Source organism: Chenopodium album, chromosome 7 (genome assembly GCF_948465745.1).
Source record: "Chenopodium album chromosome 7, dcCheAlbu1.1, whole genome shotgun sequence".
Classification (NCBI taxonomy): domain Eukaryota; kingdom Viridiplantae; phylum Streptophyta; class Magnoliopsida; order Caryophyllales; family Amaranthaceae; genus Chenopodium; species Chenopodium album.
In genome coordinates, this window is record NC_137840.1 from 60,909,623 (window position 1) to 60,981,711 (window position 72,089).

Genomic DNA, 72,089 nt, shown 5'->3' on the forward strand with positions numbered 1-72,089 from the left:
ATTGCAGTTATGTACTACATAATTCGATTTAATTTTTCATAAGCATCTTTTGTGTAACAAAAGCATATCTCTATGATTTCTCATCTCTATTTAATTATTGTAATGTAAGCACATGATTAAATTAAATCCTAGTCATTAAATATCCACTTATCATAGCAGGACAAGTCAAACTTTATTAAGTAAACTACTAAATAAAGCAATTTAGAGACACAATAATGTGGTCATATGATCTTTAGTTTCTGCTAACTAAATAATAGCATGTTAGCAATAAATATAATTCTTAATTAGTCCTAAATTAGTCACCAATTCACAAGGTTAATCAATCTTGACACTTTACCAGCAATGATAATCAAACGAAAAAAATCAACAAATTAAATTCTTTTATTCATGTCAAACACTTGATACAAGTGATGAAAATGGATTACAAAAACGAAAGAAATCAGAAATCCCCCTTCCCCTACACACACCATGATTAATAGTCGATACAACCTTAACATTCATTTAATAAATTTGAGTAATCATATAGTTTTGTTTATTGACCACTAAACTATATAACTAACATACTTCAAATAAAAGATATACTATTGTATGCTCATGCGGACTTAACGACAGCTTCCCTAAGGAACCCAACCAGCTTTAGACAACTGAACAATGTTCACTTAAAAAATTGGTTTCAACCAATGCCTTTCACTTGATACGGAGTATCTCAAATCTCAATCCATAAATTCCGCGGACCATCAAAGGATATCAGAATTGTAATCAGTTTTACCATGATTTGGTAAACCTGTTTAAAATCTGCATTTGACAAAGACTTTTTTGTTTCAACTGTTTTCATAATGGCCTAAATCAAATAACCAAAAAATGAATACTCAAATTCAAAAGCAACTGCATTATCAGTGTATAATTCCATGTGTAATTTTTAGTTGTCACTTGTGATACCTCTCAACCTAAAATCTCTTGGGATGAAATATGGATCATGCAAGAGTTCTCTAGCACTTGATCTTGTATTTGTGAGTGTTACACACCTTGTAATCAACACTCTAGCTTCAAGATCAGTAACCTTGTTTAGTGCTGCAAGAAGTTCATACAAACTTACTTTCATACGAACATCATCAAGATTCGTGCATTCTTTGTAAGGTTTTTCCTTTGTTATCATTTTCAACATACACAATTACAAATACCAAAAGCGTATATGTTAATCTGATCATAAGGGCATGTCTGAATCTCAGGTGCCATATAGTATGCAACACCCGAATAAACCCCCTAGCTACCTGCTTTTTAGCTAATAAAGAAAATGCTAAGTCCTCAATCTTTACCCTTGACGAAGCTTCATCCACATAAATTTTTTCGCAACAAATAAAGCGATGTATGACAGCAGATTAGGGTTGTGAAGATAACCAAGAGCACTTAGAAACTATCTACATATATTCTGGATTCTTCTATCATTTGATGGATCCATGTCTCCCAAAATACCCTTCAGTTTCACATAAGGTAAATCCTTTGTTATCATATAAATATTCTTTGCACATGCATCGTTCCAAGATTCAAAATACGTCATAATGTTGTGGTTTATTGATTCCACCACTTCCATTTCAGGACCTAATAATGGTTTTTTCTAAAATTTCTCCATTAACTTCAGTTTCACTCCAACCCAACTTTTCTAGTGTTCGGGATCAACACCTTGATGAAAAGTCTCATTAACACCTTTTACCAATGTTAAGTTAGCTTGTTTATATATAGTAGGAAATGGGAGAACTAAGTTATCAATAAATGTAAAATACCATTTCTTTTGATTTCCTTTAAAAAAAACAATTAAAAAATATTTCTTTTTCTTACAATAAATATATTGTTTATTGATGACATGTGAAAGAGTTTGGATTTGTTAAATTCCAATTCCCCTTTTTTAATTAAAAAAAACTAGTAAAATAGTTCAGGCGTTGCCCAGGGTTGCTACTTTTGAAAACGTTTAATCGATAAACTTTTTTAAAGGTTTTTCAAAATTGAAATTGTGATCGTCAAACAAAAATTGAGTTATTATTTGAGTACCTTTTTTTAAAAAAAAATTATACCTTGTAGTTTGCACTTATATATATATATATTTTTACATATTATGTATATGGTAGATAATTGACTTTGATGGTTAAATAACCATCTTTTTTATAAGAGGTTGTGGGTTCAAAGTATTAGTTGATTTAATTTGTGTCATAACTAATTAATATATAAATTAAAGAAAATTTGTTGATTACTACCCTAAAATAGGGCCCTTTGAATATTACTACCCGTTGAACAAAAGGTTGCTAATTATAATTACTACATCAAAGCCACTATAATTGGCACGATTACTAACTTATTGAATTTTGGTGACTTAAGGACTTAATATTGTTATTAGCCATCTAATAAGGACTTAATAACGATATTAACCATCTAATACCATTTATGGCTAAACTTGCAAAATTAACTAAGTCTAATCATCCAATCTTACTTGGAAAAAAAAAAATAGAGTTCAAGATTTTTTAGATTAAGGGGGAGTGTTGAAAATATAAGGGCTTTATTACATGGGTGTGCCTACATTTGCATGGCAAGTCCTAGTATTTATAGTAGTAGTGTATGTCGGTTCTTGCTTCCACTTACATACTACAAAGCTTACTACTACATCTTTCTACTTCTATCTAGAACATTCTAGGTTAATATTTATCTAGGACTTCCTAATTTGATAGATATTTATCATAGACTCATACAAGATATTTCTAGATTAACTGATTTTCAACATTCCCCTAAATCAGAAAAATCTTGAACTTTAAGTTATCTTCTCAAAATATTCTTTTAGTTTTTTGTTGATGCTCTTGTCACCAATGACCTCTAATTTTGTTTCTTCTTCTTGCCACCAACAACCTAGAGAAACTTTACGTCACAAGGCAAAGGAGGCCCAAAACCATATGGCAATAGGAGGAGTAACCCCTTAGCCTTATAAAATGATTAACTCTCTTCTTTTCAACCAATGCGAGACTCTTATATATGGTGATACTTGAGAGATCTATATGGGTTTTAAGCACTCCCGAGATCAAATACTCAACCCGGCCAATAATGGCAGTGAAAGTTTGTTCATCATCGAGTTTGGTTTTAGGGAGACATTTTTAGGTGTTTATTGGTTGTCTATGTTTTATTCTATTTCCTTCAACTTCTATACATAAGTTGCAAGAACGGTCCACACACCCCTTGTGTCTATCTTGGTGAAAGAAATGGTGTCCTTCAAACAAGTGTATTATTCCGATAGAGGGTTCGGAGCTATTAGAAAGTTAATTATTCAGTAAGGTCAAGTGATCGGTATACCTAGGTGGAAACTGCTTCCGATCAGTAATATTAATGTATAATTAATATTACAGCTTAATCTTGACTAAACCCTTTGGATTACACCCAAGCAACTAACGATTCGACACGACGAATTCATTCGGAATGAATTAATGAGTCGCTCGAGTAATATGAATTAGACGTCAAAAATAGAGCTAGAAGCATCGAAATCGAGCGTCACAAGTCGGGTCAAATTAATAAAAGATGAGATGGTAAAATCAAACTAATTAATCGACAATTACCAAAGTACTCTTAGCATCGGAATGCCCCAAAAAAACCAAGTGCTAGGGTCAATCGGTGCTATCATGTGCACCGCACCTAGGCAATGGTGCTAGGTGCACACGGCAATGGTGCTAGGTGCACACGGCAAGCAAGCACCAGCCCGCATGTGCGTACGTGGCTTGTTGCACATGTGCGGGCTTGGTGCAAGGCCAACCTTTTTGGCGTGCCAATGCTAGCATACCACGCACATAGCAGTAGCAGCTATGGCGCACCAGCATGCTAGCAGGGCTCGCGCACAGCCGCAGTAGCTATGATGTGCCAACGCTAGCAAGGCCCGCACATAGCATCAGCTGCTATGGCACGCCAAGCATGCTAGCAATGCATATAGTAGTGTTGTTGTGGCAGCGCCAGCTGGTGCAAGCTAGTTGGCGCATGTGGTTTGCTTAGATCGATTTTGGGGAAGCTTGGGGAGAAAGGCATGGTCCCCTCCCCTTATGGTCTTTACCTCACCTCTCCTTGTGTAATTGCCACTTGTTGATTAATTAGTTTTTGGCTATTTTATTTTATTTTTTATTTAAAAATAAAAAGGGAAAATTGATTTTACCAACTCTCCCACATTGATAGGAGAGTGGATTTCTCACTTTAGTTTCCCTATAAATATCCCACTTGGGAATTGGGAAAACTCACTTGAGTAAGAGCTCGAAAAGTTATCTCCATTTGAGAGAAAACCTATAAGCTCATTAATTACTCGAGTAGTGTTTTTGTCCGACTTGGCTAACCTCCAAGTAAGAGACCGGTCAAGGTCGTGTTGTGGGTGGATATCGTCGGAGTCCGTTACGCTTGTGATGCTTAGCTTTCTCAAGTAAGAGCTCCATTGGTCGAGCGAAGCACGTTTCAAGGGTAATTAAGTCTTTTCTCTAATAATCTTGTTATTTATGTCTTTTGGTTATATTAATTGTGAGTTTTTCCTTAGGCTAGGGTTTTATTTCAGCGGTTAGTTAGACTCATCAAAAACCAAAACCTGGTCCTGCTTCGAACCATCATGGTTGTAAGTGTTACGATATGTCAAATGGAAAAATTCTTGTTTGTTGTCATGGTAAATTTATCGAAACCGAATTCCCTTTATCTAAGCTTCACACACCTCAACAAGATGATAATAATTTTTTAAATTATTATCCTACTATACTCTCCTTCATTTCCAATCGCAACACACTCAAGCACCCTTACTCTCCCCGACGCAGTAGAGTTTGCTTCATCCATAGCTCGACCATTGGGTGCTGGGTTGGAGCGTGGCACCCCTGCTGCTACTTCTGTTTCGTCCCCTGGGTCATCCAACCTGTAAGCAGCTACCATAGGAAGCTTCGCTGACAGGTCACGGGAGATAGCTCCTAGTCGCAGCCAGATTGTAGACTCCTCTGTCCAGCAACTTGACAGCACATCTAGCATCCCCCCTCCCTTCCCCATTGTCACTCCCTCATATGCTCACACTTTACATCCCTCCCCTCACACTCACACTCCCATTTTGTGACCTGGGAAGCCAAGTGACCACACATCACAAGCACCTTAGCTTAAATTCCACACCTACTCCCACTCTAAACAAGTATGTTCCCATCTCCCATAGTATGAATACTAGAGCTAAAAAGGGCATTTCAAAACCTAATTATAAATACTTTCACGATTTAAACACCATAACAACACCTAACATTTCTCCATTACCCAAGGACCTCGTTAGTGCTATTCGTGACTCAAATTGGAAAAGTGCCGCTAGATGAATATAATGCTCTAATTGCTAATAACATGGGAATTGGCTCCAAGGCCGCTAGATGTGAATGTGTTTTGGTTCATGTGGATTTTTCGTCGTAAGAAAAATTCCGATGGCTCTTTTGAGAGGCATAAAACCCGATTTTCAAACTAGCGACTTTTCATACTATTCTTAGCATCGCTATATCAAAATCATGGCCTATTCGTATGTTGGATGTATAAAATGCTTTCTTACATGGACATCTCAATGAAACAGTCTATATGAATCAACCCATGGGTTTTCGTTACAAGAGTCGTCCGGTCATGTTTGTTTACTAAAGAAATCTCTTTATGGTCTCAAACAGGATCCACGAGCTTGGTATCTTCAATTTGCAAATTATGTTGCCACTATTGGTTTTTCTCACAGTAAATCTAATAACTCATTGTTTATCTGCATATAGGATTTAGATATGGCTTATATACTGTTATATGTTGATGATATTATTCTTACAGCATAATCTGATCATCTTTGAAAACATTTTATGTCTCTTTTGGGAAAAGAATTTGCTATGAAGGATCTTGGTCCCCTAAGTTTCTTCCTAGGGATTATTGTCACTCGCAGTGCTACTATTATGTTCTTATCCTTGAAACAGTATGCTACAAAGATTATTAATAGGGCTGGCATGTTTACTTGTAGCCCCTGTCACACATTGATAGACACCAAACCGAAATATAGTGCCTCAGCGGACATATCTCACATTTACCAGGCCCGACATATCTTATGTGGTCCAGGAGATCTTCCTTCACATGCACGACCCCAGAAATAAGCATATGGTGCCCTTAAAAGTATTCTACGTTATCTACAAGGTACTTTATCCTATGGTCTCCATCTTTATAAATCTTCATTCAATAAGCTCATTTCTTGTACTGATGCTGATTGGGAAGGTTGCCTTAACACCCGACATTTTTCCTCGAGTTATTGTGTTTTTCTTGGTGACAACTTAATTTCTTGGTCGTCTAAATGGCAACCAACTTTGTCGAAATCTAGTGCAGAGGCCGAATACCGCGGAGTTGCTAATGTTGTCTCTGATTAATGTTGGTTTAGAAATTTACTTCTAGAGCTACATTGTCCAAACACTAAAGCGACCCTACTGGTATATTGTGACAATGTGAGTGTCATTTATCTTTCAAATAATCTGGTGCAACATAAACACACCAAACATATAGAAATGGACATTTTATTTGTAAGTGAAAAGGTAGCTAAAGGCGAAGTACGGGTTCTACATGTTCCCTCCCAGTATCAGATTGTAGATGTTTTCACAAAAGTCCTTCCACGGGTTTTATTTGATGATTGGGACAGCCTTAGCATTCGTGAATCTCCCACTAAGACTTCGGAGGTGTGTTAGAATATATGATATGATTATCATATATTCAGTTTTATAGTATATATCTCTAAATTAGTTAGAAAAAATTGTAAGAAACCACCTTTTATAACACTCTTTTTGTGAAAAAACACCTTATAAAAAATTTCTTGTGAAAGCACACCTAAAACCTTTTTTTTTTTTTTTTTTTGCAAGATAACACCTTAAACCGGTTTCAAGGAATTGACCCTGTTTTTCGACGTTGACCCTCACGTGAGGGTCACATGGCAACCCCTCCCTCCACAAAACCACCAATATTGTAGCATAGCCAGACCCAACCGCCGACACCAAAACCTAGCCACCACTAAAACCACCTCTTAGCTGCCGACATCACCACCCATCAACCCAGCTGTTATCATTGCCCACCCAAATCACTTTAAACCCACCTGCAAAAATCCTCACCCACCTCCACAACCACCCATGTCCTACCCTAAACTACCCAAATTCACCTAGAAAAGTGTACCCTCCCCCTAAAACAAATAGAGATGAGAGAAAAAGGTAGGTAGTAATTCCCCAACCCTCCCCCCCATTTCCCGTAATTAGAATCCCTAGATCTAAGGTAAATAAAAAATCAACAAAATTAATAACAAAGAATCAATTTTATTAACATTAACAACTTACCTACCTCAAAATTAGATTATTTGAGGTTGTTCTTTGCAGCAATTCGAGCAAAACAATGGAGTTTTTTCGTTCAATGTAGAAAAATTCAAGGGTTGCTAGGAAGAATAGAGGAGTGAGAAAGTCTAATTGGTAGAGGAAAAGGGTACAAAAGAAAGAAAAGGGATTTATCCATTGGGCTTGATTTAGGTAGGTGGTGATGGCGGCTATGTATATGGGTGGTGGTATCGGCGGCTGAGAGGTGGTTCTAGTGGCGGCTAGGTGGTGATGCCGGTGGTTAGGGTTGGTAAGGCTGCGGTTTTGGTGGTTTTTAGGAGAGGGAGGTTGAGCACGTGACCTTCACATGAGGGTAAACACCACAAAACAAGATTAAAGCCTTGAAATCGGGTTAAGGTGTTATTTCGCAAAAAACAATCTGGTTTTAGGTGTGTTTTTACAAATAAAATTTATAAGGTGTTTTTCCACAAAATATCTGTTATAAAAGGTGGTTTTTGACAATTTTTCTAATTAGTTAATAAGTACATATTTTGATGTATATCTTGCCTTGTATGGTACCTTGATTGTCGGCTATAGTTTGACTTGTATCCTTTATATATTTCTCACTTTGCTAATGAGAATAGTCAGCCAATTATATTGTTTCAGCATAGCTCAAATTTCCTAAACATAGCTAATGATGAGAGAGAATCCTAGTGAGATAGAGTCTCCCTTTCCTTCAAAACAAAATCCGCCCACCTCCTCCACCTCGTTGCCCTCCTCCGCTTCTTCCACCGTTCCCTACTAAAAAATATCCATAGCACCTATTTCTCCATCCTCTCAATCACCTCTCCTCCCCCTTCCAAATAAAAAATGATCATAAAATTCACACAAAAGAACCCCCACCCCATATCTTCATCCTCTTCCATTATTTCCTCTTCCACCCCTGTTTTTTCTTCCTCCCCTGTATTTCTTCTTCTTCTCCTTTTCTCTCAGCTACCTTGTCCGCATCCTTTAAGTGTGTGCTTACTACATCCTTGCCTATCTGTTCCCAATCTATAGCGTCTTCTTCTCCTCCTGCAGCTTTTGGTGCGGAAAAGGCATTATTCTTTCCAATCGAGGAAATAAAGTGTGCTACGCTCTGTAGCGAATGGAATCTAGCCATCATCTCAAAATCTTGTGGAAAATCCTTATCCACAAACTTCATTGTTGATAACATCTCCAATATTTTGAAACCTAAACAACCCCTAGCCTCATATCAAATTGGAAGAGGTTTCTTTATCACCAAGTTTAAAATGCAAGAAGACTTTGATAAAGTCTTACAGGCAAGCCCTTTGTTTATTAATGGAACTTATTTATTGATTAATAAATGGGCGCCAAGTTTCAAACCCTCCGTGACATAGCTACACTTGAAGCCAATGTGGGTGGAATTACTAGAACTCTCGGTAGAACTCCACTCTACAAAGATTCTCGCAAGATTAGGGAATACAATTGGAACTTTTATCAAAGTTAATACAAACACGGGAAGAAACAGCCTACGTCTGGCAAGAATTCTCGTGCTTACGAACTCAGAAAAACCACAAAAGGAGAGTATATGGATTGGAAATATCAAACTAACCTTCGTGTACTTAGAACTACAATCCCAGAAGACAAATCAGAAATTGTCTTCTGCAAAAGAGAATTCTAGAAGCGAGGATAAAAAGGATGAACTTGCTTTAAAAGGAAAATCCTCTGACGAAAAAAAGTACGACGACAAAATTGGCGATAAAAATGAAGTTCAACTTGGAGAATTGTTTCTAGAGGGAAAAAAGGGAATGTGTTTGTCTGATGGTCCAAACTCGCGCCAAAGGTGGGACCAGGCCAAAGGCTTTGAGAATCCACATCAGCAACTTTTTCTAATCCACCCCCTTTTTTCTAATCCACTCTATAAAAAATCTACCCCTTTTCCAGAAAATCCTTCCAAAATCCCTCTTTCTCGATTCCCAACCTTCTTTCAAAACTGAGCCACCAAAACTCGTCTGGTCTACTCAAATGTCGCTTCACCTTACCCCTTCCCCCCTTCCTAATATTCGGGAAATTCAAATTGCTACATGGATTAGAACAAAAGATTTGAGGCACAACTAAACCCAATAAAACACAAGGTACACCAATGATTTGAGGCACCTTTCCAACCCTGTCATTCCCCGTTAACCATTCAAGCACACATTCCATTTCTTCATCAACCGCTTTGAGCCTCGTCTAACGTTTGACCTTCATTTCTTCAACCCACATTCACCTACCCCTGGGATGGGAAAGTGTGAATTTTGTGTAACATTCAAAAATCAAGTGAAAAAAAAAGCAGCAAAGCAACAATAAAACAATGTCTAAGGGCAAGTGTTCCAATGTCTTTGATATGAACACGTCTCAAATTACGTCGCTCATCGAATGCTTGATATCGTACCTGAGAAACATGAATGATAAGTGAGTGATGGACCGCATGATCTGAGATTGCCCACATTGATTTAAAAGAATGAAAAAAAAGTCAAAGCAAAAAAAAATGTTGAAAATAAACCTGCAAAATTCAAAAATTTTAAATTCACAATTACACATCTTGGGGATTCTCTCGGGTCTTGAGCCTTATACCCTTTTCTTCTTTAAACCATCAACTTAACCATATTCCAACCCTTGAAAGACCTCTTTGAGGTGTACATACACTTGTGCAAAGTTCGGCTAGAGCTACGTTCGGCCTGATTCCTAACAGATACGTAGGCAACCTCACATCGAGGTGCGGCCACATGCATATTCACATTCACATTCATATCCATGCATGATCGAGTCAAAGAAGATCCAATTCTTATCCCTATGACCCTATCCATTTAGAGCTAGACTTGGGGGCCTGAACCCACATAATTTAGCCTACCTAGCCTAAAAGGTCACCATCTCGACTCTTCTCACATCTATTTTCATCACCATAACCTTTGTAGCCAGCCTTAGTATCACATTCACACACTTCACTCACACATCCATATCCATGTTATCTTTACTTTTGGAACCCTTTATCATGAAATATTGTTTCTCTACCGCGCATGCTTCATCACCTTTCAAGACAACATTCATTAAAAGAAACATTGTATACTTGCTTAGCTTCCTAACCTGAGCAATGTTCATTGTTTCATGCATCGTATATCGTGCTTATCTCCTTAACCTAAGCAACATTCATTATACAATACTCATCAATCACTTCATTTATATACGTGCTTAGCTTCCAGCTGACCTAAGTGACATTCTAGATCGTTTTTTTACACCGTATATGATGCTTAGCTCCATGACCTAAGTTCACCTAAGTTCATTCATCTATCGTGTCACATAATGTAATTGTCCTTAGCCTCCTAGCCTAAGAACATGCATCATAAATACATTATCTTCAAGAAAAGCAATTCAATCCATACGATTCATTTCGTCTTGCTCAAGCAGGAAGTTCAAAAATTCTTCCCTTTTTCATCTTTTTCTTTTGTGGAAGTTCAAAACTTTTTCAAAATTTTTTATCGAGTGAAGTTCAAAACCAAAACTTCATTTTTCACGTCTTTCTTTTTTGGGAGAAAGTCGGTACCTTCCACTCGTTTCATGACAAAAATGACGAAAAATTTTTGCTTTTGCATTTTCTGTTGCTTGTGTTTGCACACACACACCATATACACACAACCACAAGTTGTACACTTGTCATGTCATGTCAAGTCAAGCCTGGTCAAGTCAATTGGTAAAGTCAATCATAGTCTATACGAGTCCCTTGGAAAATTTTATTTTGCAAGTCTCACTTACAGCCCACGTCCGGGGACAAGCGGACCATCTACAGCCCACATTCGGGGACAAGCGAACCAACTACATCCCACGTTCGAGGATAAGCGAACCAACTACAACCCACGTCCGAGGACAAGCGGACCATCTACAGCCCACGTTCGGGGACAAGCGAACAATCTACAGTCCACGTTTGGGGACAAGCGAACCATTTACAGCCCACGTTCGAGGACAATCGAACCACCATCATTTCATGGCGCAAGGTTCTCGATACATAGAGACTTGCAATCTTATTAGACAAGTTTTTTCTCAAGCATGGAAAATTGTCGGTCGTTATCATCTTTCAAAGCGAAGAAGTCAGTGAATACATCATATGTCGACTTTCCTCAAGCATGGAAAGTATCTCAACTGGTGGGTTTCTTCAAGTATAGAAAACGCCAAAGTCATCTGTCGGCTTTCCTCAAGCATGGAAAGTATTATCGCTGGGTTTCTTCAAGCATAAAAATCCATCAATTCATATGTCGACTTTCCTTAAGCATGGAAAGTACCGTACGGTAGATTTCTTCAAGCATAGAAAGCTACCAAACTCATCAGTCGAATTTCCTCAGGCATGGAAAGTATCTCAACAAAACGTCATCCGGTGTATTCCTTCAAGCATAGGAAGCTACCAAACTCATTTGTCACTGATACACTGGTGTTAGATAAGCATTTTATCCCTTTACTCTTTTATCTGTAGAACTAACATTTTTCTACACGTATCAGCGTATACAGAGTGATTTAGGGTCGCAGATTGTCTTAAATCATTTTCCGTCCCTATCGACTACTTTGACTATCGTTTTTAAAAATGATGTTTCAACAAACTCAGTCAAAAGTGGGGGCTTTTACAGACATTAAAAAATGTCTCCCCAAAACTAAACCCGATGATAAACAACCTTTCATCGCCATATTGGTCAAGTTGAGTATTAAATCTTTGGAGTGCTTAAATCCATATTCAAATCCCAATAAATTAATAAAACAACCCAATTCCTAGCCCATTTCCCCAAAAAATAACTTATTTTCTTCTTTTCAAGCCTTTAATCCCAAAATAATTCATTTCGTGTCCTTTAAAATCATTCATTTCGTGTCCTTTTTATAAAAACGGTTAGCCCAATTTATTTTGGTCCATAATCTGGGTCCAATTATTGAATAGTTGGATGGGGATTGAAAAGGGCTTTCCAACGATATATTATAAGCCCAAATCCGAGTTATATCCGGCTAAAATACTAAATTGAGCCCAAACTGAACCTAAGCACACCTTACCTACGACTCAATGATCATGTGGAGGGTCCAAAAGCGTTAATACCATACCTAAACCAATTAGGATTAATTGGAAGCTTACATAAGTTTCCAAAAGATTTTAATTATTCCTTTTTGAAAAGATAAGATTAAAGAATTTGAAATTGAATAAAACTTTTCTTTTTGAAAGTCCTAATTCTATTCAAATTGAAAGACGTTCAAAGATAGTAAGATATTATTTTTGTGACTCATAGTTTTTATCCAAATCTTAGATGGTTGGATAGCCCTTTAAATTATCTCAATGATATATTATAATATCAATTCCGAGTTATAACGGAAAAGATATGAATGAAATATCAAACTCTATCCAAAACTCACACCGTCCCACTATTTCGGCCATATCTTTTATTTTACAAACGATTTTAATCTGACTCTAATTAGGTTAGAAATTAGACTTCACAGCTTTCCAAGGACATATTATTTATCTTATTCCGATTTCTAGATCAAAAGATATGATAAAAACAAAAATCGCAAAAACTGAGGTTTAAGGCTATCGTTCGTTGTTGCCTATCATTGTCCCTTAATCGTGGTTGCCTTTTATGATCCGTAAACGGTTTACAAGTTCGTTAAAAACTTGTTGGCGGCTCCCTACTTTCCTTGTCCCTAATTGTATTATGTCAATACCCACTTCTTATTAGTGCCAAGCATATTCATCACATGCTTTAACGTAGGCGCACTTTGAACGATGCCTACACTACCCCCTCTTCTTTTTTAACATCACCATTTCTAACCAGCTCACTCATCCTCTCCCTTACGTAAAAAACCCAATTCTCACTCAAAAAAACAGTTGAACACAAAGCCAGACAATCTCCAAAACCATTCCCAACAGGAATTCTGGCCATATCTTACCCTAACCCGGTTATAGTGAAACCAACTACGGAGAGGAACATCATCACCAAAACAAAACCGAAATTCACTCACCCAGCCACAATGATCAACCTCCAATCTTTCTTCGTACAAGGCATACTAGGAACTTGGAATTCTCTAACTCTGGGCCTAGTTTGTCAAATCATCCTCTAACTGAAGAAACTAGCTCTAACGTTCGAAAACCTTCAGATTAAAGATCAGGTGGACCCAAGAGTCCTGATCCCCACGTACATCCCCTCCCTGGAGGATGTGAAACTGATGAACAAACCCCTAGGAGTCCTGCTGCGCTTGTGGATCAACGATCTGCAAAAGAATTACTCGGGGCTAGTGATGTCGTGGGAACTCAAGTTCATTTCCGACCTAGAACCAGTGCTTCCTCAAGAAAGAAAAACAATGTCGATTACAAGCGAAAGGTTGTTGGATCAGTCTGTGACAGGGATAAACAACGTAAAATGGTTACACTTAGTTCGACAGGCCACTCAGCTCTAGCTCTTATGTGCTTGGGGAACGGAGAAAGGCACCAGCAACCAAATATTTGGGGTGAAAGTGAAAGTCAACACTTTAGAGAAGTACAATCAGTACTAATTGAGTTTTGTTTCTCACCTGAACAGTTGCGTGGATAGCACGCAATTCTTTCGAAACCGCCACCACATTATTCACTCCCGAATTTCAAAGGACGAGAATGCCTCCCTGATAGTCCCACCGGGTTCACCACCTCAAAAGGAATTGAACGGAAGGTTATCAATGATATCTTCCATGCTGTATGCCAGTACAAAGTTTAGAGTGAGATTAGATATGAGGAGTGATTTGATTCGCTTAAAATCACATATTGACTTGCCTTGGGTAGTGTAGACACCCATTTGTGTCCCCCCAAAACCAAACCCGGTCATGAGTACTTTTCACGTTGAATCATAATCGAATGAAGTGAAAGTGTGGAAGGTTTAGTGTTGCGGATAGTTTTAATTTCTTTTCTCTTCTCTCTGTTTTGAAAAACCTATTTTAAGAAAACATCCAATCCAGTTTGGTTGGTCCATGATATGGTTCTAATAATAGTGTAGTTGGATGGGGTTTGAAAAGAGCTTTGCAACGATATATTATAAGCCCAATTCCGATGAATATTGAGGAAGTTATGGCCAAATTACTAAACTGGGCCCGGTTTCAGCCCTATATGCGGCCCAATGATCTAGAGGAGGGCCTAGTATGGATTTATCATTCCTAATTTCATTAGGAATGGTTTTAGTCTTCTAGATTCTTCTAGAGTGTACTTTTCATTCATAATTCAATTAGCATTGATAAATTGACTTTTGTTGACTTTTTGGAATTTTAATCAGAATAAAAGAGTGTTTTTAAGGAAAATACGATTTTATCCTCCTGTACGGTTAAATTTTATCTGAATTTAGAAAACGCGTAAAAATATTGGTTAGCGCCTAACGCCAGACATTAGCGCCTGGCGCTAAGCCTGGCACCTGGCGCTAGCGTTAGCGTCTGGCGCTAATGTCAGCGTCTGGCACTAACTTTGTTTTTTCACGTCAGAACTCTGGTTTGTTTTTCTATCTTTTTTGGCTGATTTTCTCTATAAATAGCCTCCTAAAAACTCCGTTTTCAATCATATACAATCTCCAATCACCTATTCTCTAATTCTCTTCTCTCTCGAAGCTAAAGCTTTCTTTTTCTCTCTTTTCTAAACCACCCTTTATACAAAATTCCGCATTCACAAGACCTAGAAACACCTAGCATAGTTCGAAGTTGCCTTCGCCCTAGACGTGAAAGGTTTGATATTTCTGAGGGTTTGGTCCCAAATATCTCTTTCAACTATTTAATTTAATTGTTTGATTTATTATTTTCCTTGAATTTACTAACGTGTGTATTTTGTTATTAAAAAGAGGTACGAGGCATCCAAGTAAGTGCTTTAATTGTTTACATTGTTATTATAGAAATCATGTCTAGGTTGTTGTTATGATTCCTAACGTTATGTTAGGGCGTTTTGATCTTCCTAGTATCATGTCTAGGGTAACTTTAATATCAAGTATGATTAAAAGTATGATGCTTCCTATGTTCTTTCCTAATATTCATGTTAGTATCATGTTCGGATTAAAGCTTTGATCTTTATTATTTAGTGACATGCTAAGGTTTGTTATTAATCTTGTTAGTATCATGCCTAGGATCTTGCTATTATTATTATGATTTAACAAGTGTTGTCTTGTAGCTAAGGCAACACATATGAGGCGTAGTATATGCCCCCGTTGTCTATTCATAAGGCAATACATTTTTATTCAAAGGCAACAATTTTGAAAACCAAGGTAAAATAATACATAAGGCAACACTTTTACAAAGACAACAAATGAAAAATGTTGCCATCTAAGGAGACAATTCAAAAATGTTTCTAAATGTTGCCACTCCCAAGCATTTAATAGGTTGTAGGGCTCGAACTTGTGACCTCAAAGTCACAAGGTGACTTCACCACCAACTCCACCAAACTATATATATATATATATATATCACACATTACACACACTCGCCATAAAAGCAATATCTTAAATTATGTTGTCTTTTTAATATAAATGTTGCCGTAGATGGCAACATAGATATTAATGTTACATTTTCAAGCAATAGTTTTGTTATTGTTATCTTTTCATGCAACAATTATTATGTTTGTTGTCTTAGACTAGAAAAAGGTAACACTTTAAGCGACTGTAGCCTTATATATTCTAGAGCAACACTTTTTTATCTGTTACTTTAGTTCAAGGTAACAAATAAATATTGTTGCTTTAGATTACTAAGAGTATCATTTCTGTAAGTGTTGCAATCTTAAGTGTTGCCTATTCTCATTTTTTTTGTAGTGATTATATCTATTGTTATTGCTTGATCACACCTTTTATGCATGTTTAAAGGGAATTGGTACTTGTAATCACGCTTAATAAGATTATTAATAATCTTGTTTAGGGTTAATATGATTATAATTCAAGTGATCGCCAATAATAGATTTATTTGTGCATTAATATTCAACCAACATATATTAAACAGGTTTAGGGTTAATCCTATTGATTACATGTTAGTCGGAAAGCGCACATGAATACGATCAGAATAAAGTAGAGGCCTATTATTAGGGCTGGTTCAATCTCTTTTAGGTTGGATTTTTACCTTCATCCCTGAACTACCAGTCATGGTTCCAGACCTATTGGAGTTAACGATCTCTTGGATCGTTAAGGGGTGTAACCTTCACCTCGTGAACGGTTTACAAGTTCCTAAAACTTGTTGGCGACTCTTTTGATCTATCTTCTTTCCCTTTGGACGCCACCGTACTTTAGTGTATGATCACAGTGGGTTTCAAGCTAGGGGTAATGCTTGAAATATTCCCTACAGGTAGTATGTGGGGATTTTAATGAGATTTGTTTTCAACATGAAAAATGGGGGGGGGGGGGGGGAACCCGCACCCGATTACCCAGATGAAAAATGATCTAGGATTTACAGGTCATAAATTTACCTGGTTTAATAAAAGAAAAAAAAATCCAATTTTTGAGCGTGTGGATAGATTCTAGACTACCCATACCTGGATCCGGAAGTTTCCAGATGCGGTAGTCAAGAATCTACCCAGATTATCATCGGATCATAACCCGGTCTTGCTTGATCTTGAGAAACGGGTCAAATTCCTCGGGGATAAAATCTTTAAATTCGAACCTATGTGGATGTCGGATCCGGATTTTGACCCTTTTGTCAAGAACGAGTGGGATATGACCCAAAATGATCTTCCATCAAAACTAAGCCATCTTTCTAATACTCTTTCAACTTGGTCTAACAATGTGTTTGGATCTGTCCAAAATAAAATTAAAAAGATTACGGCCAGAATTGATGGGGCCTAAAAACCCTTGAGAGAAACCCAAGTAGCAATATCCTCTTTGATCTAGACTGATCTTTGAATGCAGAGCTCAACCTCCTACTAGGACAAGAGGAAATGTATTGGGCTTCTCGTTTAAGGGTTGAATTGGCTGATATGCGGTGATACAAATACCCAATTCTTTCACCTATCAGCTACAATCCGAAAAAAAATAGTATTTCTTCTATCAAAAATGATGTTGGTGAATGGATTTCTCACCCGAGTCTGATCCATGATCACATTGTGTCTTTCTTCTCCATTATATTCTCGTCTGAGCAAAATTTCCTTCCCCCTGATCCAATTTCTTCTCAATCTATCTCATGCTCTTCTGTCCCCTCTATGTATAAAATTAAGGAAGTTGTCTTCTTGGTAGGGGCTCTTAAAGCACCAAGAGAAGATGGTTTCCATTCTCTATTCTTCCAACACTTTTGGGAGGACATTGAGGCTGATTGCTTCCAGCTTCTTTCCTCCATCTTCTCAGCAAAATATGTTCCTCCTTCCATCAATAAGACTATCATTTGCTTCATTCCAAAAATTGATAATTCCACAAAAATATCCAGTTTTCGACCCATCAGTCTTGTAAATTCTTCCTACAATTTTCTCTCTAAGATTCTTGTAAACAGGACAATACCAAAGCTTGACTCTATCATCTCTCCCAATAAAAATAGTTTCCTTCCTGGAAGAGGTACTGATATCAACTTTATCAATTCCTCTGAAATAATCCAGACTATGGATAAAAGAAAAAAGGGAAGAAAGGGGTTGTTTGCTTTAAAAATAGATTTGGAAAAGGCTTGCGATAGAATGAAGTGGTCTTTTTATAAGACATTTCCTTCTATTCATTAACTTTGATCATGATTCTGTTGAATTAATCATAATGTGTATCTCCACTATCTCCTCTTCCATAACCATTAATGGAAAGCTCTCTCGGTCCTTTACTCCATCCAGAGGATTGAGGTAAGGAGACCCTTTGTCTCCCTATTTGTTCATAATATGTTTGGAGTACCTTTCCTAAATGATCCATAAAGAGTGTGAAAGCAAGAAGTGGAGCCCCTTAAGATTTAAAGGAGGTAAAACTTCCATCTCACATCTCCTCTTTGCGGATGATGTCATCCTTTTTGCCCAAAACAGACACAAAAACCCTTACCTCTCTCTCTAATACTCTCACTCGGTTTTTCAACATGTTAGGTCAAAAAATGAATGACCAAAAGAGTTATATCCTGTTTTCTAAGAGTTAAGCCTCTTACAAGGGACTGAACTTTCAACAAATTTAAAAGGAGGGGACTGCAGTTTTGGAAGTTAAAAGCAGGGGACTATGCCTATAACTCCAGCCAAGGTAACCTTATACAACCGGTTTCCATGTACTTTAAGATTAAAATATTTTTTTGAATCACTGACAAGCTTTGGAAACAGAAAAAGTTTTGCAAACAAAAGTAGCCGTTATACAAGTATTTAACACAGAGGATTTTCTAGGAAAGAAACTTAATTTGAAGAACAATAAGCACGGAGTTCTAAAAAAAAATTGTTTTTTTCCTTCAAACAAGCATCTAAAATCAAGGTTTGTCAAACAACCAAGGGAGCCTTTGTGTGCCTCTGAATTTGATCCTGTAGAAAAGGTTGAGTTACAGTAAGTAAATTATTTTTTCCATAAATGTAGTGATGTATGATAAGATTAATTATGTGATTTATCTTTCCTAATTGATTCCAGAATAATGTCAAGTAGTAGTGCAAATCCAAGGAGGTGTAAGTATGGGCTACTAGTGTCACGCACCAGGGCATTGACAAAAGACAACCCTGGAAGAAGGTTTCTTGCCTGTCCAGACTATGATGTAGACACTGATCGAAGGGGATGAAAATTTTTTAAGTGGGTTGACACATAACCTCCCACATATTGGCAGACTCATGTTATTTTAGGGTTGATGGAGGAGAAGCAGCATTTGAAACAAGAGCTGATTTCAATGAGGAAGGATTTGTATGAAGCAAACAAGTACTCCAGGAAGGTTAATGCTGACTACAATCTACTTAAGTTAAAAAGGGCTACTAAGTTTGGGACTAAATTTCAAGTTTGTTTCAATGTTATTGTAATTGTTGTAATTTGCCTATGGTTATATGTTAGGCAATGAATGAACTTAAAAAAAAATAGGTGTAGGTTACCTTATTGCTTTTGTTGTGTTTGTTTTTCCCTTGCTAGCTTTTGAAATATGTAGTAGAAGCAGCATTTTGTATCAGAATATAAAATATGAACTGATTGTACTAAATTAATTTGCAATAATAAACTACCTGCGGTTGCTGTGTTGTAATTGTTGTTTTTTCTGGCTTTGTTGGCTTGATTGAGGGTAATCATCACCCTGAAATGAGTACACAGTTTGCTCACCAGCAAAATATGAGTAATAAGGCCCTTGCACCCTTTGTTGCACATTATGCACAGGGTCTGACTCAGTTCTTGGACCAGAAGTATGTACTCCACCCTGTGCAAGTGATAAAGAGCAAAATATTAGTTACACAATTTATTTTCTGCAAGATTTTAATATTCAAAAAAAGAGTTTTAAATTTACAGTTGCAACTCTTTGAAAGCCATTTGGGTAGGTGTAAATTCCTACTCCCCTCATGTGCATTGGTATTTGACTGGTTGTGGTGTCCTGTTGTTGCTGTTGCCTGATCACTTGTTGGTTGCTTGACTTGTTTATCTTGCATCCTTTTTTGTTGTGACCTTGTACACCACAAACACTGCAATTCATCCTTACACCTGTCTTTCTTAGCTTCCCAGATGCTACAACCTCTCCTACTTGCAGCCTTCTTTTCTTCTTTGTCCAGTGCTGCACTTTCTTCAATTTAGGGGGAACCACAACACCTTCTGAAGTTGGCCACTGCTGAGGCCCATTCAAAGGCTCTAACAAGTATTGATAAGCCTTTAAATATGTTGTCTTGGTGAAATCTTGATTTACATATGGCTCGGGATTATCCCCTTTGTTCCACATTGCTACAATGGCATGCTTACAGGGAATTCCACTAAGTTCCTAAGCCCTACAACTGCATGTTTTGTTGTCTAAGTTTACCACAAACCTCTCCTGAGTTGCTCCTTGTCTAACTCCATAACAACACCCTCCATCCTAGTAACCATTCCATCCCCTAGCCCAAACCTTATTCCATTCCAATTTTTGCTGAATTCTAGGGCATAACAGGAGCTGCTTTTTCTGAATTTGATCCCTTTTCTTTTGAAGTCTCTCCATCAAAACTTCTCTAATGTCTTCTAGCATTGTAATTATTGGTTTGTGTCTAGAGTTGAGGATATATGCATTGAACACCTCACTCATGTTATTATCCACACTATCACAGCATGAACTTGAACTATCAAAAGCCCTGCACCATTTCTTGTGATTTCTAGCCATCAAATCATCAGCTACATCATTTGAGATTGCCTTAAAATTTTCAATGTTTGAAAAAAACTCATTTTCAGTACTACTTTTGGCTATTTTCCAAAACTCTTTTCTGAGTTCTAACCCACCCCCCATCACCCCTCTAAAATTGCAATAAACATGCCTAGCACAAACCCTTGTCTCTACTGAAGGCAACACATTTGCTACTGCTGCAAGGAAGCCCTTTTGTTGATTTGACATCACTGTATACCCAACACCCTCAGTAGTCCCAAGGTCATCAGCAAGTAGTTCCAGAAACCAAGTCCATGTCTCAGTACTCTCAACTTCAACCACTGACCAAGCAACTGGGAACATTTGATTGTTCCCATCTCTGCCCATAGCAACTAAAAGTTTCCCTCCAAATTGTCCTTTTAAGAAACAACCATCTAAGGATTAAAGGGTCTGCACCCAGCCAAGAAACCCTTTTTCAAGGAGTCAAAACATATGTAAATTCTCTCAAAAACACAACCATTCAGCTTCAATTTGATGGTATTTTCTCTATTACTTCTCTTGATCTCAGTAGCATACCTATAAAGTAAAGCATATTGTTCTTCATACTCTCCAACTATCAAGCTCTGACCAATCTGCCTAGCCTTGAAAGCCTTATACCTGCTCCCTTTTAGACCTTTCTCCAACCAAATGGTCTCCATAATGTCATGAAGTTTCATATATGGATTGACCTTAAATTTTTCCTGGAAGGTTTTTGCAATCCATTCTGTTGTCACTCTTTTATTTTTTAAGGTTCTACCACATGTATGGTCACTGATATAAGTTTTAACCATGAATGATTTGCTGCTTTGATCACAACTATTGCTATCAAACCCCAAGTACCTAATACCAGTCTGCATATCCTTCCTAGGGTCCAAGAAGTGCAATTTCACAATATCAGTGTACCCCAAAGAATCAACAACTTCTTTCAAGTACTTTGCATCAACATTATCAAGAATGTCATCATAGAGGTTAACTCTACCACCATTGTAGATTAGGTGTCCTGTTCTTTGTACCTATTCTCCACCATGATGAACAATCATACATGATTTTAGATTCATGTTATTTGTGTCATAGAGGAATTGCAATTAATCTAATTTATCATTTCATAGTCTACTAATGATAGTAGTAATAGAAATGTCAAACAATCAAAAGTATGAACAATCTGTTAAACAAGCATATGTGCATATCAAACAACAGTGTGTACTTCAACCAACTTCATTTCATAATAACATGGACCTAAGTCCATTAAACCATTCATTACATCCAAAATATTTAATAATTACAGCCATCATCATCATCATTAGTTCAATAGATTTAGAGACAACAACTAAAACAACTTAAACTTTGTCATGGCAGTGACAAGCACAAAAAGAAATACCATTGCTTGTCACAAGTCTCTACTAGTTTCCATGACAAAGAAAGGATTAGAACAACCCATAAATTTTTATAGAATTAACTAAAAAAAAGCTTAAACCTAGCAGCTACCCAACACAAAAACCAACAGCTGCACCAACAGACCCATAGCCCCTAGGCTTCCTCCTCCTTGAACAGCAATGGGAAGCCGTCGAAGTACACGGTCATGTCTTTGTTGAGCCAGGCATGGAGATCCCTCCCATTGTTGTACAAGACATCCTTGAGGACTCACTTCTAGATGGCAGCCCTAGCACCGTTGAAGGGGTAGGTGAAAACCAAGTGCCTGAGCCTCCACCACATCCTCCATTTCTTGCAGGTTTGTTCAACAACATCCCTCCCTTGCCAGTCCACCTTCGGGAACACATGGGCCACCAGCAAGTCCTGCTGGCTAAAAAGTGGGTGGGCATCTGCAAGCGCGTCCATACCTAGGCCATTTCATACAGGGAGTGTAAGACACTAGTGACTAAGGTCTCAAGCGCACACACACAAAACTATGAAAACCCTAACTACATGTTTAATAATTAATCACACAAAAATTAAATTAATAGCAAACATAATAAAATAAACATTTCCATGGACAAAATCAACTACAAATCCTAACATAACGACAGATTCAACATTAACTTGAATTTTTAAACAATTTTCCATCATCAACCAATATATCCACATGTTTTACTTGAAAAGCATGCCAAAAATAATTGTTTAAACAACACAAATTCAGATGACAACACCAAATAGTACAAAAAACAACTTCATAAAAGCTTATTTATTAAGAAAAAATAAGAAAAACAAAATCCAACAAACACAATGTGTAAAATACCACAAAAAAGCTAAATTGGAAGGGAATATACCTTCAATAGAACTTAAACGTGCGACTTTTTTTCCAATTGTTTCCTCAAAGCTGGGACCAGTAGCCCAATACATGAGCTGAACAGAGAATAAAGGAATTTTTTTTGTTAGAGTTTTCTGAAAATGGAAGTGTGGGCATTAAACAAGATGGAAGTACTACTTTTATAGGAAAAGGAGACAACTTTCAATAGAAGCTTCAAGATACCCTTCATTTCCCGTGTGTCTCCTACGGCTGTAATTAATCACACAGCTCGAGGTCTGCAAATTTACAGAGGCTTTTCTTTTTTTTTTTAAATAAGTGCAAACTCCCTAAAACAGGTTACAACACCGATGATTACTTGAACAACCGGTTTCAGTCCCCTACATTAAAATATCGTAACTGCAGTCCCCTCTTTTTAAATTTGTTGAAAGTTCAGTCCCCTATACGAGGCTTAACTCTGTTTTCTAAGAACACTTCCCAAGCCATGATTGATGAATTTGAGTATGAACTGAATGTGACTGCTACCCAAGACCTTGGGAAATACCTTGGCTTTCCTCTCTCGAGTAAAAAGCATTCTAAAAAGAACCTCTTGTTGGGAGAGTAGTCCCTATTCAATCCACCCTCCAATCAATCCCTAGATACTTCATGAAAGTGCTTCCTTTTCCTCAATATATTTGTAAAAAACTTGACTCCATTTGCTCAAATTTTTTCTGGGGAAGCTCGGGATAGGGAAAAAGGCTCACTTTGATCTCTTGGGATAGCCTTTGTAAGCCCAAAGATGAAGGGGGTCTTGGTTTCACTAAGCATGACTGCATAAGCACATAAATGCCATCTCCTTTTCTTAGCTATGCTGGTCCTTGTATAATAATAAAGGGTGGGCTGCTTATCTCTTTAGAGAAGAGTATATTGATAGCAAAAGATTTTGTACCCCTTTCAGCAAGGGTTCCCTTGTGTGGAAGGGCATAGGAAAGGCCTGGGTCATTTTGAGAAAAGTCTAGAATGGAATGTTGTGGATGGGAAATCTATAAATGTCTGGTAGGATAGATGGTTGTTGAACAAATCTCTTAGAGATTTCCTGATTGGCCCCATTCAAGCTAAGAAGTTATCTCTCGATATCTCTCAATACTTCTATCAAATCCATTCCAAGGCCCTGTTTGAAAGCTATATCACTTTCTAGATTAATGACTCTCTATTTCAAATCATCTAATCAGTTTCTTTAACTGACTCCCGGGACAGTGCTTACTCTAGCTGGACTTAAAAAAACAAATTTGAATCTTCCCAAGCTAGATTAGAACTGTTGGATCTAATCTTTGAGGTGAAATCAGACTTTAATTGGGACTATATTTGGAAGCTTAACTCCCATCCAAAAATAAAAGTATTTCTGTGGTAGCTTCCTTGGAACAGACTACCCTCTAGCTGTAATCTCCACCATAAAATAAATTAAATCCAACCTTGCTACCCTTTTCGTCCAACCTCTGAAGAATCCTCTGCTCATCCAATGCTCCAAAGCCAAGGAAATTTAGGAGTTAATCCTATCTCCCCTTCCCTATAACCCACCTTTTTTTTGGAAGTCTTGGCTTCTCCTAAATCTCAGACATTCACAGCCTTTTTCAAACTCTATCCCTTGGAATACCTTATTCTCTTTCATTCTTTGGCACATGTGGCTAAGAAGAAACTCATGGATCGTAAGAAAAAAAAATACTCCCATAAACCAAGTCGTCCACCAGTGCATTTGGGATGCTTCTAAGTGTTATTTTTCTAGCATAATCTCATAAATTCAAAATCCCTCTCCCTGTGCCTAGTTGCCTCCCTTTTTTCCCTTTCTTAAATTAAACTGTGCTACTTCTTATAACCATATTTCCAAAGAAGTTGGTGCGGGTGCTCTTTGTAGAAACCACCTAGGAGATTGGACTGAGGGGCTGTCGTGGAAAGGTTATTCCCCCTCCGGCCATAAAGCTGATCTGAACTCAAAGCATTAGAGTTAAGCATGGTATGGATCACACAAAAATACTGGAAAAATATAATTCTATGCTCTGACTCTAAGAGGGTAGTTGAGGAGATGAAAGCAACCACAACTGTGGAAAACATTTCTAACTTGATTCTAAAATGCAGGGACCTGTAAGGGAGCTACCCTATCTGGAATTGCACTTTGAGGATCGTGGAGGCAATGCTGTAGCAGGCTCTATCACAAAAGATGCTAGATGTAACTTGGAGTCTATGCATCATATTAGTCTTTTGTACCATCCCCCTCCATTCTGTGATTGAGCTTTTGAAAGTAAGCGATGCTCAAACTTTATTAAATGTAATCTTGATTATGCTATATATGGTCATGTAACTAACCTTAGTATTTCTAATTAATCTTGCATCTTTCCATAAAAAATTTAAAAAAAAAAAAAAACAAAAAAAAAAAAAAAAAACAAAAAAGAAGCTCAAATTGAGTTTATACAATAATACTTATGTAATAGTCCTTTAATTAAGTTAAATGTTGTGTATTACAATCTACAAATTATATCATGTATGCCTTTTAAGTTGATTTTTAGCAGAGATGTCACAATACTATTAACCAAGTGTAAGTGCTGGATTAACATGATCAAACTCAAGCTAACTGAACAACAAACTCTAACTGTATAACAACTTCATAGTAAAACCGTAGAAAACTTGCTTTTGAACTTTGAGAACAAGTCGTTCCATCCGGTGATCGAACCTTCCTTGACCCCCTTGGTGATAAACGCTTGCGCGACACCTTTGAGAGTGGTAGGAAAGTACTTGCAACAGGTTACTTCGGACCTGGGGTTCATATGCATGTTCCCCTCGTAAGAGGCAATATGGTCCTTCGGATCCGAAGTCCCATCATAGGTAAAGTGCGATGAAATTTTCACCGTCGGCACATGCTCTTCCAGAATCCATTGTTCGAATGGAGAAATGATAGGAAGCATCACGGCCTTTCCCTTGTTCCTAGCTGGTGGAACCGCACTCCGCCCTCTCAGAGAGGTAGAAGTGGTTTTTGTCCTCGTCTGGGAAGACTTAGGGAGGGCCTTAGTACGATAAGGATAGGAGAGGCGGCTATGCACGCTCAACTCCCTGGAGCCAAGGCATTCAAGGACACTTCAGCGAGAAGACTTTGGCCGAGAGGCAGAGCTACTGCTTTTGTTGCTGTGATAATTTTGGGTGTTGGACTCCCCGAAGAAGTGAGAGTTCCTTTTTCTTTCTCGCTCGGTTCTCTAAGTGTCCTCTTCCCACTTGTCTCCCAGCTTTTTAAACGAAGGAGGCTTCCCCCCCCCCTTGATCGACTCTCCTCCGCAGCTGCCTCGGCTGCTGAGGTGAGCTATCGCGGGGCGATGGCATGGATTGCTTGGGCCTTCATGACTGCCATGAGAGTCGCCACAACCCGTGCCACCTCTTCTGTTGAGGGCCCTGTTACAAGGGTCCTCGGCTCAAGTGAAAGGGGATACTATGAGGGTGACTCTTAGCATCCGACCTGCTCGGGTGATGCGAGCTTGTCGACTGTCGAGATTGAAGAGACGGAAATGAAGAAGGAGATGGAGATGGAGACGTTGATTTCTCTGAAGCCTCCCTTTCCAAACTGACCCACTCCGGGGACGACCTGTCCAGAGGGGGTGAACGGGACGGCGTGGAAAATGAACCTTTCCCCGCTGCCGCATTGATTGGGTTCCTCCTCGAAGGGGAAGAACCGGATTTTTTGGCATTTTTACCGCTGTTGCCTTTCTTAGCCATTGCTAACATAAGTTGTATAGAACGATTGAGATTGGATTTTTTTTTTAAGTCTTCCCACAGACGGCGCCAAATTATATCGGATGAAAACAATGGACCATCGGCTAGGTCCTTTCTGATGGGTTGAAGACTAAAATCGGTCCAAGTAATGTTGGGCCAAGAGTTTCATGCACAGCAAACACACGTAAACTGGCATCGAAGGGTGTGCCGAGGAAGGCCCCTCCGATGCCGAGTTCAGTACAGTGTAGTGAGAGAAAGTGCTATGCAAGAGTATTAATTGCTTGAGGCAATTTGTGAATGAATGCAAAGTGGAAGAAGTGAGGCTTTTATACCTTAGCACAATTGGAGATATGGGTCACAAGCCAAGTGGGTTTGCCACGTTGACTGGGATGTTGACTTTACTTGGCATGAATGGAGGATTAGACCTTTGACCCTGGGCTCATAATTTTGGGCTTTAATTGCAGCAGTTTGGCAAAGAGGAGAGAGAAAATGGGTGGAGTAGAGATATGGTTGTTGGTGATGTGTGGTGTGGCTTGAAGAAGAAGCTAAGAAAAGAGGAGAGATATGGTTATTGATGATGTGTGGTTTGGCTTGGCTTGGAGAAGAAGCTAAGAAAAGAGGAGAGAGTGAAGAGTTGTGGTATTTTTAAAATAATAATAATAATAATAATTGTAGCTGGCCACATCGTGTGGCCAGCCACATACAAAAATTTGTATAAAACATTTCATTCCCATATGACTCCCTATGCCTGTTCTTTCCAATTTGAATGTACACGTTTGCAAATGTTGACCATAAATATTGTTAGTTGCTTATTAGTGAGTAATAAAACAATTGAAAACTAATAAATTATTCATTAAAACGAATAAAAAGCTTGTTCCTACAGGCGCCTGTACGTTGCAACGTACAGTCGTTTTGTAGGAAAGAACATTATATATAAAAGTAATGAACATATAGTTATAGTGAAAAGAACATACTATTAAAATGTAATGAACATATATCTAAAGTAAAAATAACATACTATGAAAATGTAATGAACATATACCTAGTGTGAAAAGAACATATTTGCACCAAAAAAAAAAAAATATAAAGAACATATGTTTATGTTCATTGATCAGTCAGTGTAATGTACTTTATTTGCAACATAATGATCATTGCTTAATGTGAAATGTTTATTAAATTTTGTCTTCAGATTAGGGTGGTTATATATAGATAAAGTTTATTACATAATATTATCATGTTCTTTATTAATATTACAGATGTTCTTTAGATATAAAAAAATATATAAAATTGGATGTTCGTTACAAAACAACTATATGTTCTTTACAAAATAACTGTATGCTCTTTACAAAATAGTTACATGTTCTTTTTGCGTTTTTTCGCTGTACCAAGCAAGGTACAGCCGCCTGCACCTCAAAAATACCCTGCATAACTATATGTTATGTCTTATATATTGATCATAATTTAGAAGATTCTCCTAACTTATGAACAGTGTCAAAATAACAAATGAAAAGAACATTTGGAGACCGAGGGAGTATTAATTTCAAAATTATAAATTAAAATTTGTTACTAATCTTGATTTATAATTTATTAATGTCTCACTTTTAATTAACTTCTTAAAATATAGGGGCTGGTGCATATGTTGTTACTCTCTTAAGAAAAAGCATTAATAATTATGTACTAAGAATCATACAATTACAAACAAAACATTAATCACAGTACGAAAAGTATTAATTATATTATAAAAGGAAAGCTTTTGTTACACAATATATGCTTGTAGTACTTAACTACAAATTAACTAGCTAACTCACTAACATAATGTTCTGTTTTCCAAATCAAACACTTACAAATTGAAAGACAATTAATCGACAAATTAAAGAAAGCAAAACAAAGGTAGCTAGACCTAAAGTCAAGCAATCGTATACACTTAAGACTCAACTAAGACTAAGACTCAAAGTATCTCTAACAGGCCTAAAATTATAGTCACCTTTAGTACACTAACATAAAAGAAAATCACTGAATAGTCTATTTTTGTACTAAAGAATCAAATTGATCTGGGTTTATTGCAGCATAACCAATTTGGTAGCTTCCATTTCCTGTTGTTACTTCTTCTATTATCCTCAGATGAGTCAGATCTTCCGTCTTGTGTCTGCTCTGTGTTACTGTCATGAGGTTCATGCAGAAATTCTGTTATGAGTTGTTCCATATTCTCTGAAACCAGCGCGATTACTTCACCAAACGAGTCAAATTCTACTGCAATATCCTCCATGATATCAGAAACTGTATCAACTCCAAGCCAGAACTCAAAATTCATCGTTGTAACCATATCAATGCCATCAGTAATAATCCTCAGAGTAATAGAAATCGATACATCCTCTGACATTATCCCCTGTAACCTGAATTTCTTATCTCCACTGTCAAATTCCTTCAGTACTTCTGCAGGCGGCTGCAGTAGTTCAGCCACCTGATGTCGAACAGATTCTGTCAAACTCAGATTACCAGCAGCAGTACTAGTACTAGCAGTCGATGTTTCAGTAACATCGACTGCAAAAAATGAGTCATCTAAAAGTTCCAATACCTTGGTTCTTGGAGCAGGAGAGAGACACTTGGTACTAAACCGCTCAATTTCTTTATTTTCCACCCCGGCTAGCACAGCCAACTTGTAAGTCATCGAATCACTGCGGCCAAATACCAGCTGACGCATCCTGAGCTCACCGTGTAGTAATCTTCTGCTATCCGCCATCTCTGCTACTGTAGCCCCAAACTTCTCTATGTCTTCTATAACCCTTCGTTGACTATACTCCTTTGCGATTCCGAAGTCTCCTAGTTTAATCGTGCCCGTGCTACCATTAACAAATATGTTAGCACACTTAATGTCAAGGTGACAAACAGGCTGATCACGAGTATGAATATAATGTAACGCGCTTATAATCTGTCTACACCAATTCTTGATCAACGCGGTATTAGCAACAAGATCATGTTTCAAAATGTTGTTTCTCAAGTCCCCTGAAGGACAATACTCTGTAATCATGTTCACGACTTTGTTGGGTCTATCTAACCAATGATCGTAGCATTTAATTATGTTTTCGTGTTCTAATGACATCGATAATTCAGCTTCAGCACAACTCTCAGACTTCTTTATTTCCCTTGTAAATGGTATCTTACTCCAAGCAATTTCAATGCCTTTAATCTCATCGAACCCCAAGTAAACTCTTTTGAAGGAGCCGCTTCCTAAGGGTTTGTCGGACCTTGCGAATATTCTAGCCTCATCTCTTTCTCCTCTTTTCTCTCTTTCCACAATCCTCCATTCGATTGAACTCGAAGATGCCATTACTAATTTAGTACGTAGCAATAAGAAATTTAGTACGTAGTAATAAGAAATGACAGAACAGAATGAATGAAAGAAAGAAAGAAAGAAGCTAAGGTTTGTGATGATTTTAATGGATGAAAAATGAAGGGATATATAATTTTGAAGAAGAAAGTAAATGATAGAAATGGATTGTTGAAATATTTATAGTGGTAGTTTGTTATCAAGTTGTTAGTTTTGTTGGGAAATCAGTTAAGTCGGTTATCAAGATCAAGAAACATAAATGGGTTTTCTTGATTTTTATATTGTAACTAAATATCTTTATTTATCAAAAAAAAAAAAAAAAAAAATTAATTTTAATTTAAGATATTTTCTTGGAAAATAATAAATAAAAATGAATAGCTCTAACCGTAAGGGATATACGTAATCTCGAATGAATACTGAAACAAAATAAATTGATGTTGCTAATCAATTCACTCCCATATTATTACTTTGGAATTCAAAATTAACATGTGTTGCTTATCTTGATTAATTAATAATTGATGTTGACACTTTTCATTAGCTTCTTAGTTCTTGATTTTAGGACGGGTGCATATAAGATATGACCATTGTTACTCTCCATTTCGAAATGTATTAACAATGCTTATTATTCCGTATTAATATAGATCTACCTTATTTTTACTATGACATAAATTGAACGATTGTGATGGAAAAGTATTACGAAGTACAAGTCTATAACACACCCTTACTAAATGTCATGTAATAACAAGTTCTAGGCCTTCTAGAAGATGCATTATGTACTAAACGTAAAGGTGATCATGGACCGGAATAGGCTTTGAATTGCCAAAAAAATAAAGACCCATTTTGGGCCAAGCCTTCGATTCAGGCCCAACTTCACTCCGAAAAAGTCGCGTCCAAACCTCTTATTTCAGGTCAAAATCGGATCATACCAAAATTTTAACTAAAAATGGATGATAAATGTTATACAAAGTATAGAATAGCAATTTCAAAAAGAATTAATTTGTCCTTGTCATGCTGGAATTGCAAAAAGTATAGAATTAAAAAGAAATAAAGGGTATACTGATAAATCTAAATGAGAAACAGAGCCATCTACAACGAAATCAAGGAATGCTACATTGCTACAAGTGCAACGAAAGCAAGCTAGGCACGCATTTATAAGAATTATTATAACTGAATTTAATTTCATGTGTTCCCTCAAAAAAAAAAAAAAAAAAAAAAAAAAAAAAAAAAAAAAAATTAATTTCATGTGATTGCTAAATATGGGTATGGGTTGGGCCGTGTTCCTTGTAAGCATACGTGCCGTGTCAGCGTGTCTCTTGTTCAAGTGGCCCATGTCTAGAGTGGCCAAAGGACACAACTCATACAAGTAAAGTTTATATCATAAAAAGGGCTGCAGCTTGCATTAGTAATTGTGTAAGTGTAACGTTTTTTCGGCCTAGTGATTTTGTCCATAAGATCAATCCATGGCCAAAATATGAAGGTGTTGACAACAAATTCAAAAGGTTCATAAGCTCATATAGCATCATATTACATGAAGCGAGGATGGTTACAATGCAACTGAACATATAAGTATACATGTAACCAATACCTTTGATATGATCATACTGAGCACAGCTTATTCTATTACATAATACACACCTAGAAGGCCAATGACCAAACACACAAAACAAACAAACACAACTTTAAACTCGAACGTTACATTATATTATTTGATGATCTTTAGTATTGAGCAAGTCGTCCTTGTTGCTCATCACCTACAATAGACCAAGAGCCCATACTGTTACCATTCCTCGCGGAGCAATTTGCACGAATCTCCCCTTGTGATCCGGTCAGTACGCCAAGTTGGCCCATCTTAACCATACCATCTATGAACTTTTCAAAGAACAATGTTTGGTTAACGGCAAAGCTTTGGACTATACTCTTGGTCCTTGAATCGGTATATAAATCTTGATCAGACGTAAACAAGCCTTGACGATTCATAAGGTCAACAAAGTACTTGTTGTCGAAAATGTTAGGGGTACGAAGATCCAAATTGGTAGTGTTTGTAGTGTTTGAAGCAGGGCATGTGAGCTTAAGGTTATTAGCGAAGGTTTTATCCATGTTCGGGTCTTGCTGGGGGTAAAGTCGGTTGGTGAACGACGTACAATGGCCGATGCCAATGGTGTGACCACCCGAGAGGGCGACTAGATCGGTTGCGGTGAAGTTTTTGGAGGTAAATAAGTTGAGATTTTGAGTAGTGTTGAAAGTTGGTGGTGGTAGATTGGCTAATGTAACGTTTGATGTTGCAAAATTTTGACTATCCCTTCTTCCTAAGGGTATGTTATAGTATGGTCCACCTGACTGCAAAATAACATGCCAAATAGTTAGAATTATAATTCATGAAAAATTCTATGTGATAATTTCCTTAGTATATAGAATTTACTCTTTCTGTCTCGAAATATAAGATAAATACTATTGCTATACTTATTTTATTTATTAGTTTGACTACGAGTCTGTTCATATTTACTGAAATTAACTAAACTGATTAGAGTTAAACTGAACTGAGCTTAATAGAGCTTAAATGAATATTTTATGAGAGAAGGAAATTAGAAGATGAACTGAAATGAACTGAACTCATTAGAGCTGAACTGAACTGAAATTAAGCTGAAATGAACAGGCCCTACGTGTTTAAAAGACAAATGAGTTTTTATTTGAGGGCTAAGGGAACCAATCGTACAATTTTCACCCAATAATGCCTCATTTTAATTAATTTGTGCATCTTTTTTTAGCTTTAATACTAGCATAAGCATATGAGGTCTTTCATCAATTTGAACCCAAAAGATCTTATTCCTACTTTTCCAAATCAACTACTCGTACGATAAAAGTTATACATAAGTCAATTAATTCGACTGGATGAAAAACAAATATTACTGTATTCTTTGAAAAGTAGTCCAATTTAAAATCATTATAGCCATAATAGATTTATATAGGACCTTGCCTAAATTGCATTTAGACATAAACATGAAATATGAAAATATTATTATAATTTGGTCAACGTCAGGTCGTGTCACAAATTTGATATATAATCTGTACAATAAAATTGCTACCGTAAAATTTATTATGTGCAATTGCAAGGTCCAATCTAGTCAATCTAATGCAAAGATATTTTCATAAAAATGTCTACTTATTATCAATCAATGTACTTCACTTCTCGTCATTCTCGATCTACAGTGCAACAACTCCTAATGGACCACAAACATAAATATACCATAAATGTTTGTGTAGAAATAATAAAGTACTCCGTACTAGATAAGGTTTCGTACCAGTAATATGGATTCGCGAGCGGCAAGAGCAGTGATATCAGCACAGGACACAACTTGGCCACATTGGTTTTGAATTAGAGCTTGTATATCATTTATAATCTTGAATGCTGCCTGCCTCAATGTTAAGTTCGGGATTGCACTTTTCTCGCTTGGACCACTTGTTGATCCATCTAGCAATACTGAAGCATCACATCCCTTACGTTGCATATATAAACACGATTAGTATTATTTGACCACAAGTTTCAAGGAAATTGTAAAAAAAAATAATTATGACTAAAACAATATACTCCTTATGATTTCTTTCTGTCATAGAAGATTTTTATCAATTAGTGTACTGTACTAACTAAACATAAGAAAAATACTACCTTTGTTTCATATTATTTGCAATAATTAGACATTTTTTCTCTCTAATTTATGTCAAATCGTTGTAAATAATATAAAACTGAGGTAGTAAAATAATTTTTGTCAAGTACAATGTCTAGGATCATGTTAATTAGCTAGATTTAATTTGTCTCAAAGTATTTTTGTAAAATCTCAACATTCATGATTTTTAATTCTATGTACTTAAAGATATTAATTGCTAAATAAGTACAAGCAAATAAACTGAAAGTTGGGAGAAAAACAAGTAATAAGATAAATAAGGGACATTAATAAGTGAGCAATAACACAAAATGATTTGAAGCAAGTGATGTCTAAACAAGTAGTAAGTAGTAAGTTACGTTAACTAGTAGTACCACAAATTAAATTTCCAGATAGAGTAGTCTTAGGTCCGTACATATACACCACATTAACCATGTAGGCTTAAGTTTTATTTTCAATGTATATTTTCAAAATATTAATTTAACGAACATAACATTAAATCTATCATTGTTTAATTATACTTTTGTGCTAATAAGTACTCCATTTGAAATATCAATATTTACGGTTATTAAGAAAAACGAAAGAAATATAGTACACGTAAGGCACATATATATTAACAATAGTTGAATGCATTATATACCTGAACAAAGCAATCATGGAAGTGAAGTCGAAGCAAACCCGCGGCTTGAGTAGTATCATTCTCAAGAACTTGAAGAAGATGAATCCTAACAATGGATTCCAAATTAGGGCAACTAGTTGAATAAAATGTGTATGAAAGGCCAGGCACAACAGGTACACTGCTTTGCTGACCCTCAGATATTACAACTAGAAAAGATGAAACTATGACTAAAAATAGAACCAAATTATTTGATGAACCCATTTTTCTCAAGCTTAAAATTAATAAGCTTATCTCTCAAGTGTACGTGTTTTAAATGTGAGATTTTTCCACTGCAATAAGGGCCAATTTAAAGGAGGGAACAAACTAATAAAGCAGGTAGGAAAATAAATTTATTTCATGAAAAATTATTAAATCTTTTTTAAAAGGGTTAGTTGAATAATAATAGATCGTTGTCAGAATGAATAGTGTAATATTTTTGTTATTTTCCACATGGATGACTTGCTGCCTAGTATTCCGTGTTTTCAATTTTTCCATTCAAATAATTTGGTTAGATTTTCATATTCTACTTGTGGTTGGCTCAAGCTTGAAATATGTATCTCCTTGTCGATTTTAGGCATTTTCGCACACATTTATACTCTACCAAGGATTACTGAAGACAATAATCAATGGTATTTAGAGGTGTCAATTTCGATATTCGGATTGGATTCGATGAGGTCAAATGGTCGGGTTTATTTTTAAACTTGAGTGATGCTAAATTATTCATGCGATGTAAATTTTAAATTGGATATTTTTTGTGTTGCTCGGTTTCGGATCGGGTCCGGTTGGAATTTAACACTTCTAATCGTGTTCAAATTCTCTGTCCGATTTTTAACGTTTGGATCAGTTTGACTTATTATTTGAATATCATGGGTTTTTTTATTGACATTTAATTAAAAAAAAAATGTATAGACAGCAATTAGCTAAACATTTTATTTGCGAAGGAAGAAAGTAATTTAAATTTTACTCCATAAAAATTACTTTAAAAAATAAAAAAAAAAAAAAAAAAAAAAATGGCTGTGTGTTTTAATTGTTATTCATAATCCATCACTCAATGTAAGAAAAAATGTACAAGTAAATTCAATCTTTAATCGTATATGTACTCCATATCATACTTTAATTTATCTATCCAAAATCCAATTGTTAGTTCTATTTGGTGTGTCTCATTTAATGTTCTACACAATTTTGGCACAAGTTTAAAATAAATTACAAAAATTTCGTTTTAATTTGCAGACATGACTTAGGGCCTGTTTTCATAGGCTGAATTCAACTGAACTAAACTGAACTGAAATGAATATATTATAAGAGAAGGAAATTAGGAACTGAACGGAACTGAAAATAAACGTATAAGAACAGGCCTTTACTAATCTGATTAACTCTGAAACGACAAGCAAAGCTAGTATGTCCTGTACTTGAAGTGACTAGATCCATCAAAAATCATTTTGGACCTAAACTGCATCACTCAATTTGACCACTCTACTTATACTACACATAACACACCCTTTTGTGACACAAAATATTGGATGAGTCGCCCTCTTTGACAAGCAAATTAAAACTCCCAGTGAGAGAAAGTCCTAGAGTGAGAAACCCTCACACATAATCCTTTTCTAAAATTCTTTCTTCTTACCCCAGCTAACTTGGAAAACTCTAGGCGCATAGTCCCTATGTATTAAGGATGCAAATAGGATGACATTTTTGTAAATAATGGGAATCTGAAGGTGAAAAATATGATGACAAAAAGTACCACTACTTGTATAATAGTACATAAAAAATACTATTCAGATAACTTATATTTTAATGGTACATTATACATATATAGTAGTGCACAAAAATGTACTACTATACTAAAATAAAAGAGAAAATGTACCACCGAACTCCAGATTGCCTTCCTATGTACATGCCAAATATATAGTCCCTATGCGCCTAGATGCACTCAGCTAACTTCTTTGCTTTCCTGTTCCTGTTCTTCATTTTCCTTTTCTAAACTTAATAGTTCCTCTAATAATGTCTCGTTTTGTTGTTCCTACTACTTTCGTTTATCCTCATATTATAGGAGAGGATTATATTCCTCCTCCTCCTCTAGATGATGGTTTGGACTTAGATTGGAATTGTAGTATTATAGGCCGTTGTTGGGATGATAGAACCGATTACAATCCTCTTATGATTCAGAGACTTGTTTCAAGATTTTGGCACCTGCGTGCTCCTGTTCGTTTCTTTCCGTATGGTCGTGATTACATATTTTTTTGTGGTACTCAGGCGGATGCTGAGGAACTTGACTCTAGAGGGTGGGTTCACTTCCGAGGTGGTTTGTTTGTTCTTCAAAGGCTTCGAGGTCACTCGGTGCCTCTCAATCTCAACCTTCACTTGGTTGACTTATGGGTTCAAGTGGAGGGTCTTCCAGTTCGTTATTCTACTCCGGATATAGCCTCAATTGTCTTATCCCATGTTGGAGAGGAAACTATGGTGGATGACTCTAACGGTCAGTTTCTTATTCCATACCCTCGTGTTAAAATTCTAGTTGACCTATCGTTGCCCTTGATTCCTGGTTGTTACTTTCCTACTATTAATAATCAAGTCACGTGGTTTCGTTTTAAATACGAGGGTATCTTTAGATTTTGCAAAAATTGTGGTTTTGTCGGGCATAGTAGGAATTTTTGTACTTCGGAACAAGCATCAATTAATTATCATCTAGAGGCTCGCTTTCGTCAGCTCCACGAAAGCGGCGCTCGTGTGCTATATGGTCCTACCGATACCAATTTATATTCTAATGCCTTGCGAGGCATTCGCCCAGTTCGTGCAAATTGGACCACAGAAGTGTTCTTTGGTGATTATGATGATGAGGATCCGATGGAAAATTCTGCTGATTCTCGACCGTCTGATTATGACAGTGGTGGTCTAGGCATTCCCTTGGCCTCGGACGATACTCGTTTAGGTTCCTCTGTTAATAATCATGCTATGGCATACTCTTTTCCAGGTCTTTCTCCACCACCGGAGACTGGTGTTTTCCGGAGCCGTCAGCATGAAGTTAGGCGGAGACACTTAGGAAATACTCGCTCTATTCGAGAACATATTGAAACTCAAGACTATGTTGACACTTCAACTCCACGTGTCACTCATGCATATTCCGATTGGAATGGTTGGCATCATGGTGTGAGTTGGGGATCAGGAAATTCAGAAGGGAATTCTTGTCTAAATGACTCACGTGATGGCTGGCGGCAGTTCTTGGACTCTTCTGATGTTCAAGATTTGTCTAACATTGTTCAAGCAGCCTCAAGTTTTGGACATGTGGGCCATCATAACTCAGGTTGGGCCTTGAGTTCCAGAAGTGTTTCCTCAGAGCCCAGTTCTCCTTCTACGAATGGGTTATATTATAATGGATATTCTAATGTTCCGAACTTGGGCTGGCCCAATTTTTCTAATGATCCATATTTTCAAGCTTCTCAAGTGGGTTTGAATTTGGATCAAGTCGTGCCTATTCCGAATTCGGATTTACCGTATTTTTCACCTCCTCCTTTAGGCCCTTCCGGTCCGATTTTCAAAGATCCATTTGGGGCTGGCCCAAGTAATTGGGAGGGGACGACGGCGGCTGCGACTTCTCATTCACCATCACCTTCGCCGTCTCTTTCCTCTTCTTTTTCGGTTTGCAACTCGGAAAACTCAGGCTATATAGCCGATTCTTCTTCACAAGCGTTCGAATTTCAGCCTGCTCTCCAACCTGATTGCGAATCAACCTCTAGTGAGCATGATTCTCTGGGTCCCGATTCGGATTCCTCTGTCTCGGACACAGTGGTTCCAATGGACTGCTCACCGCCTTTTTCGCCGCCAATGGAGGATACTGTTGTTTCCTCTCCATCTAAATCTTCAACCTGTTCTCCTTTGCGCAAAGTTGGAAACAAACTGAAGACTTATTCTAGTCTTAAATTGAGAAAGAGCGGAGAGAAAATGTGGGAATGGGTTAAGCAACGAGGGCCTCGTAAGCGCGCGGGTGGCGCACTTTCTCCTTCTGCCCCTCCTCTTCCAAATGATCAGCAGCAACAATACTCAACTTCCCCTTGTCTTTCTTGTTTTCTTCCTTACAAGAAATGCCAGGTCGATGTTTCTTCTATCTCTCTTGAGTCTTCTGAGGGATCGGTGACCTCTCGGGAAAGGTCACCAAATGCGGGATGAAAGTGGCACTTTGGAATTGTAGGGGTTTAGGACAGGCGGAATCGCAAAAAAAATCCTTATATTACCTCTCTAGTCCGCTCTCATGGTGTAGATATACTGTGTCTTTTGGAAACTATGCTTTCTGTAGATAGTGTTGTGCGGAAATTAGCATCATTGCCTTTTTTGGGTTGTTGTGGCATTGATGCTAATGGCCTTAGCGGTGGTATGTTTATTTGCTGGTTTACTCCATTAGGTTTAGTTCCTGTTTATAGTTCCCAAAATGTATACCTGTGTAAATTAGTACAAGGAGATGAAATAAAACATGTGATGTTTGTGTATGGTTCGCCCCATGTTACTAATCGTTCGGAGATTTGGTACTTGATTAGTAAAATTATAGAATCACTTTCAAATGTGATCATTATTGGAGATTTTAACCAGGTGGAATACTTTTCGGACAAGTTAGGAGGTAACCTTTTAATTCCAGGGCAAATGGAATTTATAAATTGGCGTATGGGTTTGGATCTAGTAGATGTTCCTTTTTCGGGACCTCGGTATACCTGGACTAATAATAGACTTGATTCGGATCCTATTTTTGAGCGTTTAGATAGAGCTTATGCCTCCCCCACCTGGTTTCTGGAATATCCTGACACTAGACTTACTCATCAGCCAATTTTATTTTCGGATCACGCCGCAATTATTCTAGCCGATTCAGTTGATTCTGTTGATATTTAGCGACCCTATAAAATTGAAAACTGGTGTTTATCTGTTCCAACCATACACGACATTATTTCTTTGGTTTTTTCCATGTTTTTTCCTGGATCTCCCATGTTTGCTTTATAAAGAAAGCTTTCGGTTTCTCGAGATCGTCTTTTAGCCTTGTGTATTTCTCATAAGAAAGCTTGGGGTATTAACTGGAAACAACTGGTTTTTGACATTCACCAAGCCTCACGATTTCTTGATACTCGGGTTGATCGCTGTCTGTTTATTTCCACTAAGAATGAGAAAGTCGCAGAAGCACAGGCTGCTTATATTTTCTGGCAACAACGAGCTAAGATAAAATGGGATGCTCTCGGGGATTCACATTCTCGCCTTCTCTTTTATTCTGTTCAATCTCGGAAAAGAAATAATAGGATCTTTGGTCTCAGAGATTCAAACGGAGAATGGCATCGCAACCCTGATCAAATAGCTTCTATTACCCAAGCCTTCTACAAGGATCTATTCACAACTTCGGCATCTGCTTCTTCTTATGATGAGGAATGGTGGGATAGTCTCTGTAGACACCCATTTGTGTCTCCCCAAAACCAAACCCAGTGATGAGTACCTTTCACGTCGAATCATAATCGAATGAAACGAAAGTGTGGAAAGGTCTAGTGTTGCGGAAAGTTTTATTTCTTTTCTTTTCTCTTCTCTCTGTTTTTGAAAACTTTATTTTAGGAAAACAACCAATCCAGTTTAGTTGGTCCATGATATGGGTCCAATAGTAGTATAGTTGGATGGAGCTTGCAAAGACCTTTCCAACGATATATTATAAGCCCAATTCCGATGAATATTGAGGAATTTATGGCCAATTTACTAAACTGGGCCCGGTTTGAGTTTTAAGTACGGCCCAATGATCTAGGGGAGGGCCTAATATGATTTATCATTCCTAATGTAATTAGGAATGGTTTTGGTCTTCTAGAGCATTCTAGAAGGTTTTATCATTCTTAATTCAATTAGGATTCTTTAGAGTTTTAATTAGATCAAATAGTATTTTCGACTGAAATTATATTATTTTATCTTCCAGTATGGTAAAATTATCAGATTTTCGAAAACGTGTTAAAAGCCGGTTTGGCGTCCAACCCCAGGCCTTGGCGCCTGGAACCAGGATTGGCGCCAGACGCCAGCCATTGGCGCCTGGCGCTAGCCACTGGTCCTGGCGCCAATAAGCCAGGGCTGGCGCCAAGGTGGTTCTTTGGTCTTCAGACTCTGTTTTGATAAATTATCTTTTTTGGATGATTTTCTCTATAAATATCGTATCAAAAATTCCGGTTTCGATCATCAATTATCAATCAACAATCACCAACATTCACCAATTCTCCTTATTCTTAAGTCTTCCTCATTCACCAATTATCATTCATCCAATTCTCTTCATTCATCATCTTTCTTTCATCAATTCTCAATAACATTAATCTTTTAGCATTCTTTCTTTCTTTCTTCCTTTTTCATACAAAATTCCGCATTCACAAGATCTTGATACACCTAGCCATATTCGAAGTTGCCTTTGCCCTAGACGTGAAAGGTTTTAATTTCTGAGGGTTTGGTCCCAAATCTCTCTTTCAATTATTTAATTTAATTGTTTTGTTTATTATTTTCCTTGAAATTACTAACGTGTGTATTTTGTTATTAGAAAGAGGTACGAGGCATCCAAGTAAGTACTTTAATTGATTAATTGATTTTATGATGTAGAAATCATGTTTATATTGTTTTTATGATATTCCTAGTATCATGTCTAGGGTATTTTTAATATTAAATATGATTGTTATGATGCTTCCTATGTTCTTCCTAATATTAATTCATGTTAGTATCATGTTAGGGTTAAAGATTTGATTTTTATTGCTTAGTGACATGCTAGGGTTTGTTATTAATCTTGTTAGTATCATGCCTAGGTACTTGCTATTTATTATGCTTTAACATGAATATTGTTGATTATTATTATTATTATGATTATTATTGATTATGTTGCTTGATACATATTATATTTATTCTTTATTGTTTGATCACGCCTTTTTATGCATGTTAAAGGGATTTGGTACTTGCAATCACGCTTGATAAGATTATTAATAATCTTGTTTAGGGTTAATTGTGATTATAATTCAAGTGATTGCCAATAATAGATTTGTATGTGCATTAATGTTCAACCAACATAGATTAAACAGGTTTAGGGTTAAATCTATTGATTGTATGTTAGTCAGAAAGCGCACATGAATACGAGCAGAATAAAGTAGAGGCCTATTATTAGGGCAGGTTCAATCTCTTTTAGGTTGGATTTGTACCTTCATCCCCGAACCCTTATTTGGTTCATGACCTTATGGAGTTGACGATCTCTTGGATCGTTAAGGGGTGTAACCTTCACCTCGTGAACGGTTTACAAGTTCCTTAAAAACTTGTTGGCGACTCTTTTGCTCTATCTTCTTCCCTTTTGGACGCCACCATACTTTAGTGTATGATCACAGTGGGGTTCAAGCTAGTGGGATTTTAAAGGCTTGAAACTATTCCCTACAGTTTTTGGCGACTCCACTGGGGAGGATTTCTATTTTAATTCCTGAATTTGTTTCGGCAATGATTTAGAATGAGTGGATGAGACTCGAAAAGTTCTAAGTATTTCATGTGCGTAATTTTGATTAACATTATTGTCATATGCATAAAAAGGTTCTCATTGGAAAGACCATCCGTAATGAGTGAAAAACATAAGGATTTTACACGTAGGAAATTTGAGAAATGTCTTTCACAACTAGGACTGAAATAACACCGCGCGAAACTGGATGATTTTATTGAGCACAGAAAGCTGCTGAGGCATGTGGGAAGTAGCGTCAGGGGCCAGAGCTTGGCGCCATACTTTTAGCCGTAGCGCCAGACGCCAGTATTGGCGCCAGGCGCTACAGTTAAAAGTTGGCGCCAGTCTCTGTTTGCTGGCGCCAATTTCCCCCAATACCGAGCCAGAAATATGCTTTCTAATTTCGACCGGTTTTTCGTATTGTTTGCTCGATCCTACTTCCTGATTGAATTTTTTCTCATTTTTCTGAAACCCATATGTGTTCTACATATGGACATAACCCTCTGGGAATTCATGCTCTATCTACCCGATTGAACGCTCCTGGCAACAAAGGGTACATCTGAGATGTTGAATTCACCAAACCATGGAAGTGAGTTTTTTCTAAAAACTCGCGGTGTTCTATCCACACGCGTTAACCCTTCACGGTTAGGCTTCTACGCGGTGCATCTGAACAATTAACCATGGACCCTGTTTGACTAAACCATATCCCGAACTTTAGAGAACTAGCGCCATGGTTAGGTTGCGAACTCATTGCATCATATTGTGCCTACTTGACTAATTGTGCATTATTTGTTGTGCATATATATTCTATGCTCCTCCTAACCGTTTGTTGATTTGTGTTGAGATTATAATCAATGACTTAAAGAACTTTGCCTAATTAATTAATTAATTAATTAATTCGAGTCAATAAAATTTTTCTTCTTTTAATCGGAATCGACCTAGTACGACTTTAGGCATACCCAAGTTGACTAATAATATCGAAAACAGTCCCAGACCGAGGCTCCAATGTTGGTGCCAAAATTTGGGCTGTAGCGCCACTGTATGGTGTGTAGCGCCAGACATTTACTAAAAAGTCTGGCGCCAACCACCATATTGTGACGCCAGTCCTGTCGCTTGGCCGACAGTTCGGATTATTTGTCGAGTCATCACCTAATGTCTACTTATTCAGTTTCCTGTTTAATTCAGTTAATTCTGCTTAATTGAATCAATATTCGAGTTTAGGCACTAAGTCCCATGGTCTTACACAAGAGTCCAAACATGTCACTTACACTCAATACACACACTATTACACATGTCTTGACCATGATTAAGGGAGTCTTGTGTGCGCGCGTTATTTTTCGTCATTTGTTTTTTAAGGGGGTAAGTCGGATATTAATCCTCCAACCAATAAATAATAGTACTTAAGTTCCCTAAACACATGTACATTATTGCTCCCTAAAAATATGCATACTTTTTTTCTTTTATTTAAACAAAAGCCATAAAGTCAAATTGATTCGAGTCAAGTAATTAAAACGCAAACTGGCTTAATCTACAGCGCGTGGTCAAGAAAGGAAGGACGATTAATCAAAGATAACCTCTTCGTACAAGTCCAACTTTTCGACAAACCTATAGCTCGCAAGAGGAAAGCAAGAGTTATAATGGCAACTCGGGAAGAAGTTAACGATCTCAAGAACCAACTGGCTACTGTAACTGAGACACTAAAGATTCTCGCACTTAAGATCGAGGATCCCGCGAAGCAACAACAGATGGACCTCATGCAAGAAAGCCTAAGCAAGTTGTCCAGCGACTACAAGTTTCAAGAACTCACATCCCAAGGGGTCTCGCTGGATAAGGATCTTCTTCCGCAGAAGTTCAGTGCCAACGACATCCCAAAGTTTAGGGCAATCGACAACCCCTACTTCCATCTAAGAGCATTTGAAACAATAATGAGTATCAAGGGTATCGATAAGAAAATTTTCTCTTCTCTGTTCTCGCTATCTCTCGAGACCGTTTGCCAACAATGGTTCTTTTCTCTTGAAAAAGAAAAGACCTCTACCTGGGAATCCATAGCAAACGCTTTCGTTGATACGTACAAGTGCAACGTTCAAGTCGAAACTGACCATAGAGAACTTGAAATTCTCAAGCAGAAGGAGAATGAAGGCTTCACATCTTTCTTTAACAAGTGGAGAGAAACCTCAGCTAAAATGATTGAGGTACCAAGCGAAAAAGAGTCCGTGAGATTGTTCATTAAAAATCTCCAAGAAAAATATTCAAAACATCTTAAATATCAAAATAACCTTCATACCTTTAAGGCTGTTTATGATATTGGGATTAATATTGAAGATGACTTAGCTAAATCTAAAGCTGCCAACAATAACTCCAACAGTGGCTGAAAAGGAAAGAAGAACGACAATCCTTCTTCTTCCAAAACCGCCCACTCAAATAATGTTAGCGCCTTTAATCTAGGAGAAGTCCTTGCCATGAACAACCAAGGACAAAAGAAACTGTTTAGGAGAAACTTCACTCCTATTGGCATGAGTTATGACACCGCGTTTGATCGGCTAAATGCAAAAGGTCTTATAACTCCCATTGGACCATTTGGAGATCCACCAGTCGAGAAAAGGTCGCCTAATTGGAACCCCAATGCACATTGCAAGTATCATCAAGGTAGGGGCCATTCTACTGAAAGCTGTTGGAAACTTAAGGAAGCTATCCAAGACCTAATTGACAGTAATAAGCTTTCGTTGCCTCCTGCCAGTAAGAAACCGAGTATTGATAATGCACCTCTAGCTCACACATTGGTTATCTCCGATGAAGAAAGCGAAGTCGACCCCTCATCTCTCATTAAGCCTGTCAAAGTGACCGAAGAAGAAGAAGAAGAGATCTTTTTCGATGTCGAGGATAATCCTCTAGAACTAGCAAATGAGGTAGAGATACGAATACTCACACTATATCTGAGGGAGACATCACAACTGTTACATGAAACTCTCAAAATTCTGAATGAACTTCGCAAGGAATATGATCAAGAACCTAAGAGAGAATTCACACCAGTAAAAACGACTTATGAGGCAAAATACTTTCCCTTACAAGTCACCGAAAGACCCAAGAAGAGTAATAAAATTTATACTCCAATTGGGATCCCGTATGCACAAATGTTTAAAATTCTCTCCGAGAGTGGCAAGGTCAAACCTCTCGAACCGAGACCATTTGAATCATTAAAAAGAACAGATAGATATTACTGTCAATACCATCAGTCAGGAGGACACACCATAGAAAACTGCTTCAAATTCAAGGATTTGGTGCAGAAAATGATTGATAGAAAGGAATTAGTCCAAGTTCAACAAGAAGAGGATATAAATGTTAACGGAGTGTGGGACAGTGATGAAGAAGATGTCTATCTGAAAGACATATTAGAACCTTCACCTTCCATATCATACACCACAGACGACATTTGGGCTGAAGAAGATACATCAATAGACGTCCTCACAAGATCCGGGAGAATACAACCTCCTGTTTCAACGCAACCCATGCCTACCGTACAACAAGTTCCCATACCTATCATCGAGGACAATGACATTGTTAAGCAATTCAAGAAGACAAAAGTTGAGATGAATGTATGGAAGCTTCTAGCAACATCTCGAGAACATAGGTTGGCTGAGATGAATGCCTTGGATAAAATCGGGATCGATTCTGACACCACTCCTGAGGGACTAGCTAACTTCCTCACGAGTGATCTCCCTAGTCCAATTAATCTAATCACCTTCTCTGATAAAGATTTACCCCCGGAAGGTGACAAGCGCTACAAAGCGTTAAACCTCACAGTAGTCTGCAAAAGAATGAATGTTCCCATGACGCTTGTAGACAATGGATCGGCTATTAACGTCTATCCACTTAGGACTGCGAGGATGCTCGACATAAATAATGAGGATTTAACTCCGTCCACACAAGGAATAAGAGCTTACGATAATACTCGACGTCAAGCTCTTGGCAAAATAACCCTAAATGTGACGGCAGGAGCAATAGAACATGCTACTACTTTTCAAGTGGTAGACATCAAAGCCTCATTCAATCTGTTGTTAGGACGCCCTTGGCTCCATGATCTAAAGGCCGTCCCTTCATCTCTCCACCAACAAGTGAAAGCTATAGTTGGAGTGATCCCCATCACCATTGATGCTTCGCCAATGAGGATCAAGTCAATAGAGAATCCAATCATCAACGTGGAGCACGACGAAGATGATGAAGACCTATGGGGCTTTAACGAAGAAGTCTCCTTAATCCAAGAGGATGAAAGGACATCTCTTTGCCACGACCCCCATTCCAACATGATTATCAACACTATGCTGAAAAAACAAGGACACTTCCCTGGGATGACCTTAGGAAAGAAGAAGGGGATAGCAAAATCGATAGAGTCACCTGGCCTCCCTAAACTAGATACTTTCGGACTTGGTTTCGAACCGACTCGGAAAGATCTCAAGCGAGCCCAGGACAAATTGAAAGCACGTAGGGACGCTCGCATTCAAAAGAAAGCAATTCCAATGGATCAATCCCTCTTACGCTTAATGGTCAGTTTATAAAAGAAGGAGAGGACTATCCATGCTATGAATGTCCTAAACCATTTGTTGTAAATGGCATACGACAACCAGGATTCGAGATTTTCTTGGATTGCTATTTCACTGATGAAATCCCAATTCCCGTCCATAAGGAGAAAGCACCTCCATGCTTCGACTTTAACGTCATGGGATTACTGTTTGGGCGAGAAAAGAATGAGCCAGTTTATGAGGAAGACAACTCCTCACTCATTCAAACGGTCCTACAAAGCGAAAACTTCGATCCCTCGAAGCTAATTACTCCAGCTGAAGGATTACTGCAAGGGTGGCGCAAGACTATCAGGGTGATTACTCCAAGTAGGAGGAAGATATCAATCACGACAGGACAAGGGCCAATGTTTGAAGAATCGTCAGGGTCAGAGTCAGAGTTTGAGTCAGAGTCTTTCCCTTTAGAATCTTCTAAGTCTTTAGTTATAATGCCTTCCCTTCCTGTTTCTTTTCCTAGGATAGTTAGTGATCCAGTCCCTGAGGACATATCACTCTTTGATGTAATGATCTCAGAGTATAATAATATCGCTCATTCTCCTTACTTCTCGTGTTCTTCCCTAACCCAAGATGACGAACATTGCTTAGCTAAGGATGAAAAAGATAAAGAATTTATTAAAGCAATGGAAACACTTGAAAAGAAAACACCAGTAATTGAAGAGACTGAAACAGTTGACATCTCAAATGATTCAACTCATAAAAGAGAAGTTAAAATCGGACTAACATTGAATAAACAAGAAAGAACCGATTTAATTAACTTGCTTAAAGAATTTATCGATGTATTTGCTTGGTCATATGAAGATATGCCAGGCATTAACAGAGAAATAGCTCAACACACTATACCATTAATTCCAGGAATGAAACCTGTAAAACAAAAGCTACGTCGAATGAAACCCGACGTGGCACTTAAAATAAAAGAAGAAGTTCAAAAACAAATAACTGCAGGTTTCATCAAGGTATCCAAATACCCCGAATGGGTCGCTAACGTCGTCCCAGTACCAAAGAAAGATGGAAGGGTAAGGATGTGTGTCGACTATCGAGATCTAAATAAGGCAAGTCCAAAGGACGACTTCCCTTTGCCACACATCGATATTCTGGTAGACAACACAGCAAATCACGCGCTCCTCGCATTCATGGATAGATACGCAGGGTACAATCAGATTCTCATGGCGGAAGAAGACATGGAGAAGACAACTTTTATCACACCATGAGGTACTTACTGTTACACGGTAATGCCATTTGGGTTGAAAAACGCAGGTGCTACTTACCAACGTGCAGCAACTGCCTTGCTCCACGACATGATGCACAAAGAATTCGAGGTATATGTAGACGACATGATTGTGAAATCAAAAGACCGTCCAGGCCATCAAGTAGCCTTAAGGAAATTTTTCGAAAGGCTAAGAAAATATAATATGAGGTTAAATCCCTCAAAATGCGCTTTTGGAGTAACCTCGGGCAAGCTCTTGGGATACGTCATAAGCTCTAGAGGAATAGAGATAGATCCAACCAAGATTAAAGCAATCATGTCAATGCCACCGCCCAAGACCGAGAAACAGATTCGAGGATTCATTGGCCGGTTACAATACATAAGTAGGTTCATATCAAAATTAACAACGATATGTGAACCAATCTTCAAAAAACTCAAGAAGAATATACCAGTAATATGGGATGACGAGTGTCGAAAAGCCTTTGACCGGATCAAAGCCTATCTCGCAAATCCTCCCGTATTAGCGCCAGCACTTCCTGGAATACCTCTTAGGTTATATTTGACGGTTACTAAAGAGACAATGGGAGCCATGCTAGCACAAGAGGTAGAAAACAAAGAGAATGCAATCTATTACTTAAGTAAGAAGATGCTCGAATACGAAACACGCTATACACCACTCGAGAAGTTGTGCCTCGCTTTGGTGTGGGCCACAACTAAGTTGAGACATTACATGTTGGTGCATACCGTTTTCGTGGTATCTCGATTGGATCCACTTAAATACTTGTTCGAGAAATCAACGCTCAATGGACGTATTTCAAGATGGATAGTCAACTTAGCCCAGTTCGATGTACGGTTTATGCCACAAAAAGCTATTAAAGGATCCGTGGTGTCAGACTTTCCAATAGAAGATTCGACACCAATACAGGACAGTGAATTTCCAGATGAAGATTTGATGGTCACCGAAGATGATACTTGGACCTTGTACTTTGACGGAGCCTCAAACCAAAAGGGATGTGGTGTCGGAGTGCTACTAGTATCACCTAAAGAAGAACACGTCCCAATCTCAATAAAGCTTGATTTCGACGTTACCAACAATGCTGCTGAATATGAAGCATGTGTGGTAGGCCTTGAAACAGCCCTGGCATTGGGAGTAAAGAAGTTAAGGATATTCGGAGATTCCTCTCTCATTATCAATCAAATATCTAAAAGGTGGAAAGTAAGGAGTGAAAGCCTAGCCCCTTACCAAACTTATCTGGAAACTCTTACTGATCAGTTAGAGAAGGTAGAATACACATATCTACCTAGAGAAGAAAATCAATTCGCTGATGCCTTGGCAAGACTAGCCTCAATGGTTAGGAATCCCACGGATATTGAGCAAATGCCTCTAACTATCGAAAAAAGGCACAAACCAGCATATATACAGGCTATAGAAGACGACAACCCAATCCAAGACGAAGATGAAGAACGAGAAGAAGAACCATGGTACACAGACATTCTCAACTATGTCACCAATGGAGAATACCCTCCTCATGCTGACAAAAGAGCTAAACGAGCCTTGAGACTTTTGGCTTCTCAATATGTACTCATAGACAACGAGCTACATAAAAGGGTACCTAAAGGTCGAGCTCTCCTATGCGTAGGGAAAGTGGATGCACAAAGAATAATGAGAATGGTCCACGAAGGAATCTGTGGAACTCATATAAATGGCAAAATGTTAGTCCAGAAAATAATGCGAGAGGGGTATTATTGGACTACCATGAATAGGGATTGCCATCAATATGTAAAAAGATGCCCTAAGTGTCAAATTTATGCCAATTTACAGCACGTTCCTCCATCTTTGCTCTACACCTACACATCACCATGGCCATTCTCTACATGGGGAATTGACATAATTGGCAAGATCGCTCCTCCAGGGACAGGAGGCCATGAATTTATTCTAGTAGCGATTGATTACTTTACGAAGTGGGTTGAAGCACAATCATATGCTAAACTCACCGCAAAACATGTAGCACTTTTTATCGAGAGAAATATCATTTGTCGATATGGAGTCCCACATGAAATGATAAGTGACAATGGAACTCACTTTCAAGCCGAATGTGAAGAATTGCTACATAAATATGGTATCCAACATCATCATTCGTCCCCTTATAGACCTCAAGCAAACGGAGCAGTCGAGGCAGCTAATAAAAATTTAAATACTATCATCGATAAAATGACAGAAAATTACAAGGATTGGCCTGACAAGCTTCACTTTGCATTGTGGGGTTATCGTACGTCAATCCGTACGTCAACAGGAAATACACCATTTTCTTTGGTATATGGAATGGATGTCGTACAACCTGTCGAACTAGAAATACCATCTCTACGTATTGCGCTAGAAAGTAAACTCGATGAAGTCGAATGGATTAGGGCACGATATGAAGACTTGATCCTACTCGACGAAAAACGACTAGAAGCTCTACATCACACTCAGTGTTATCAAACTCGTATGGCTAGACATTTTAATAAGAAGGTCAAGACAAGAAATATCAAAATAGGAGATTTGGTATTAAAGGCACTAAGGAAAAATGTTTTAGATCCAAGGGGAAAGTTTAGACCTAATTGGTCTGGCCCCTACATTGTCAAAACAATCCTGTCAGGTGGTGCAGCAAAATTAACTGACATGGATGGTAATGAATTCTCAAACATGACCAATCTTGACCAACTTAAAAAATACTACCCATAATTACTTGAGTAGGACACTCAAGAGAGCTACGTTCGGCCTGATTCCTTAGGAAAGGATACGTAGGCAACCCATTACGGGTGCGGCCACTTTATTTTTCGACATCTCCGCATTCCAGAATTAACAAAAAGTCAACAAAAGTCGGAAAAGCAACTGGCGTCGCAGAACAGAGCCTGGCGCCAGCAAAAGGCCATCAGCGCCAGACGACAGTATTGGCGCCTGGCGCCAGACCTCAATATCTGGCGCCAATTCGCAATTATTGACGCCAATTCAGTAATAAAATCTGGGCGAATTTCGGCATTTTTCGGAAAATTTTTGACTTCCGTACTTGAAGAATTTCTGGAAAATCAATTTTTTCGGTTTTTTTCATTGCTTTAATAAAACAAATTTAAAGTAACAATTTAATTGAAAGCTGAAATTTCATTAATAAAATAAAATTGCATTGTTAATGGAATTTAAATAAAGCTGAAATAAATTAACTTTAAATAAAAACTAAGAATCTAATAAATCGAAAGCTAAGCAATGTTCTAATCTTTCTTCTCCTTCTTTGCTCTTTTCCAATTCTTTTCTGCTTCCTCCTCTTCATCCATTACTTTGGCTAGTAGGCATCCTTTAGAGGACCTACATTCAATCTTGAAATGGATTGTTTCCCCTTCCGCTAGCACCCCATGCTTCTTTTCCACCCAAACCTTTTTGTCTGTTGTGGTAGCTTTCCTTTTGCCCTTGTCTTTAGTAGAATTCTTCTTCTTAGGCATTATAGGTGTCTTGAACTCAATTCTTGCACCTAAGCGTTCCTTGGCCGGTGTCACCCTGTCACCTAGACGATTCTTCACATCAGTTCTACCCTGATCAATTGAAAACTTCTTCAGCAACCACTTCTTTACATCATTAGGCAAAGAAGGGGGAACCTTTTGGGTAATCACTTCCCATAAAGGTCTAGCGCTCCAATACGTGTCAAATTTATCTACTTCCTGAGATATGGGATACTCATAGGGAGGACGAAGATCCCCGGAAGGAATATTTTGAAGCAAGCCATATTGTCTCTTTACTCTGCAGGGATAATAATATGTCATGAGAGACAAGCTTGGAAGACGGCAGAAAGGTTGCTTGTTAACACCAACCATCCTTTTTATTTTCCACCATGGGATGACCCACTTGATAGCAAAGTCACGTGATTCAAAGACTTTCTTCCACCCATGGCGCCCAATTTTAGGGATGCGCTTCTTTCTTCTTACAAAGCAAGTGGGCGTATAAGTTTCAATGTCGTCCGGAGGGCTAATTAATCCTAGCCTTTCCATTAGCCACATCTGAAAAAAAAATAAAAAATAAAATAAAAAATAAAAAAAAAAAAAAAATTCAATGCAAATAAATCAATATTACAATACAAAAATATATTTTTTAATTTCTGTAATTAAAAATATTATTTTTCTACCTGTAATAAAATTGGAGAACCGCGAAGAGGTGCTTTTGGGTCCCTTTTCAACTCATCTAGACCAATCATAGTCTCTCCAACTATTAAAGGCATCGGATTTCTCCCTGACTCAATTTGTTCTAGTACAGTGGTTATAATTGATCGACCCTCATTAATTTTACCACTACTAAGACAATATTGATTAAGCATGCAGAATAAGAACGCCCTTCTTCTATATATGTGAAGAGATTCAGAAAGCGGTTTATCAAAATAATAGTGTGCGAATTCTCTTAAGTTCACCACGTTGCCATTCACTATCCTTGATAAATCCCCTTCCTTCAAATTGAAGAAGCGCTCAAAATCCTTATAGTAATATGCATCTACTCTAGGGATCACTACCAGGTCTATTGCAGGAAAGCCTAAAATAGCACCAAATTCCTCTGGCAAAGGGCTAATTTCATCATACCCTATTCTAAAACAATGTGTGTCAATGTTCCAATATTCTAAAGCGGTATGAATGAAGTCTATGTCTAGATCTACCCCTTTAATGCCATATATTCCCCCCAAGTGAAATAAATCCAATTCTTTTCTTTCTCTAGCATTGAGAGATCGACACCATTCATGAGAATATTGGGTGAAGGTTTTAGTGGCTAAAGACATGATCACTATTTTTCCTAAAGAGAAGAATAATTTTTTCGCTGGAATTATGTGAATAATCGACTGAGCAGGGGGCTATTTATGCACAAATTTCGAGGAATTTCAACCTGACTGGAGTACGTAGTCAGCGTCAACTGGCGTCACACACCCGAAATTGATGTCACCCATCTGCTCTTGGCGCCACACGCTAGCAATAGAGCCTGGCGCCACACGCCACAGCTTGGCGCCAGCTGGCGCCAAGTCAGCAGGACAGCCGCGTGTGCTCAGTCTGCGTTTTGATATTAAATCGGAGTCGGTTAACGACTTTATGGCCCCGTTTTAATTTCTTCTAAATATCTTTCTATCCTTTTCTTAATTAATTAAATATAGCAATTATGTTTAGTTAATTTTTTCTCCTTTTTTTGGATTTTTTATTAAAATTCAAAAATCAGCCTTTCCCTCCGTTTTATTTTCCCTTTTTTATTTTTTCCTTTTGGGGGAGAAAGTCGGATAATACCCTCCATCAATAATAAAAATGACGGAATTTTTGCGCAAAATTGTTATCACATTTGCACACACTAACATACACTAACATAATAATAATACATAATAATAGATTTACAGAACAAAGTGTCTAAATAACAAGTCAAAGGCAAAGTTCTATAAAAAGTCAAAATAAAATACATATACAGAAATAAACTACGGCGTCGGAGGACGCAGACCCATCATGCCATAAAACTGCGTCGTCCGAGGAGTCACCTCTCCACCAGCTCCAGCCTCAGCACCAGTTCCAGTCTCCGTAGGAGGAGGGAAACTCAAAACAGGACCGCTCCAGCCAAGGCCAACCTGGGGCTGAGACCGCGGAGGCTGCTGCGATGACGAGCCAACCTCGTACATCCCACCACCTCTGAAAGCCGAGGTAGCCTCTCCTAAAGGTGCAGCCGGAACCTCCTCAGAAGAAGACCCTGAGCCCTTAGCAACGTCGGCTCGAGCAGCCTCAGAACGGCCACCTCTACCTCCTAACGAAGTGCGACGACGTCTCGAGCTAGACCTCGCCGGCTCTCTTCGCCCCTCAGGCCTCGTACGGGTGTGAGAAGAAATCGGCTGACCCTGCAAAAAGAAATAAATCAGAAACAAGGTGAAAACTGAAGCATAGTGCAGAAACAATAAGTAAAGAAAAATTACCTCTCGGACAGCGTCGTCTAGACGACAGGTAGCTGCATTCCTCATTCGGACGAGTTGGCTCCGGAAGGCATCTATGCATCGTGCCATAGCCGAAACCACCTCCCGTGAGAACTGTCAAGGAAAGTTAAGTCAGTAAAAATGCATGATAACTGAATACAAGATTCTGAATTAGAGCTAGACTTACCCTGGTCTGGTGACGAGGAATCGACCGCTCCACGAAGCGCTCGCCCTCAGGAGCCGGAGAAATCATCTCCTCGATCGGCCCGTACATCCCCTGGTAGTGGATGGACATACGGGGTGGCACAAACTCAGTGGGACCATCCTGATAAAACAGAAAAAGAAATCAGTAAGGTATTACTTGGGGGCTACTCAGCGAAAAACAAAAAGCCAAGAATCTTACCCTCACATCCTCGGCCGGCACGGGGGCTGGAGCTAACAAAGGAAGTAGCTCCTCGGCATAACTCAGCCCAAGGATCACATGGGACCGCCAAAGAGAACCAGGCTCCTCAGCCATGCTCGACAACTCCCTCTCGTCGAACATGTGGCGTGGTGGAGGAGCAGGAACGACAAAGACATCGGAAGAGTGCTGTCTAGCAACTCTCTCTCCTAAATACGCAACTGCTCCGTAAGTCCCCAGAAAGTAACGGCGCTCAGCAGAGTACTGTGCGGCTAATCCAGGGACTGTCCAACCACCCCATGGTCGGTATACTACCTCAGGTCCCTATAAAAATACCAATCGGGTAAGAACATGTGTAAAACGTCGCAGAAGAGCAAGATAAGCACCAAAAATCATACCGAGATGATCCGACTCCTGACACGTGCAGTAGACAGGTCCACATGGTGGCCGCCCCAAGAGGCGCTCACCGGATACCCCCTCGGTGATGGTCTCGCCGGCGCAATGGAAGGAAAGTATTCATAGAACCAGATCTACAAAAGGCTAAAACATGAGTAAATGCTAATTAAACATATAGGGCTAAATGTTATAGGGAATAATGTTTACCTCTACAACTTTCCAGAAAGCGGACAAAGCGACATTCGTCCTAAGAGACCGGTGGCGACACGAGTCCCTCAGTGCGCGAACGAAGTCAGTATAGGCCAAGCTGGCCCAGTCATAAGTCCCGATCCGCCGGAGATCGCGAACAGCAGAGAGATAGTAAAGCAATGCCCTACTACCCCTATCAGGGGAGAATGTCCCTGACAATAACATCAGCACAAAGATGCGCACCCGCTGCTCTCGGGTGGTCGCATCGTCATCAAGAGTCGCTGCCAGCGTCGAGCGGCGAATCCCTCTAGCACTAAACTGAGTCGTCTCGACCTCAGCTCGGGCCCGAACAGCAATCGGCCCCAGTAGTTCCTCGACCTCTGGAGAAAAGACGTCGATACCGCCGTCGAATGGCAGCGGCACAGAAAAGAACTCCAGTCCTGTGATGAGACTGAAGTCTGTAGGAGTGACCATCATCTCACCCCATGGAAAATGAAATCTGTTGGTGGTGTCCCAAAAGAACTCCACCAGAGCGCGTACTACGTGGTGACCCCCGCTGGAGGCGACCATAGCCTCGGAGGTCTCAAACAGGGCAACCAACCCGCAAGACTCCCATAGGAGTCTCGTCTCTCGATCTCTGGCGATATGCATCCTATACAAATCGCCGAGACCATCGCAGCCAGAGCCGTGATGTCGTGTCCTTCCCGGCTCGGTTCCCCGTCTCACCCTCTCAGAAATGTGGTGGACAGGGGAAAATAACAAGGTCTGCTCATCCCACTCTGGGAACTGACCAAGCGAAGTAGACGGTGTAGTGTCGTCCTCCACGGGCTCATGCTCTCGTCTAGTGTTTCGGGACCGTGAACCGGAGCCTCGTTGTCTAGCCATGCTACATTGTGCAGAATCATCATAAATCAAGGTTCTATAGTATCTAAAGGTTTGCCTAGCCGCATGATACTATGTTCGCAAAAAACAGAGTACGTAGTACTAAAACAGAGCACAAATTCGAATTGAGCATGATAAGCATTTTTCAAGCAATCAAACAATTTCTTGCAACACTATAGTGATTATTGTGAAAAATTGAACAAGAATTGCTAGCAAAAACATCAAGAACGAGCCACATTGTTTCTCACGACCTTAGGAGGTCCAATAATGGCGGATTGCTCATTTCTTCGCCAAATTGAGTCAAACAAGTCTCAAATTACTCCCAAGGCAATATACAAACATAAATAAGCAATTTCATGGCATAAAACTTGATAAATAAAGCAAATTGAGCATTATAAGTTTCGAATTTTCATGAAATTCGTAAATGAACATGCCAATAATTCGTAAAAACCAGTGTGAGTTGGAAGGAAACTTACATAGATCGGGAATATGGATGAAAAGAGCTTTGATTTGCAACAAATTTGAGCGAATTCAGTTGATAAACGAATGAGCAACGATCAATTGAAGTTTCGACTTATTTCGAGCAGCGTTCACAACAAACCAGAGCACGAAATGAACTGAAAACGGGAATTTAAAGTGATTCCCGTGCTGGCGCCAGTCCCTAGGCATTGGCGTCACATTATGTGCTTGGCGCCAGACGCCAATTTCAGCGCATGGCGCTAATGCGAAAAAGCTGGCGCTGATCGATTTTCAGCGACGCCAAAGCAGCCAGCCACCTTCTAGGGTTGTGCTAGCCTTCTGCAATATATTTTGGGTTCCTTGGTACGCCAGTTAGCCCCTCTGATCAATTTGAAATGATTAGGTAATCGGCTTGATTACATGAAGTGATCGACCTGATGAAAAGATTGTCTCACTAAGCTTAAAGCGTCTAAGCATTGGCTCATTAGCAAAAGGCACCGACATACAGGTTCATTAGCCAAAGGCACCGACATACAGGTTCATTAGCAAAAAGGGCACCGACATATAGGTTCAAGAGCAAAGAACGCCAACGTACAGGCATAGCAAAAAGCAAAGTTCAGGCGAACTTTTAAAGATCGACGGGCGTGGATCTTCGGTATTTTCCTTTGGGAGATTATCGCATCAAATGAGGATGACTTCAAGAGAAGATGTCTTCGACATCATTCCCTAGCTTGCGGAAGGTTGTCACAAACAACTGAAGGTAATTTCGGGCGAAATTGTCTTCGATCATAGTTCCTGAGGCATGGAATGTGATCATAATGCGGATGAGAATTATTTCAAGAGAAATAATTTTCGATGATATTCCCTTGGACGTGGAATATTATCATGGTGGAGAGGATCGTTTCAGGCGAAGCAATCTTCTAATTTGGAAGCAGTTACAAGGCGTAGCGGTTTTCAAGCGGGATGACATTCTCTAGCTTGCAGGAGGTCATCAAAGAAAATCGGTTACTTTCAGAGACGTGTGCTCGACGGTGCAAGATACGCGTTTCTTAACTCTTTTATCTGTTTAACTAACGCTAGTTTTGCAGGTATCGGCGTTATAAGATTGATTTAGGATCGCAGAACGTTCTGAATCATTCTCCGTCCCTATCGCTACTTTGGCTTTCATTTTTCGAAACTTGCGTTTCTCCAAACTCAGTCAAAGTGGGGGCTTCTGTAGACACCCATTTGTGTCTCCCCAAAACCAAACCCAGTGATGAGTACCTTTCACGTTGAATCATAATCGAATGAAACGAAAGTGTGGAAAGGTCTAGTGTTGCGGAAAGTTTTATTTCTTTTCTTTTCTCTTCTCTCTGTTTTTGAAAACTTTATTTTAGGAAAACAGCCAATCCAGTTTGGTTGGTCCATGATATAGATTCAATAGTAGTATAGTTGAATGGAGCTTGCAAAGACCTTTCCAACGATATATTATAAGCCCAATTCCGATGAATATTGAGGAATTTATGGCCAATTTACTAAACTGGGCCCGGTTTGAGTTTTAAGTACGGCCCAATGATCTAGGGGAGGGCCTAATATGATTTATCATTCCTAATGTAATTAGGAATGGTTTTGGTCTTCTAGAGCATTCTAGAAGGTTTTATCATTCTTAATTCAATTAGGATTCTTTAAAGTTTTAATTAGATCAAATAGTATTTTCGACTGAAATTATATTATTTTATCTTCCAGTATGGTAAAATTATCAGATTTTCGAAAACGTGTTAAAAGCCGGTTTGGCGTCCAAACCCAGGCCTTGGCGCCTGGAACCAGGATTGGCGCCAGACGCCAGCCATTGGCGCCTAGCGCTAGCCACTGGTCCTGGCGCCAATAAGCCAAGGCTGGCGCCAAGGTGGTTCTTTGGTCTTCAGACTCTGTTTTGATAAATTATCTTTTTTGGACGATTTTCTCTATAAATATCGTATCAAAAACTCCGGTTTCGATCATCAATTATCAATCAACAATCACCAACATTCACCAATTCTCCTTATTCTTAAGTCTTCCTCATTCACCAATTATCATTCATCCAATTCTCTTCATTCATCATCTTTCTTTCATCAATTCTCAATAACATTAATCTTTTAGCATTCTTTCTTTCTTTCTTCCTTTTTCATACAAAATTCCGCATTCACAAGATCTTGATACACCTAGCCATATTCGAAGTTGCCTTCGCCCTAGACGTGAAAGGTTTTAATTTCTTAGGGTTTGGTCCCAAATCTCTCTTTCAATTATTTAATTTAATTGTTTTGTTTATTATTTTCCTTGAAATTACTAACGTGTGTATTTTGTTATTAGAAAGAGGTACGAGGCATCCAAGTAAGTACTTTAATTGATTAATTGATTTTATGATGTAGAAATCATGTTTATATTGTTATTATGATATTCCTAGTATCATGTCTAGGGTATTTTTAATATTAAATATGATTTTTATGATGCTTCCTATGTTCTTCCTAATATTAATTCATGTTATTATCATGTTAGGGTTAAAGATTTGATTTTTATTGCTTAGTGACATGCTAGGGTTTGTTATTAATCTTGTTAGTATCATGCCTAGGATCTTGCTATTTATTATGCTTTAACATGAATATTGTTGATTATTAATTATTATTATTATGATTATTATTGATTATGTTGCTTGATACATATTATATTTATTCTTTATTGTTTGATCACGCCTTTTTATGCATGTTAAAGGGATTTGGTACTTGCAATCACGCTTGATAAGATTATTAATAATCTTGTTTATGGTTAATTGTGATTATAATTCAAGTGATCGCCAATAATAGATTTGTATGTGCATTAATGTTCAACCAACATAGATTAAACAGGTTTAGGGTTAAATCTATTGATTGTATGTTAGTCAGAAAGCGCACATGAATACGAGCAGAATAAAGTAGAGGCCTATTATTAGGGCAGGTTCAATCTCTTTTAGGTTGGATTTGTACCTTCATCCCCGAACCCTTATTTGGTTCATGACCTTATGGAGTTGACGATCTCTTGGATCGTTAAGGGGTGTAACCTTCACCTCGTGAACGGTTTACAAGTTCCTTAAAAACTTGTTGGCGACTCTTTTGCTCTATCTTCTTCCCTTTTGGACGCCACCATACTTTAGTGTATGATCACAGTGGGGTTCAAGCTAGTGGGATTTTAAAGGCTTGAAACTATTCCCTACAGTCTCCAATTGCCTTCCCTAACCTCAGAACAACAGAAGTTTCTCATGGAGCCTTTTTCTCCGGAGGATATTAGGACAGCCATTTTTTGTATTGATGATAATAAATCTCCGGGTCCCGATGGCTTTCCCTCGGCTTTCTTTAAAAACTGTTGGGATGAGGTAAGCCCATCAGTGACAACTGCGGTTCTACATTTCTTTGCTCATGGTTATTTGTTGAAAGATTGGAAGCTTACCTTTTTGACATTACTTCCAAAGGTGGACTTATCTCTCAGTTTCGCCCGATTGGTTTATGCAATGTCATTTACAAATGTGCTGCTAAGTGTCTCACCAGTCGTCTTCGTCAGGTGTTACCTAGTCTGGTTGCAGATTTTCAAAATGCTTTTGTCCCGGGTCGTCTCCTCTCGGATAATGCTTTAATAGCCCACGAGGTCATTTCCTTCATGAATAAAGTCGAAAGCTAAGAAGAGGTTCTATGCAGCTATCAAGTTGGATATGAATAAGGCTTATGACAGGGTTAATTGGGAGTTTTTGTTTAGACTACTCCAAGCTTATGGTTTCCCGCCTTATTGGATTCACATTATTCGTCAATGTGTTTCTACAGTCTCTTATCAAGTACTGGTTAATGGGAATCCTCTTCAGACTTTTCGTCCTCAATGTGGTCTTCGTCAACGCGATCCTCTTTCTTCCTATTTATTTGTTCTCTGCATGGAAATCTTGTCTGCTATGATTCGAAAGGCGGAAAGAGCGTCCCTCTTCAAAGGAATTTGCATTTCCAGAAGTGCTCCTATGGTTTCTCACTTGTTCTTTGCTGACGATTCCTTATTATTTTTACAGGTTACTCCTGAAGCCTATGAAAATCTTTCTGGTCTTCTATCAGATTTTTGCTCTTTGTCTGGACAGGTGATTAATTTACAAAAATCCTTTGTTAAATTTAGCCCCAATACTCCTGAGGACTATAAGGATTTCCTTGCTCGAAGTCTAAAGCTTCAAAGTAAGCCCACACTGGGTTCTTACTTAGGTCTGCCAGTGGATCTAGGGCGCAGCAAAGTTTCTAATTTTAGTTTTCTTATAGATAAGGTGGTTCAGCGTTTAGCGGCTTTCGCCTCTTTGGGCCTTTCCTCAGCAGCGAAGTTGGTTATTATTAATTCGGTTTTGGTTGCTTCGTTTAATCACGTTATTTCGGTTTTTCACATTCCCACTTCGATTTTCTCAAAGATTGACAACTTTGTTGAGTCACTTAAGGTTTTGAGTGATGACAAACAGCTGACTAGCTGGTTCTTGTTGGTTTTATATCATATCAACTGACATTTTGAACAGGAACAGCTATCCCAAGTACTTGAGGCAATATGAAGTCCTTTTGAATCAAAGCATTCAAGAAATATGTATCAGAATGTTCTATCAAGGAAGGCCGTCAAGACTTGAAGATTATGAAGTCTCTCAGATTAGGATAGTTGATCTTTGTAGTCTTTATAATGTTAAGTGTGCATGGATGTTTGTACGTAAGCTATCTGTATCCCTTACTTAGAATATTTAGTGTTGTAGAGATCAGGAAAAGTTGACCTGATCTCTAGGACACTAACAGGTTAGGAAACAGCTGCTTCGTAGCTTGTTTCATGAACCTGGACATTAGTTCAGTAAATATTTTCTGGAATATATATTTCCTATCCTTAGAGAATATTTACTAAACTAATTGATTCAGTTTATGCAGAGTTGGAGATGAATTATTTCGCATATAACTTAGAATATATTATTCTACCCATTTATGGAAAGTAGAATAATATCTTAGAATATCTCTTATTTACAAAATAAAAGATATTCTATTTACCTAAGTTATGATCTGAAAAGATCACGAAAGAATTCATCTCCCAACCTTATAAAAGCATAAACTCGATCAGAATTTCGAGTGAGCTTTTCTGAAAAACTTCTCTATCTTTGAAAGCTCGAAATACACTCTAAGGGAAATAGTTAGTTCATCTCTTACAAACTATTTATGCACACAGTAAGAATTGTTTTGTAATTATCTCTTGTAAGCTTTGAGTGGAAGCATTTAGAGGGAAACAAAGGGCTTGTATTGAATCACTAAGAGGTTAGTGATTGGGTAGCATTTACGAGTGTGAGTGCAAGTGCTTGTGAGTTCAAGTGCGAAGTGACACCTAGAGTCAGGTGTGGGGATCACGAGTGTGATCATTTGTAATTGCTTTTGTTTTTCAGAGTTGATTAATAAAAGTAATTAGGGTAGTGGAGGACGTAGGCTCAGAGTTGAGCTGAACCTCGTTAAATCTTTGTGTTGATTATTTATTGAATTTTCTGTTTCCGCTGCAGGACCAGTTCATCACCTGGTCCCCCTACATAAATAGAGAAGAAAATCCAATAATTCTTAACACTGCCCTGTACTCAATTCAACCCCCCCCCTTCTTGAGTACCAGCTGCACTTTCAATTGGTATCAGAGCCTCGGCTTCTTGTAAGGGTAACACCTAGAGAAGTAGATCATGAGTACTCAGGAAATGAATGCTATGGGATATGACAACAAGACACCAAAGTTCAATGGGAAGAACTATGCATGGTGGAAGAACAGAATCAAGAACATCATCATTGGCATTGATTATGAATGCTGGTTGGTTGTTAAGAATGGTCCCTTGACCATTGAGAAGTCTGATCCAGAAGGGAAGCTAGTCCCAAAGACTGAAGATGAATACATCTCCACTGATTACAAAAAGCTGGAGAAAAATGCTAAGGCTATGTCGATACTGCAACAGGCCATTGCTGAGAATGAGACAAACAGGATCTCAGCATGCACCACTGCCAAGGAGATCTGGGATACCCTTGAACTTGCCTTTGAGGGTACCAGTGAGGTAAAGAGGTCTAAAATTGATTTACTTATGTCAAAATATGAATCTTTTAATATGTTTAAGGATGAAGATATTAATACTTGTTTTGGTAGATTCATGACTATTGTAAATGATTTAAAATCTCTTGGTAAAAGCTTTACTGATGAAGATCTTGTTAGAAAGATTTTGAGAAGTTTGACAGGTGAATGGACTCCCAAGGTTACAGCCATTTATGAAGCAAAGGATCTTTCAATTCTTTCAGTTGAACAGTTGATAGGCTCCCTCATGACCCATGAAATGCTGGTTGGATCTAAGTCAGAGAAGGTACCAGCAAAAGGAATTGCTCTAAAGGGAACAGTCGAAGATGAGGATGATGAGATAGGAATGATGGCTAGAAGGTTTGAAAGAAGTTTCAGAAACCAGAAGGGAAAATTCATCAAGGGTAAGTTTAATAATGCATCAAATAAAAAATCTAACAACTTCTCTGCAACAGGATGCTTTAAGTGTGGTGAGAAGGGACACCTTGTGAAGAATTGTCCTCAATGGAAGGACAACCAGTCCAAGGAAGCAGACAAGATGGCCTACAAAAAGGCCATGGTTGCTGCCGTCTGGGGAGATACAGACAGTGATGAAGAGGGAGATGATTCAAGTCAGTCAGATGTATGTATGACAGCAATACTGAATCAAAGTTCAGAAGAAGGTACCAGGAACAGCAGAGGAACTAGCTCAGATGTCCACTGCCTCATGGCAAAGAAGCACCCCTTGGATCAACATCAGGTAAACATTGATCAGATCAAAAAGGATATGCTCTTTTATGATAGAGAAAACTTGATGGAATGTGCTAGTAGTGCTTTAGATCAATGTTTAGAACTTGGAATTGCTTATCATGATTTTAAGAGAAAGTTTAAAGAAAAGTCTAAAGAATATGATATTGCTAATTCAAGTTGTGATTTGTTGGAAAGTGTCTGTGCTAATTTGAAGCAGGAAGTGGCTGAACTAGAGATTGCTTTAGATCAAAGCAAACTTGAAATTCAGAGAATAAAATCTGATATTGGTTTGTGTGATGACAGTGATGATGAATGTGAGAAACAGTTTACAAGTTGTGTCATTAACGTGCTTGATTATAGTGATGATGACTTGTACGACTTTGATAGTATAAAATCTAGGGCAAGTGTTCTAAATAGGTCTAAACTGTTAGAAGGATTCAACTTGTTAGTTGATGATGTAGAGAAACTATATAAAGCATATGTCCTAGTTAAGGACAGCAAAAGTACTGGTTCTGAAACTGTTTCTAGTAATATGCATGATGAATGTGAAGCTAAAATTTGTAGCTTGCAGGTTGAGTTAGCCCAGCTTAGAAAGACTAATTCATGTGATTCTGTAGTTTTGCATGATTCAAGTATTTCAAAATTGCAAGCTGAGCTTGAAAGAGCTAAGCTTGACTTTGAGATAGTTGTTGACCAGAATTTATCCCTGCATGAGAAAATGAACTTAAAGGACAGAGAGTTCATAGAATTTAAGAAGAGAATGGATAAAGTCCTCCAATCCCAGAACTCATTGAACCAGTTAACCTTAACTGCTGGAAACAGTGGTAGAAGGGGACTTGGTTATACTGGGAAGGGGAACAGGAGGAACTGGTCTCCCAGAGATACTACATGGTTACAGGAGTATAAGAAAGGTAAGTATGTCTTAGCGAAAGACATGCATGTGTGCTATCATTGTGGCAAGAATGGCCATAAGAAATATGAGTGTAAAGACAGGAAAAGTAGATTGGATAAAAATGAGAAAAATGTTAAACGGATTTGGGTTAGAAAAGACTTGCTTGAATCTGTTGTTGGAAAGGGACCCAAAAAGATTTGGGTTCCTAAAGCTAACGTTTGAATTTTTCCTGTGCAGGCTGAAGTGAGAGACAATACCTACTGGTATTTGGACAGTGGCTGCTCAAGACACATGTCAGGGGATAGGAAACAGTTTCTCTCACTTACAGCTCATGAAGGGGGAAAGGTGACTTTTGGTGATAACAACAAAGGTACCATTCTTGGAATTGGTAAGGTTGGTAAGTCACTTTCCCATGCTATTAGTGATGTATATTATGTTGATGGTTTACAACATAATCTCTTGAGTATTTCACAATTATGTGATAAAGGTAATAAAGTTGAGTTCAAAGACAACCTTTGTCACATAGTGAATTTGCAAACAAATGAACTTGTCTGCCAGGGATTCAGACATGAAAACGTTTACATTACTTATTTAAACCAAATCCCTGAGAACAAGTCCATCTGTTTGAGTGCTGTTTCTGATAGGGACCAGTGGCTTTGGCATAAAAGGATGGGACATGTCAGCTTTAGACTTCTTAACAAACTCAGGTCTCAAGAATTGGTGATAGGCCTGCCTAACATCAAGTTTGAAGCAGATAGAGTTTGTGAAGAATGTGCTAAAGGGAAACAAGTCAAATCCTTTTTTAAGCCAAAGAAAACTATCAGTACCAGCAGACCTCTAGAACTTATTCATATTGATTTATGTGGACCCATGAGAGTCCAAAGTAGAAATGGTTCTAGATATGTGTGTGTCATTGTTGATGATTATTCCAGATACACATGGACTCTATTTCTGTCTTCTAAAGATGAAACTTTTGATGAGTTTATTGTATTAGTAAAGCAGGTTCAGAACAAGATCAATCATCAACTGGCTGCCATAAGATCTGATCATGGATCAGAGTTTGATAACTCTAGCTTCATAGAGTTCTGCAGGGAACATGGAGTTTCTCACAATTTCTCTGCCCCAAGAACTCCTCAACAAAATGGAGTAGTTGAGAGGAAGAACAGGACTTTGGAAGAAATGGCAAGAACAATGCTCATTGAGAGTTGTCTTCCCAAGTCTTTTTGGGCAGAAGCTGTAAATACAGCTTGTCACATGTTAAATAGGTTGATGTTAAGGCCTCAAATGAAGAAGACTCCATACGAACTTCTTAGAGGAAGGAAACCAAACATAGCATACTTCAGAACCTTTGGTTGTAAGTGTTATGTGCATAATAATGGTAAGAACAACTTGGATAAATTTGATCCAAGAAGTGATGAAGCTGTTTTCCTTGGTTATTCTTCTCACAGTAAGGCATATAAAGTATTCAATAAGAAAACTTTGTGTGTTGAAGAAAGTGTTCATGTAGTCTTTGATGAATTTAATATGTGTTGTGAGAATGTGCAGGTTGATGACTTAGATGAGATAGGACTTTTGTATTTTACAGGAGAATCAACTGATGTTTCCTTAGAAAAACCAGGTTCACATACTGGTTCACCAGATGCTGCTGGTGAAGGACTTGGTCACAATGAAGGAGATCCTCAACAAGTAGATACTCATGAGGATGGAGGTCCCCAAGTAAATGGAGAAAGCAACACCTTAGGGGGAACAGAAAACTTTCAGGACAAGTCTTCCACCCAGGTAAGAGAGGTAGGGGGAACATCTCAGCATACTGGTCCATCTGTGCAAAACCAATTTGATGGCACAAATGAACCAGGGATGCATGATGGTTCTGATGGATTAAATGAGAATGCACCTAGATCTAGCATTTTTAAATATAAATCTTCTCATCCTACTGAACAAATTCTGAGTGATATCAGTAAAGGCATTCAGACTAGGAGAGCAGTTTATGAAAACTTTTGTGCATTTTTCTCATTTTTATCCAATATAGAACCAACTGACTACAAGATGGCTTTAAAAGATCCTGATTGGGTTTTGGCTATGCAAGATGAATTAAATCAATTTGAAAGAAATAAAGTGTGGCATCTTGAGCCAAGACCTGAGAACAGGTCAGTCATAGGTACCAGGTGGGTCTTCAGAAACAAATTGGATGATCTGGGTACTATAGTCAGAAACAAAGCTAGACTGGTCGTGCAAGGTTATAATCAGCAAGAAGGCATTGATTATGATGAAACCTTTGCACCAGTAGCTAGACTTGAGGCAATAAGGATCTTGATAGCCTTTGCTGCTCATAAGAACATTAAGCTTTTTCAAATGGATGTTAAGACAACATTTCTTAATGGTTATTTGAAAGAAGAAGTATATGTTGAGCAGCCCCCTGGCTTTGCTGATAGTCAATTCCCAAATCATGTATATAAGCTGGACAAGGCACTCTATGGTCTTAAACAAGCTCCTAGAGCTTGGTATGAAAGGCTGTCCAACTTTCTGATGGAACATGACTATAGAAGGGGAACGGTTGATAAGACCCTCTTTATCAAAACCAGGAATTTTGATTTGATTGTAGTACAGATATATGTAGATGATATAATATTTGGTGCTACTAATCAAATTTTGTGTAGTGAGTTTGCAGATCTGATGCAAAGTGAATTTGAGATGAGCATGATGGGAGAACTAGGATTCTTCCTAGGATTGCAAATCAAGCAAACAGTTGATGGGATCATGATACATCAACAGAAGTATCTAAAGGAACTAATCAAGAAGTATGGATTGCAAGACAGTAAATCATATGCAACTCCAATACCTACAAATGCAAAGCTAGACAGTGATGATAAAGGAGAGAGTGTGGAAGCTACACTGTTTAGAGGTATGATTGGTTCTCTTCTCTACTTGACAGCTAGTAGGCCAGATATAGTGTTTTCTGTGGGATTGTGTGCACGTTTTCAAAGCAATCCCAAAGAATCTCACCTAAAGGCTGTCAAGAGAATACTTAGATACTTAGTAGGAACAGATGATCTGTACTTGTGGTACCCCAAAGGTGGTTCAATTGAACTATTAGGATACACAGATGCAGATTATGCTGGATTCCTAGTAGACAGAAAGAGCACATCTGGTATGGCACATTTCTTAGGTCCCTGCTTGATTTCATGGGGATCAAAGAAACAAAATTCTGTTGCTTTATCCACAGCAGAATCTGAATACATAGCTGCTGCAGCTTGCTGCTCCCAGCTGTTGTGGATAAGAAACCAGTTGAAAGATTTTGGTATTTTCTATGAAAATGTACCTATTTTATGTGATAATACAAGTGCTATTAACATTTCTAAGAATCCTGTGCAGCATTCCAGGACAAAGCATATTGAGATAAGACATCATTTCCTAAGAGATAATGTTGAGAAAGGTCTTGTAGAGCTGAGTTTTTGCAACAGTGAAGAACAAATTGCAGATATCTTCACTAAGCCATTGGGTAAAGAGTCTTTCTACAAGTTTAGAGTCATGTTAGGTCTGACTAGGTCAAACTAAGAGACCTCTCTCAGCTGTTTTCCCCAATGATTGGCTAATTAAGTATTCTTTAAATGTGTGCGTGCATCATACCTTTGCAATCTGTCTATTATCTCAATGTTAATTGCTTATCTCTATGTGAGCAATATTGCAGCTAATCACTTTCAGGATTGAAGGCCATATTGAACAGATGAGCAACTGTTTCAGTAACCCTACCAGCAGAGGAAACAGCAGCAAATACAAACGGATTAATTTTGAAATTAATTTCAAATTAAACCGTGAGAAAATATTTTTTATATTCTTATTTGATTTTAAAATCTTTTAAATATGGCAGTTATTTTCCTCCAACGGCAATTTGTTCTGACAGTTGCAATTATGGGCAGTTGTTCATTTATGGAAGTTATTTCCAAATTAAAATAACTTCCAAATATCTTCTGATACTCTGATTTTATTTCTGATTGTCTCTATAATTCCTCTTGCTATATATTTGCTTCCCTTTCCTTGCTCCGTGATTATTCATCATTCATCAAAAATTCTCAACTTCTCTCTCTACACAAGATCAATTCTTCGAAGCTTAGACTAGCAACAATGGTGAGAAAGGCTGGAACTGGAAGGAAAGGAGGAAGGAAAGGAGGTTCCAAAGCAAGTTTGGCTAGTTCCCCCTCTTCAAAATCTCAAGAAACAATCAAGGATGTTATTATGAACGTCTCTGAGCAGACTCCTTCACAAGCAACACCAGAAATCAACCCCTCTGAAACTGAACCCATCAAGGCCGTTCCCTTGAGACAAACTCCTTCAAAAGAGAATGTCTTGAAGGAAAAACCTGCCTCACCATCAAAGACTAAAACTTTAACCCCTTCTCCACAAAAATCCAAATCCAAAAAGGCCCCAAAAGAGAAATCCATCGAAACCCTCACTCAAATAACTGAAACCGTTTCTTCAAACCCCAAATCACCTTCTGAGGGGGAACCTGTTAAAAAGATAGCCAAGAAACTTGAAAAACAGTTAGAGGAACTGGCTGATGAAGGATTGGATGAGGAGAAGGAGGACAAGAAGATGGAGGAGGATCTAGATGTAGTGGTGACCAAGGTGGTTGCTGGTACCACTACTGGTTCTGTAAGGAAAAGGCAGACTAGGGCTGCTTCAAAGGTCATTAAGGGCTCAGAAGAGAAGGAGACTACACCATCTGAGTCTAAGAGAGGAGAGAAAAGGAAAGCAACATCATCTGTTTCCCGTATCTCCAAGGCTGCTAAAGGTAAACAACCTGTTAACCCCAGTACTGGTGCAACTTCTTTAAGTTCTAGGACTGTGTTATCTGGTTGTGGTGTTGAGAATGAATATTTTGATATTCCTGCTTTGAGTCAAGTTAAGGAACTTCTTGAGTTCCAAGGATGGATGTCTCTATTTAATGATTTAAATGATGCTTTTGTTGGTCCTGTTCGTCAGTTCTTTGTTAATCTGAAGCAAAACATTGATATGTCTGTGGCATCAACTGTTTCTGGTAGTATTGTCCATGTTTCTGAGTCTGTTTTATCTGAGTTGCTGGGTATACCTAGAGATGGTTTTGGTAGATATAGCAGTGATGGGTGGCCCCTAATGGGAGGAGTAACACCTGAGGAGGTTACTCAGTTTTTGTTTGGAAAGAAGGAAGAAGCTGGTTCCCCTAGTGACTTTAGGGAGGCAATTATGTTGGTTCTGCACTCCATGTGTTTGAAGGTCTTTCTGCCCAAGGGTCAAGGCAGGGGTACTGTTAGGATCATGGACATGGTCCTGATCTATCTGATCCTGAAAAAGGTTAAGGTTAATCTGCCTGCTCTAATGATGGAGCACATGTTGTACTGCCATGCTTCATCCCACAACTCCCTGCCTTATGGTTCCTTTATCTGCAAAATCATCAAGGAGCAGAATCCCAAGTTTTCTTTTTCTGGTGAAGTGGTGAGTCTTCAGTTGTTCTCCAAGAAAATACTCACTCAAAAGAAGATTGACTACTCTGGAAAGAGGCTGACTTTTGTAGGTCAAGAAAGTAGCCCAAGGGATGCAGGGAACCAGGAGGAAATCACTCCTGAGGATGTGGCAATGCTTCTTGCCAAGTTGGAAAGGCAGGATGAGAGGATCATAAAGTTGGCTGCCAGTCTAGTGCAGGCTGAAGAAGAAAGGAAGCTTGATAAGCTTATGAACAACAGGAAATTCCTCACTATTTGCAGGGTGATTGATCACCTGTTGCCCCCAGAGTCTGGGATGCAGTTTGACTCTACACACTGTAGGATCATTGAGACGGATGATGAGGAATCCTCCAGTGAGAAGGGTCCTGATGCTGAAAAAGGAGAAGGTTCTGAAGAAGAGGAAAATGAATCTGATGAGGAAGAAGAAGAAGAGACAGAGGAAAAGGAGAAGAAGGAAGAAGAAAAGACAGCTGAGGAAGGTTCTGACTTCCAGGAGGAGATCAACCCAGAGGATGAAGAAGAGGATGAAGATGATGATGAATGATCACTTCAGTCTCCCCCTCCCCTTCCATTAACTGCCATAATATTTGCTGTTCCCCCACACTGCTAGACTGTTTTTCATGCAGTGTGGTTTCTATTATGTTTCTAACCTTCTGGTGTGTAATCCTGAACAGTTTTAAGCTTTTTCTGTTTCATGTGATTGAATAACCTGTTTGTGCTAACCTGCAGCATTGAGATTGATCAGTGGTTGAAACTACTGATTTTTGGCTTACTTGCGATATTTTGGTGTGCAATTCTATTTTTTGAATGCTTTTTAATGATGCCAAAAGGGGGAAAAGCAGGTTGAAGTTTCTGAAAAGGCCTTGTTAGACAATTAGATTGAGTCTTTTATTTCCTTGAGTCAGATAATCACAAAAACAAGTTAAAATAGAGAGAACAGTTAGATTAACTAACTGTTTCAGTGTCTTTTTCCAAAAATCCAAAAACAAGTTGTTTCTTTTAAATAAAGATGGCTATCCTGGTCAGTCATCAGTGTCATAAGTCTTTTACACAAGATATCCCTTGTGTAGAAAGTCTAGTAGAAAGTCTTGTCTTCTTAAGTGTAGATTAGAACTTTCTTTACTTTGCTGTTTCTCACTAACGTGCAGGTGCAGGAAACTTCAAAGTGTTTGTCATCATCAAAAAGGGGGAATTTGTTGAGTCACTTAAGGTTTTGAGTGATGACAAACAGCTGACTAGCTGGTTCTTGTTGGTTTTATATCATATCAACTGACATTTTGAACAGGAACAGCTATCCCAAGTACTTGAGGCAATATGAAGTCCTTTTGAATCAAAGCATTCAAGAAATATGTATCAGAATGTTCTATCAAGGAAGGCCGTCAAGACTTGAAGATTATGAAGTCTCTCAGATTAGGATAGTTGATCTTTGTAGTCTTTATAATGTTAAGTGTGCATGGATGTTTGTACGTAAGCTATCTGTATCCCTTACTTAGAATATTTAGTGTTGTAGAGATCAGGAAAAGTTGACCTGATCTCTAGGACACTAACAGGTTAGGAAACAGCTGCTTCGTAGCTTGTTTCATGAACCTGGACATTAGTTCAGTAAATATTTTCTGGAATATATATTTCCTATCCTTAGAGAATATTTACTAAACTAATTGATTCAGTTTATGCAGAGTTGGAGATGAATTATTTCGCATATAACTTAGAATATATTATTCTACCCATTTATGGAAAGTAGAATAATATCTTAGAATATCTCTTATTTACAAAATAAAAGATATTCTATTTACCTAAGTTATGATCTGAAAAGATCACGACAGAATTCATCTCCCAACCTTATAAAAGCATAAACTCGATCAGAATTTCGAGTGAGCTTTTCTGAAAAACTTCTCTATCTTTGAAAGCTCGAAATACACTCTAAGGGAAATAGTTAGTTCATCTCTTACAAACTATTTATGCACACAGTAAGAATTGTTTTGTAATTATCTCTTGTAAGCTTTGAGTGGAAGCATTTAGAGGGAAACAAAGGGCTTGTATTGAATCACTAAGAGGTTAGTGATTGGGTAGCATTTACGAGTGTGAGTGCAAGTGCTTGTGAGTTCAAGTGCGAAGTGACACCTAGAGTCAGGTGTGGGGATCACGAGTGTGATCATTTGTAATTGCTTTTGTTTTTCAGAGTTGATTAATAAAAGTAATTAGGGTAGTGGAGGACGTAGGCTCAGAGTTGAGCTGAACCTCGTTAAATCTTTGTGTTGATTATTTATTGAATTTTCTGTTTCCGCTGCAGGACCAGTTCATCACCTGGTCCCCCTACATAAATAGAGAAGAAAATCCAATAATTCTTAACACTGCCCTGTACTCAATTCAACCCCCCCTTCTTGAGTACCAGCTGCACTTTCAAACTTGTTGGCTCGTTTCTGGTGGAAGTCTGACTCTCGCTCTCGGGGTCTAGCTTTGCGCTCAAAGACTCTTTTACACCTTCCGAAGGGTTTGGGAGGTTTGGGGATTCGTCGTTTGAGCTCTTTCAATACTGTTTTGTTGGCTCGTCAGTGTTGGCGTATTCATCATCATCCTCAACTCTTAGTTTCCAGGCTTCTTTCAGCTAAATATCCTTCTATTCACAATCTTCGGTCTAGAAGGATTCCTGGTTCTTCTTGGGGATGTCAGGGTTTACCGCAAGGTCTGTCTGTATTATCAGATGGTGCGGCTTGGAAAGTTGGTTCTGGAACTCAGGTTCGTATCCTTGAAGATTCTTGGGTTCCAGGAGAATCTATCTCTTTTAGAGATAATTGTGAGGTGCCTCTCCCGTCTCATGTTTCTTCTATCATCAATCCGCGTTCTTACGCGTGGGACACATCTATGGTTCATAAGCTGTTTGATTCTTCCACAGCCAATCGTATTTTGGCTTTGGAACGGCCAAGTAGGCCAATGGATGATTTTGTATATTGGAAATTTACAAAGGATGGTTGTTTTAGCGCCAAATCAGCCTACGCTATGATGCTCCGTCGCCTTGATTATAATGATGGCGCTTCTTCTGTTTCGTCTTCGTGGTGGAAGATGTTTTGGGGTTTACCTCTTATGCCAAAGTTTCAGTGCTTTTGCTGGAAGCTGCTTCATGATGCTTTGCCTCTCAATGGTGTTTTACAACTTCGTGGGGTTCCAGTGGACTCCACCTGTGTTTTCTGTCTTACTGAGAGGGAAACTGTGGAC

The 72,089-nt window shown here is 38.4% G+C and overlaps 3 protein-coding genes across 3 annotated transcripts; 1 reads left to right on the forward strand and 2 right to left on the reverse strand.

Annotated features, from left to right (window-relative positions):
- Nucleotides 1–28,591: 28,591 nt before the first annotated feature.
- LOC145640410 (serine/threonine-protein kinase WNK8-like) lies at nucleotides 28,592–29,878 on the reverse strand. The gene has a single exon (XM_081691694.1). It carries the CDS (start codon nucleotides 29,876–29,878, stop codon nucleotides 28,592–28,594), a length of 1,287 nt encoding a protein of 428 aa, XP_081547820.1.
- Nucleotides 29,879–31,369: 1,491 nt separating this feature from the next.
- LOC145639119 (peroxidase 12-like) lies at nucleotides 31,370–34,480 on the reverse strand. Its single transcript, XM_081690282.1, has 3 exons — nucleotides 34,178–34,480; nucleotides 33,178–33,372; nucleotides 31,370–32,215 (listed from the first exon to the last, which is right to left on the reverse strand). The coding sequence occupies exons 1-3, from the start codon at nucleotides 34,415–34,417 to the stop codon at nucleotides 31,595–31,597; spliced, it is 1,056 nt and encodes a 351-aa protein (XP_081546408.1). The 5' UTR covers nucleotides 34,418–34,480; the 3' UTR covers nucleotides 31,370–31,594.
- A 3,993-nt stretch (nucleotides 34,481–38,473) lies between these two features.
- LOC145640411 (uncharacterized) lies at nucleotides 38,474–39,070 on the forward strand. The gene has a single exon (XM_081691695.1). It carries the CDS (start codon nucleotides 38,474–38,476, stop codon nucleotides 39,068–39,070), a length of 597 nt encoding a protein of 198 aa, XP_081547821.1.
- Nucleotides 39,071–72,089: the final 33,019 nt, after the last annotated feature.

Excerpts from the sequence above, each read along its gene's own strand:
- LOC145640410 (XM_081691694.1), bottom strand. The coding sequence starts at position 29,878 with ATGGCATCTTCGAGTTCAATCGAATGGAGGATTGTGGAAAGAGAGAAA.
- LOC145639119 (XM_081690282.1), bottom strand. The coding sequence starts at position 34,417 with ATGGGTTCATCAAATAATTTGGTTCTATTTTTAGTCATAGTTTCATCT. Across the intron at positions 33,373-34,177 it reads TCCATGATTGCTTTGTTCAG|GGATGTGATGCTTCAGTATT; the intron begins GTATATAATGCA and ends ATGCAACGTAAG. Across the intron at positions 32,216-33,177 it reads CTCGCGAATCCATATTACTG|TCAGGTGGACCATACTATAA; the intron begins GTACGAAACCTT and ends GTTATTTTGCAG.
- LOC145640411 (XM_081691695.1), top strand. The coding sequence starts at position 38,474 with ATGCTTTCTGTAGATAGTGTTGTGCGGAAATTAGCATCATTGCCTTTT.